The following is a 72,089-nucleotide window of genomic DNA, read 5'->3' on the forward strand; positions in this document are numbered from 1 at the left end:
TCCGGTCTCATTAGCATATTATGCTTTTATTATTATAGATTGCTTCTTTACAAGTTTTTGCCACTCTCTCCACTAAAATATAAGTTCCGTGAGAGCAGAGATTTTGTCTTTCTATTTCTCTGATTTTTCCTAGTGCATAGAATAACGTTTGTGGTAGACCCTTAATACTTGTCAAATAAATGAGTGGACCTGACATAGAAAAGAATAGAAGATACTGCAGCTAGTGAGATGTAGGAACAATGAAGTTCTGTGATGGGCCAGAGTCCTGTCTCTCACCTGGGATGCATGCTTTTTCCCTCATCACTTTTTTTGGGCAGTTTTATAACTTTATTTGACAATCAGCAGTAGTTTTCATCCACATTAACTGTTTTCAGAATTTTGAAAGTGGTCACAGGTACATAGGTGACCAACATATAGAGCTTGTTTGGTGAATTTTCATACTCATGTTTTCTAGACAACTGTATCTGGGTACAATATGGGACATTACTTATTCCTTTGGCCCAGACAGCCTGAGGTCAATACATACATTTGGAATTCCCATTTCCTTTGTGGCAAATTTCTGGATCTCTTTGAGTGCCCAAGGGGCATGCTTCTTGAAACCCACTCCATGAATGTACTGTGAATGTTGATGCTGTATCTCTGGTTACCACCTTGTTGATGGCAGACGGCCCTTCTTCTCACCACCCTTCTTTGCAGGAGCCATTATGCTGGGCCCAAGTAAGTGGTTGGGAGTCAGCATCACTTCTATTTCCCTTGAATGCCTTGTGGCTTCTAAGAAGCAGTGGTCTTAATCCTGCCATCCAAATGTTTCTTTTCACCCAACTTGTTTGCTCTTGGTCAACATTTACCCCTCCCATGCCCACAATAGACATTGCAAATCAGTCATGGCATTTTTTTTCTTGTAGCCTTAGAATCCTTGTCAATATCACTCTCTAGACAGACACTGCTAATCAATAGGAAGTGACATTAGAGAAGACATTACCTTTCATCTGACCATGAACAAAACTAAACAGATGTGAGAAGAGAGTAATATAGTAGATGTAAGGAGGAAGGGACCAATTTGTATTCCAAAGAAATATTACAACCTTCAGGTCTTTAGACTTCCCCAGCGATGACAAATGAAATAGCTTGGAGATTATGGAGCACAGTGATTATGAGCATGAACATTGATTTCAAGCTGTCTGGAATGCAATCCTCATTTTACAGCTTTCTGACTGTGTAGTTATGGGCAAGCTACTTAACCTCTCTGAGCTTCAGTGTCCTCATCTGTAAAATAGAAACAATAATCATATCTAAATCATCAGAATTGTATAGAGGGAACAATAAAATCACCCACATAAAGCACTTAGCCCACTGCCTAGGACACAGTAAATAATCAGTAAATACTAATTACTGATTTTTTTTTCAAAATTGTATGATTTACAGGTATAAAATTAACCAGAGGCTGGATCTGGAACTCCAAAAATATTTGAGCTAAAATTGGTCCACTCCCTCTCAGGAATATATAAGACAAAATCATTCTCCACTCAGCTTCATCAAGTTTTCTATTTCCTTTATCCAATTTTTATTCATATTTCAACCACTATTAAAAACATTAAATAAAATGTTTTAAACAATAAGCACTTACCCATAATCATAGCCCTTTTACACAACTCATTTCATTTTTCACATTCCTTCCCAGTCCTTTCCCAAATGTATGTAATTTTTCAAACAGTAACCACTTCAGCAAAGGGAAGAACACAAGGTTCAGAAGGAACATGTATCTCTTCTCCTCACTTCTGCTCACATTACACAGAGGGAAGCCAGTCATGTGGTCACACCTAATTTTAAAGGAAGTAGGGAAATGTAATTCTACATGTGGCTGGGAAGAGACCCAGTGATGTTTGATGGACAGCAGTAATAACCATCATTACTCCTTAGATATTCTTTTATCTCTGTTCTTCCCAAGGTAAGTTGGGAAACAAGGGGACATAAGCAAAGGGAGGGGGGAGGTCCTTAGTCCCTCCATTTCTTATTTGCAGTACTCAGGCTTCCTAGCTTCTATTTCCTTCTAGATCATTTACTAGCCTCTAAATTCCCCATTATTTTATCATGAAGAATAATTCCACTGTGGCATATAGGTTATTGCTCCCAAATTTTCATACAAATCCATCACTGGCCTCAGCTAATAAATGGACCTTCTATTAGCATATCTTACCTTCCCCAGAAGGCTGTGTGTGTGTGTGTGTGTGTGTGTGTGTGTGTGTTGGAGGCCATAAAAGCCCCCCCTCCACAACCTCCAACTTTTTTTCAAATACATAGATATTTATTGACAGAGTAGGTATTTCTTTGAATTGTAAAGTTCTTAAGGGATGCAAGTAGTTCATGTTGGAAGTCAAGAGCATGGGCTCTAGGGCCAGGTAGTCATGGATTCAAATTTGGCTCCTTCCCTTATTAATTCTGTGAATTTAATGGAACTTTTTAACTTCTGTAAGCCTCAGTTTGCTAACCTATAGTATGAGGAATTATGTTAATTCCTATAGAGTTGTAATGAGGATTTAATAAGTACAGTCCCTGAAACAAAGTAACTATTCAATAACTTCTGGCCCCTACTAGAATGCTCTTCTCTTCCATCTAGGAATCCCTTTCTTCACCTTTGTGACCTGCACAGAAAATGATAGAGCCATCATTTCCTTGAATGTTATTTCTTTACTTATATTAAACTAGAGGCCTGGTGCACAAATTCGTGCATGGTTGGGGTCCCTGGGCCTGGCCGGTGATGGGGCCTGATGGGGGCCATCTCCAATGGGCCCACCGGCTGGGGGGGAGGCGTGGGGGAGGGACCGTGGGAGGTTGGCCAGCCGCTGGAGGTTGGCTGTAGGAGTGCACTGATCACCAGGGGGCAGCTCCTGAATTGAGCGTCTGCCTTCTGGTGGTCAGTGTGTGTCATAGCAACCGGTCATTCAGTTGACCTGTCATAACTGTTGCTTAGGCTTTTATATATAGAGATAAAAAATATTAATTAGGGATTCTCTGGTTAAAAGTGCCAGAAAACCAAACTCAAAATACCTTAAGCAAAAAGAAAAAAAAATTATCTGTCTTGTACACATGAAAGATCAGGGATAGGTAGGCTTCAGGCACAGTTGGATCCAGCTGCTCAAATAATGTCATCAGAGCTCACTACTGTTTTTATTTTCTTCTATTTGGTTTCATTATCAGGCTGAACTGCCCTTGATGGTATTAAAAAGACTGCCAGCCAACTTCAATATTATATCTTATTCTCTCAATAACCATGCTGAGCCCAGACCATTTTTAATAAAAATATGAGCATTACCTTCCATTGGAACTAGATAAAGCTGATGGTTGTAAAATATTGCAAGTGTATTAAATACCACTGAAATGTAGGCTTTACAATGGTTAATTTTATATTATGTGAATTTCATCTCTATAAAAAATAAAGTTAAAAAATATCTGCCAGTTGCCATAGTGCCTGCAGTGCTATGGTTCGGAGTAAAACTGACCATCCTCTCCCATCACCCCCTTCCAGCCCCTGCTCTTGTCTGGACCCCTTAAACAGGACCTTCTGCGTTGTCTGAAACAATGAGAAGTTTCCTTCCAGGCCTCCTTTTCTCTCTTATTTTCTCTTCCCTGTGAGAAGAGGCAAGTCCTCCAAGATGGTGAGGTTGAGGAAAGGAAGTGAATCCTCTCATGCCTTTGTGTTAAGGACATCCACAGACCTAGATAGCAGCTCTGAGTTTATATTGTTACCAGTTAATATACAAAGGGACCTGAGGCCTTTCCAGTGCTGCCCAGAGCCGCCACCTTCCTCACCAGCTGCTCCCTGAGTCTCTTCCCGCCACCAGGTCAGAGTGGAGCTCCCTATCTGTGTCCATGTTCTTGCTGGCAGGAACGCATTGGCCTTGTGTCTGGGGGAGGGGCTTTGCTTTAGGGAACATCCTACCCACTTCCTCATCCACCTTGACATTCTTAGTGTTTTAATGACCATCACCAAAAAAAAATGACATGAAGCTATTTTTTATAGAAAAATATGTATTGATTTACTTTACATCAGCTTGCACTTTAAATTCAAGGCAAAGGCCTTTCTCACCGTCAATCACCAGCTGCTTTGGCCCTATTTGTCCTTCTAGGTAGATGAACATGTGACCATTTAAAAGGACAAGTAAGCTCATTCTTTAGAAATCTATCATGTTTGGAAATCTGGAACTTCAAAGGAAAACAAAAGGACCTTTTCATCCCCTTCCTTAGTCTAAGCTGTTTCTTCTTTGGAAGCTAATTTCTAACTGTAATCACAGGAGAAAGGAGGTTTGGGAAATTATGCTGTGAATCTGATCTGCAGAGGCGGCCCACTGGGATGCTGTTTTCCTCAGGAGCTACAGTTTTGGCCAAAATCATCTGGGAAACTTTTCTCTCCTTCTCATTTATTCTGCCTATGGAGACCTTGTTAATCATGCCAAAAATGCTTCACATTTGTATAGCCATTTTAGCTTTTTCCAAAGTCTTGTCACATTCATCATCTCATTTGATCATTACAAGTCTCAAGAGAGGTGGGTAGAGAAGGGACTAGGATTCACATATTACAGAGGAGGGAAGTGAATCCCAGAGAGGGTAAGCAATGTGCCCAAGGTCACACAGCTTTTCAATCGAGAGAACTAAGCCTAGAGACTGTTCATGCAAACCTCCAGCTTTGGTCATAGCTGAATCACAAACATGGATGGCTGCCCTCCGATCTCCATCAGAAACCCACTGTAAAAGATCCAAGGAGTGAACTTCTCCCCCAGATATATTTGGTTTGCTCTCCTCGTTAATATTTGACTCGGAACTGCAGTTGCTCCTTTGGAGTTACGTTTATCAGGCTGGTGACTTGTTCTTTTTGCCATCAGCCTGATGCTTGCAGAAACCAGAGGATGGCAGAGTGACTTGGGTGCACCTTCCTTTGATCTGTTTTAAATTACATCCTATTTACAAGATACACTTCCCTTCTTTTGATGTGCAGCTCACTAATTAGCTCACATCTGAGTGCAGGTTCCCTGGGAGAGAAAAAAAATTAATTAGCTCATTCCACCTTGAAAAGACACAATTCTTGAACTAATTATGGTATTTGAATGATTAATTTCCTTTAAATACACATGTATACAGGAATTTTACAGTTAGGAAGAATATATAATGAGAAAGAAGATAGAAAGCTAAGGGGAAAGGAACATGATAGCAATTCCAGGCAATAATCATGTTCTTGGGGTCCAAGGAGAAAGTTTGGGGATTGTTTATTATCCAGGTAAAACGTCATTAATCTGCAGAGTTTGTTCTTAACCCTCCTTAGGTCTCTAATGTTTTCTTCTTTGCCAACCCCTGGTGACTAATGTCTTTAAGGCCAAACTACATATGTGAGTTTGCTGTCAGGAAGAGAGAGAGAGAGAGAGAGAGAGAGAGAGAGGTATTTAATTTATACTAAATTGCTAATGACCGATATAACTTTCCATCTAGCTTTCCTCTTTCCACAATTATTTATATTTTAATGTGAAGCTGAAAGTGTATCCTGATAAATGCTTCTCTATATGTAGACGCCACAGCTTGTGTATAATATGTTTATGAAAAATGATGCTGTGGTACATTGTAATGTCTGCCATGGGCACAGAAATTGGGAGTGGCCATATCTAAATCACATACTTACTATCCTGATTGTAGCCTACTTGTAGGAGAGCAATATTTGTGGTAGCAGGGAGAGCTTTTCAGGATTCAAGAAATCACACTGTGCAGGGTATCACCTATTCCACTCAAAAGCTGGCTGCCACTACTGATCATATTTCCAGTGGGTGAATGTTTTTATCCATGTCAACATTTATATTATAAATCCCTTGAGAATAGAAACTTTTTCTTTTTGTATCTCAAGGGGTATGGATTTTAGTTGGTCCTGAACAAATATTTGTTGGAAAAGCACAAAAGAGGTAACATACGTAAGTGGGTAAATAAATGGCTTACTAAATAAAAGTTTAAAGCTACATGAGACTGAAGGAAGGATATAGTGTCACAGAACTGTATTAGCCATGTTATTTAGAGAAATAAAACCAGTAGGAGATGGATATATGGATGGGTGAATGGATGGATGGATAGATAGAGAGTGATAGATATAGTTTCTATTTATCTATTGACTTATGATGAGGAGCTGACTCATGCAATTTATGGAGGCTGAGACGTCCCAAGATCTGCTGTCTATAAGCTGGAGACCCAGCAAAGCAAGTGGTGTAGTTCAGTCCAAGACCAAAGGCCTGAGAACAGGGGAAGTGGAAGGTTTAAGTTTCAATCCAAGGACACCAGACCGATGTGCCAGCAGAGAATAAGCAAATTCTCCCTTCCTCCACCTTTTTGTTCTATTCAGGCCCTCAACAGATTGGATGATGTTCACCCACATCGGGGAAGTCCATCTGCTTTTCTGAGTCCACAGATTTGAATGCTAATTTCATCTGAAAATGTCCTCACAGATACACCCAGAAATGATGTTTAGCTAAATACCTAGGCACACAGTGATCCAGTCAATGTGACACAAAATTAACTATCAGAAGACCCCTTGGATAAGCTGGTAGAAGTCCTGGGAGAAATGTACCATGTGGCTTATCTTCATTGAGTAGTATAATGGCCAATATCTTTGAAAAGTATTATGTAAGTGATCCAGTGATATCTTTTAAATGAAGTTTCTTGTATCAACTCTCTAAGATATAGTAGAGAAAGCATTCGATTGTGCCCACTGAGGGTATTTCTGAAATCATGTGAAACAAAGGAGTATGATATAGGAGGATTGCCATAGGATTTCCCATCTCCCTCCCAGCCCCAAGGTGGGCTCCAGCCTTCTCTGTCAGCCTTTTCCTTGAGCCTTGCTCTCTGCTCAGGGCCCTCCTATGCCCTGGAATGGAGCTGAGTCTCTCATTGTGAGGTGGAGGCTGAACCTCAGCTCCATCAGGTAAACTGAGGCACACTACAGTCAAGAGTAAGGAGCAGAGACAGGTGCAACCCTGCCTCTGTCTCACATGTTCAGGTGCCCTTGAGTAAGTCATTTTTTCTCTCTGGGCTGTGCTTCCTCCCTTGGAAATATAGAGTTGGGTTATCAGGGGTCTGCAAACTGTTTCTATGAAGGGCCAGATAATAACTATTTTAGGGTATGCAGTCCCTATGGTCTCTTTCGTAACAACTCAAAGCCGACATTACAGTGCGTACATACCCAGAGACAATATGCAAAGAAATGGTGTAACTGTGTGCCCCTGTGACTTCATTAAAAAAACATTATAAACTTATGAACAATAATAGATACAGAGGCAGAGCTGCCTCAAACTGATTGTCAAACTGCAGCGGGAAGGCCAGGGAGGGTTGGGGGGCAGGAGGGAGGAGGGTAAGAGATCAACCGAAGGACTTGTATGCATGCATATAAGCATAACCAATGGACATAAGACACTGGGGGGTAGGGGAGGTCAGGGGACTGTCAAGGGTGGGGGGAAAAAAAGGACACATATATAATACCCTTTGTAATTAAAAAAAAATCAAAAAGCTTATTTTAAAAATAAAAATTAAAAAAAGAAAAAAAACAGACAGTAAACTGGATTTGGCCCACATGCCACTGTTTGCAGCCATTAAATTAGATGATCTAAAGACAGAGCTATGCTATAGAAATAGAATGTAAGCCAGCCCGGCTGACATGGCTGAACATCAACCTATGAACCAGGAGGTCACGGTTTGATTCCTGGTCGGGTATATGCCCCGGTTGCGGGCTCGATCTCCAGTGTGGGGTGTGTAGGAGGCAGCTGATGGATGATTTTCTCTTATCATAGATGTTTCTGTCTCTCTCCCTCTTCCTTCCTCCCTGAAATCAATAAATTTATATATTTTTAAAAAAAGAATGAAAGACAGAAATACGAGCCATGGACACGATTCTAACTTTTCTGATAACCACAGTTTTTAAGTTCCTCTATAAAAGTAAAATCAATGTTAATAATATATTTTATTGGCCCCAGCCGCTTTGGCTCAGTAGACAGAGCGTGGGCCTGCGGACTGAAGGGTCCCAGGTTCGATTCCAGCCAAGGGCACATGCCCAGGTTTCAGGCTCAATCCCCAGTGTGGGGTGTGCAGGAGGCAGCTGATCTATGTTTCTCTCTCATCATCGGTGTTTCTGTCTCTCTCTCTTTCCCTCTCTCTTCCTCTCTGAAATCAATAAAAATATACATTAAAAATAATAATAATAATAGTAATAATAATATATTTTATTGAACTAAGTATATCCAAAACATTATCATTTCACCATTTAATCAGTATGGAAACTTACCCATGCCATAGTTTTCCCTCTTTTTTAACAGCAGGTCTTTGAGACCCAGGCTGTATTTTACACGTCAGCACGTCTCAGTTGAATGAGTCACATTTCAAGGGCTCAGTAGCCACATGTAGCTAGAGGCTACCACACTGGACAACGTAGTTCTAAGAGGTTCTGATCTACATCTCTGTCCCACATTCTACCAAAAACACAAAGCAAGGCAGGCAGTTTTATTCCGTTTTCTCATCCTTGATAATTTAATATACAAGTCTGCAAAAAATGTGATGAGTGTTAGTAGGTCAGTGTAGCTTCTGGGTGACTTGTAGATTACCTCTGCTGCAATTAGTAAATAGCTGAGCTTTAGGCAATGCCTCCTCCCACCTATCACCAGGTTAGAGGGCTAAGTTTGCCCATGCACTCCTCCCAAGCACTCTCCTAAGGGGAGAGAAGTGTGAACACTTACTTATCCTGGTGGTGGTGAAGAGTGGGGGTGGGTGAAAGGCTCTGCTAGAAAAAGCCATCACAAATACAATATTTCACTGGAGTTTCATGTTATACTTTAAACTATATTCAATTTTGTTTTCTTTACTACAATGTATTCTTTTTTTCATTTTTAATTTGTATTTCTTACCAGGTAATAGATTTAGCCACTCTGCTTTCATACGGCCTCCCTCCCCCACCCCCAGAAGAATGTACGACCTTCACCACAGTATCCTTGGGCATAGGTTTATGCAACGTGTTAAACTACAAGTTTTAACTGAGGCCTCAAGACACAATAATTATCAAATGCTAAAGTCAACTGTGGCTGACCACAATGCAAAAATTTCCTTTGAGAATCAGTTAGGTGACTCTTACACTGGTTACCCAGGGTGAGGGTATAAAAGCGTTGAGGACTTGTGGTATTTCTTTGGAGGGAGCTGTGCTGTCTCACCCTCCTCTTTACTCCACTCCCCTCTAACCTGGTGACAGGAGCTTTAAAGGTAACCAGGAGGCTTGAGGGCACACAGGGACTGAAATCTGAAGGGCAGAGAAGGACAGATTATAGCCATGGGCAAGCTGAGGATAGGTGGCTGTGCTGGGATTGCCTTAACTCCCAGATTTCCTATAGTCTGGGTACCCTCTGGATCAAACATGGTCCGTGAGTGAGGAGGAACAGATGGGCATTGGGGAAAGAGATGGAAAGAAAGACATTGGTCCCCTTCCCGCACACCCTATCTGGTTGAGGGTAGGTGATGAATATGAGTGAACGAGGAGCTTTGACCTTTCACCTTAGGACCCAGTGATAGGGCACTTCAGGAGTTATAGTGATGAGAACACTTTGTGTTGTCTAAGAGTGACCAGAAAAGCACTCCTCCCCCACAAAAAGAAAGAGAAAAGAGAACAAAATATGACTGTGCAATATACTGCTTTAGGATTCTTGACCTCAGGAGGTTACATATTCTTGGATAATATATCTATATTAAATGCTGTACAGCTTCCTTCCTATTGGATTAACTTCAAAGATGGGAATCTCAGGCCACATTCGCTAGGCAGCTCAGGGGGACATTTGATGGGAGTTGGTGGACTTTCTGTCTCTTCAAATTATACCAGGTTACCACCTATACCAGCAATGGTGTCTATGATGTGTAGATAGCCCACAATCTTAGAAAAACAGGAAGATCCAGGCTAAAGAAAGGGAGAATAGTAACAATAACATCATTATTCACTGAGAGATCACTGTGTGCTGTGCACTGCACTTTCTTACAACAAAGCATTATTATATCATTTTAAAGAAGAGGAAAGTGAGGCTCAGAGAGGTTAAGGAACTTCATCCACATCCCACAGGCAGTAAGTGGCGAGGATGAGATTTGGATTTGATTTTACTCATCTTAACCACTACTCCTTGCTGATCCTCTTTTCCAGCCCATACGTGGCCTTGGGCCTTCTACTGTACTTTTCTGCTGCTGTTCTCTTCTTTCTTTATCCTCCTCCTCTCTGCCAGGGATTCCATTCTTAGTTGAACACAAGCCCCTCTCCTTTCCCCTCACCTGGGGTACATAAAATGAACAGAGGCTCAACAATTTTGAGCCAGTGAAACTCTCTGGCTTCAGAGAGCACAGCAAGAATCTTAGCCAAATCCTGCAGAATGCTGGCCAAGCAAGAAAACAAAGATGGAGAGAAGCAAGTTCTTACTACTTGGTGTAATCAGGTCAGAATTCTTTTAACCTGGGATTGAGGATGAAAAGGGATCTCCAAGAAAATACCATGATTAGGACTTGTAGGATAAAAGCAAAATGCCACTATGTCTTTCATTTGTCCACCCTTGCTGGCTGTCCTGAGAAAGCATCTGTTTTGTATCTACCACTGTAAAGCACTTTGCCATTGGGAAATGGGTCAGCAATTTGGCCCCGGTTTCTTGCTTCCTTCTTTCAGGGCAGTGCTAGAGCACAGTAGTTCAAAGCTACAGGAGCAACCCAGCCACAATTGCTAGACACCCTCAGAAAAGCTGCACCCCATTAACATTGTCTGAGAGGACATTATCTCTTGCTTGTTCTTCCCTGAATCTATAGAGTTATTTTCTTAGGCTTCCATGATAGAACTGTAAAAACTAGTGTTCCGGCAGCTGATAGCATCAGCAATTCGGCTGGCCTATTGCTAAAGCAGCATTAGATTCAAATGACATTTTTTGTCAAGTAGCATCAGATTTCAGATTTACATGGGACTCTTCCCAGAACGAACTTCTTGACCTGGAAGGAGGCCAGAGGAGCATTTTTTGCCTGGGTCTTCATGTGAACTCTGCCCTTGGATGTACATTTGAAAGGAGACGATAGAAATTCCTCTCTGTAAGGAGTTGTCTGATCCCTGATTAAAATATGTTCAACTCTGGAATTAGTAGAAATGAGTGAAAAGAAATGAGTGATGGTTTGATTCTGAATGTTGGAGCTTCCTGTCCAGGAAGGGGCAAGACCCAGAGTTGGGAGAACTAACAATAAATCATTGCTGAAGTAAGGCCAGACAAGGAGGACTCAGAGATCCATCTACAAAGTCTTTTATTGATTCATTGATTAAAAAAATATATAGCACCTAGTGGGTGCTAAAATACCAAGATGGATGATAATAACAACAGGAAACATTTTCTGGGCGTGAATATTTTAATCCGTTTACGCTGCTATAGTAAAATAACATGGACTGGGTGGCTTAAACAACATTTGTTTCACACGGTTCTGAAGGCTGGCAGTCTGAGATCAGGGTACCAGTGTGGTTAGGTTCTTGGTGAGGTCTGTCGTCCTGATTATATCCTCACATGGCCTTTCATTGGTGGGTGTACATAGAGCAATTATGTATCTCTTCCCTTTTTTAGAGAGACCCCTTTTCATATTAAAACATTCAGCATATGAGAGATAGAAGGGAATTTCCATAACCAAATAAAGGGTATCTATCAAAACCTCTATTGCAACCTTATTCTTAGTGGTGATATAGTAGCAACATTCTCCTGAAAACGAGGACCCAGCTAAAGAAGCTGCCACATGTAGGCTGTGTTCCATAGGAAGCTGACCTTGAGATAGAGGTCAGCACATAAGATGCTAATGATGGGGTGTTCCTGGAATCAACCTATGCAGAAAGGAGAAGAATGAAGCTGATGTGGGCAGGAGAATTTGGGCTTGGAGACAGTTCTGATAAAGACCTCGGCCAACTCACAGCGTTCTGGAGGCTGGATGGCCCTTTAGAATGACACTAAATTAGGTGACTGAAGGCACAGGGTCTAATCTGGTACTGACCACAGTCACCATGAAGGGATAATTGCCTACAATCAGAGCAAATGCAGAATTAATAGATTAATAGATGGAGAGGGACAACTCCCTGATGATGGAAACTGAAGGAAAATCCTTCTGTGTTGGATGGGAAGAGGCACTGTGGTGTGGTGAAGTTAGAGAGACATGACTCTGGTTTTCCCTTACTACAAGCTCACTTTAGGATCCTACAAAAATTAACACCCTTGCCGAAACCGGTTTGGCTCAGTGGATAGAGCGTCGGCCTGCGGACTGAGGGGTCCCGGGTTCGATTCCGGTCAAGGGCATGTACCTGGGTTGCGGGCACATCCCCAGTGGGGGATGTGCAGGAGGCAGCTGATCGATGTTTCTCTCTCATCGATGTTTCTAGCTCTCTATCTCTCTCCCTTCCTCTCTGTAAAAAATCAATAAAATATATTAAAAATTAACACCCTAATTTTTTCACCTGTAAAAAGATCAATAAGAGTAAATATCTGATAGTTTGTCAAGATTAAGTGTGACAACAGTGCTTGACACACAGCTCAATAATATGATCTACTACTATTCCTTCTATGAGCATTCTCAACTACCTCCTTTTTTACCCTCTGCTACCCTGCCACTTGCCCCCCTTTTCTTTCTCTGTATAAAATTATTCATCCCATATCTATTGGCAAAGAGGGAAAGTGAGAGATTGAGATTATTGATCGAGTCTCCAGGACAAATAAAAGCAATTTAAGCCTGAAACAAGACAAGAAAAAGTAGTTTCTTGCCAAGGAAGTTGCTAGCAATGACTGTGTAACAGATGCCAGCCCTGAGGGCTTTCTTTGACACTGTCAGCCAAGCTTCACTTCAGCCTAATCTGACTGTTCCGACCCTAGAGAACTTGTCTGGAAGTTGGGGAGGGTTAACAACTCTTGTAGTTGCGTGGACACCTAACATTCGTTGCATCAGTTGTGTCCAGATACGCATCAGGATGCTTAAATCCTAGTATGTCATGAGAAATCTAGAGCTTTGAGATAGCAGGGTCACAGAGATGCCCCTATTTTCCAAAAAGGGTAAGGTTTCTAGAATAAAAAAACAACAACACAGAATTCTTGAATGAAGAGGTCCAGGGAATTTTCTTTTTATAAATTGGCACCCAAATTAGGAAACTTGCCCTGTACCTTATCTAGTTTAAATTATAAACTTTTTCTTAGTACTTTTCTCTGATGGAATCAGGAAATTTGAGCCCAGAATGGCAAGTAGATTTCAGCTAACATGCCAACTTCAATCCGTTGTTGGCCTTTGGAGCAGCACTGTATTGAGAAATATTCTCAGTCTGGCTTTAGAAGAAAATAGTGTTGTAATCAATTAGCAATGTCAGACATGGACAACAGTCAGGAGTGAGAGATCTGTCTGCTACAGATTTGCTGACCTTGAATTCTGGGATAACAAGGTAGGTGGAGCAGGGATGGTAGTGGGGTGGTCTGAAGTTAGGTTGCCTATTGTACTCTCTGTCCTCCTTCCTATACTGGCCCTGTATTTTTATTTATCTCATTGCGTATTCTATTTTGCACGGGGATGGAATGGCTGTGAATCATCACTCCAGATTCCCCATCCTACCTGAGTTAGGAAGATAAATTGGAACATCAGGTCCTGGGCCAGCCAGATAACAGCTTTTTGCTTGTTCCTCCTCTCACAGAGGGGTGATCTCTTGGTCAAACAGATACTGCCCCCTGCAGAAGTCTATTGTTGCCTCCTCTTTTGTTTCTTTGAGGCAGAGATAGCAGATTCTGGAACGCAGGAGGGGCTTCTGGGATCATGTGGCGAGATCTAATTTTACAGATAAGAAAACTGAGTCCCAGAGGAGGGAAATGGCTTGTCTGAAGCGACAGAGGGAAATGCAGGCTGCCCGTCTTCCCACAACAGCCCATTCATTTGCTTTACTCCTTCTCCAACTTTGTCTCCCCAGTGAAAGTAATCAAACTTCCCATGTGGGGATATGTCCACAAATAACAAATAAATTAATAGCCATGTGGCAAGCTGCAACCGTAGCAGAAAGGAGGCCACGTAAATACAAAGTGACAATGACTAGCTTGTGTCTCAGAGGCACATAATAGAAAGTGACAGAAGACTTGAGGTGTTGGTGATGGTATTACTCTACGAAGGAGGCTTTGCATTTCCTAAGGCACATCAGAAGTCAGATGAGAAATCTTTTCTCAAGGCCCAGAATGAAACATATTCCTTCATTTATAATATCTGCTAAGATAATATATGAATAGTTAGTTTTACATTTTGAGAATTTGCAAAGTTTTGGTAGTTTTGCATTTGAACAAAAATGTATTGAACCCTTTGTTGATGGATTTAGTAAGACAGAAATGATAGAGCACCAGCCAAGCTTTGCAAAGCTCACAGTCTGGTTGGGAACACAAATGGACACACACGCAAAAAGTATGGTGCAACATAAATGAAATTATAAATGTGTATGTAAGACTCAATAATAGTTCAGAGGAGGGAGTGATTAACTTTGGAAGGCAGTGGGAAATTTTTTACAGACACAACCCCGAGTTAGGCTTTGAATGGTAAAAAGGAGTTCTTCAGCAGCCCTTGTGCCCTGATCCATTTGATAAACTTAATAGCACACCCAACACATGCCTATCTCTATGTTAAGCACTGGGGGTTGAAATAAATACATAAGACAGAGTCTGTGACCTCTCAGATCTCATAGACTAGCCAAGAGGTAAACAAAGAATTATATTACAGTGTATTAAGAGCAGTAGTCATTTGGTGAACACAAAACAGTCATAAGAAATGCCATATTAAGGCGTGGACTTGGCATTTTTCCTCTGTGTTTGTAATGCTCCTTTCAGCAAGTACTTATGAGTCATCCTGATAGCATTAGAATACCAAAAAGAAAATGACTACAAAATAATTGATAAGAAGGAAACTATATTAAAAAAAACTGGTAGAAACCTAGCTATCAGCATCTATTTAATAAAAATTACTGAATACCTACCAGACACTAGGCACCATATTGATACGTGGACATACAAGAGAGAGAAATACCAAGTGGCCATAAAATCAAGGGGGTAATGGCACGGGTGATGGAGTCAGCCTGACTGGGTTCAAATCCCAGTTTCCCAATTGACTAGCTATCAGATCTCAGACTGGTTGATCAACCTCTCCGTGTTTTCACATTTGCAAAAAGTAAATGACAGATAACTCTGGTTGTTGTGATATTTAAACCAATAAAACAGGTATAAGGTTTAACCTAGTTCCTGGCACATGGTAAGTGCTCAATAAAAGTATTATCAATGAAAAAAGAGATGATGATGATGAACAGATGCTGAACTTGAAGAAACTTGGAATGAGTTTGGACTTTTTACCCTCTGGGTAATAGTATGCTAAAAGTTTTTTGTTGTTGTTGTTTTTAAATTTTTTAAATTACAGTTTACATTCAATATTATTTTGCATTCGTTTCAGTTGTACAGCATAGCAGTTAGACAATCATATTCTTTACTAGTGTTCCCCCTGCTATTTCCAGTACCCAACAGGCACCATGCATAGTAATTGCTATATTAATTACTATATTCCCCTCATGCTGTCCTTTACATCCCCATAACTATTTTGTAACTTCCAATCTGCACTTCTCAGTCCCTCCACCTTTTCACCCAGTCCCCCAACCTCCCTTCCTTCTGGCAACCATCAGTCTATTGTCTATATGAGTCTGTTTCTGTTTATATTGTTTTTTAGATTCCACATATAAGTGAAATCATGTGATATCTGTCTTTCTCAGACTTATTTCACTTAGCATAATAACCTCTAGGTCCAGTCATGCTGTTGAGAATGGTAGATTTCATTCTTTTTAGTGGTTGAGTAATATTCCATTGTATACAGCTGAAAGGTTTTTATCAAAGCAGTGACATAATCAGATTCAGTTTTTAAAATATTTTTATTTAAAAGCTTCAAATATACACAAAACAAAGAACATAACATACTCTCTTACAGATAACACTCAGAGTCTACACTTACCTAGATTTTGCCCCTTTTGCTTCATCTATTAATTTTTTCTTTGCTTTCTTTACAATAACATATCCCTAATTCAACTTGTCTATTTTCTGCAATTTTTAAAGGATCACTGCTTCCTTTTAGTGGGAAGGTATTTAGAGGCCACAGTCTGGGTCCTAGGCTTACTCTGGGTTGCTATTGTTTCTAGGCCTTTTTAGTGAACAGTCAGGAAATAAGTATTTTTGAAAAATAATCATGAGTTCATACTGATATTTGCAATTCAATCGAGGTCATATGCTAAGTGAGATAAGTCAGACAGAGAAAGACAAATACTGTATGATATCACTTATCTGTGGAACCCAAAAAGCTGAACTTGTAAAAACAGAGTAGAATGGTGGTTACCAGGTGGGAAAATTGGGGAGATGTTGTTTAAGGGTACAAACTTGCAACAATAAATAAGTTGAGATCACCACATAGTGATTAAAGTCAAAAATACTGTATTACAAACTTCAAAGTTGCTAAGAGACTATATTTTTATTGTTTTCCATTCAAGAAATGATAATTATGTGCCATGATAAAGGTGCTAGCTAATACTATTGTAGTAATCATATTATTACATTATATAAATGTATCAAACAGCACATTGTCCACCTCAAACTTACACAATATTAGATGTCAGTTGTATCTCAATTTTTTTAAAAAATCAAGCTTTTTATTAACTTCTAATATAATAGTTGTATTATTTTATTTTGCTGAAAATCTCTATTCTAACATTAATATGATTACTTATTTGCTTTATCCTACAATATACACTATTTCCAAAACAAAACCAGTACTGCTATAATTATACTATATTTATAATATATTTATGTGAATGATATTATACTTATGTTATATATAAACATGGTATTTTTATATAAAAATATTACTATATTTATATTATAACATATTATATTTACAGCATAAAAATTATTATTTTATAGGTCAAAAATGGTCAAATATAGGCAACTTCATATGGTTCAACTTAATATAACAATTAGATTCTGAATGACATCTAATATTTACTTGCAACTATTTTTTGGTTCTTAAAATATATTTCACAAGAATGTAAAGTCAAAATACTTTTTATGAAAGTTACTAAAATAATTATTTCTTGGTGTAGTTAATGTTACCAATTTGAGGAACAGTTTTTTAAATTAAATTTATTGGAGTAACATTGGTTAATAACATTATATAAGTTTCAGGTGTACAATTCTATAAAAACATCTGAAACACTTCATGAATTTGAGTGTCCTTCTTGTACAGGGCCCATGCTTACCTCTTCTCGGTATCACTCCAGTTTTAGTACTAGTATATGCCATAGTGAACACCAGTTGTACTTTTTTACATTTCAACTTGGTTTCAATTTTTAGAACTCTCTTATTTTATTTTACTTTTACACAATGTTATTATTTTATTCCAAAGTCAAGATTTATAAGAGGACATATTCAGAGAAGTTTTGCCACAACCCATGTTCTCCACTGTGTACTTCCTCCCCTTATTTCTTTTATTAGTTTTTGGTTTATCTTCCCAGAGTTTTCCTCTGCAAATATAAGCAAATAGTCTGTACATATGTGGGTGTGTGTATGTATGTGGTTTCCCCTTTCTTACATAAAAGTTATATATACTGTTCTGCATCTCGCTTTTTTCTCATGAGAGTTTCATATCAGCATTTTTAAAAGACTGGAAATAGACATTCCTGCTGGAAGCAGGGAGGCCACTTCAGTTGTCTAAACAAGGGTGCTGGGGTGGCTAGGACAAGGGTAGTGGTAGTGGCATTGGAGAGAAGTGGACAGGTTTGAGATAAATTTTGGAGTTTAAAGGGTCAGGACTTGGAAATTGTTTTCTAAGAGGTACCCACAGCTTTGTGCAAAAAATCCAGGCCATCCCCCTGGTCACATTTATATTTCCAGTAGGATGATTCCTTTGGAATAGAAGACTGGACCATATCCACACTATTTTATTTTTTTAATTTATTATAGGAAATTTCAAACATACATTAGACTGGAAGACTATAATGAACTCCCAACACACTCAGTACAGAAGTGCATCAATTATCAATCTATGGCCTACCTGATGTTATCTCTACTCCCAACTACTCGCATCTATCAGCCATTCCCCACCCCATCCCCAAGATTATTGGGAAACAAATCCTAGGTATCCTGTCATTTTGTCTGTCTGTTTAGTATTTTCCAGCACCTTGGAAAGACATTGTTATCCAAATCCCACTGTCCCTTTTCCCAATGCCTGCCACTCTGCTAACTGACTCATTGACGTTCACTCCTTTAGTGTAAGGCTTTGATCCCTTTAAAAATTCAACAGGGCTTGTGTTTCACAGAGATACCTAATGTACTGTTTGACTTAAAAATAGAATCATTCACTTTGCCGGAAGGTAGTGATGGAGGAAAAGGTCAGGTGTAATGGGGACTGATTCATCCTCAAACACTCCTTGGAGCCCGACTTTCCCATGAAAACACTGCATTGTGGCTGGCACTAGAAAGCCCTAGCTGAGTGCCCCGTGCCTACAGGGCAGAGAAGCAGGTATACCTCATTCACCTGATACCAACCAGGCAGCTTCTTCTCCTTGACTTCTAGAGTTGTGACTCAGAGATAACTTTCTACTCACATCCCCAAACACTTGGGCTGCGTGGTGTCACAGACCATATACTTGCTTAAGTGGAAGGCTCTTTGCCCCACTTGGAGCCTTCATTGTGATTACTTGCAACTGGAAGCTATTCTGACTCCACATCCTCCGCATCAATACCTGCTTTATTACACAAGCTGTGCCTGCAGGAGTGACCAGGCAATGCTCACTTACTGGCAATTTTCTTAACTTCCCTTAGGATTCCATTTTCCCAACTCTAAAATAGAGTCCATTTTACTACCGACTATTCAAGTAAACACAGTACTTTAAGACACCTAGCACCATGCCTCAGACATGCTATTGTTACTGCATTTAATATATGTATCTTGCGGGGACCAGTTCAGTCTTCCACACTTACCCCATATTCTGAGTGAACCTTCTTTGCTTTCCATTGGGTTATTATTATTATTATTGGCAGTAGAATTGTCTGACCAAGGAAAGATTCCTAATCATTATGAGCTCAATATCTTCATATGTAAAATAAAACGTTAACATTTTCTATAAAATGATGTTTGGGTTAAACCCCAAAATGGGGGCAAAAGTGGCCAACACTGACCCAGGCACATACTGGTAGTAAGTGCTCAACAAAGACTCAGGTGACTGTAAGAGCCTAGGCTGGGTCCCTGATTGGGGTTGAGGGACACCCCTTAGGGACTCTGACAAGGTCCATCTCCTCAAGATGAAGTAATTTAGGTGTCATCCCTCAGATGGACAGAGAGAAACAAGAGAAGTTGTCCCTGTCAATCTAACAAGTTTGATGTCACAGGGCTGTGAACAGTAGGTGTCTTTCCTTGGGAACTATTTGAGCCCATAAGCGGGTTCACCTCCAAACAAAAAGTTACTTGAACAAACCTGAATAGTTTAATAAATTTACAGAGTTCTAAGGCATCTTAAAATGAGCTTGTTCCATTATTTATCAATTCCTTCCATGTTATTCACCATAGTTAATTAATCCTTTATCTTGTCCTAGAGCTAGGAAATCAATCCGTTTTAGGGAGGCTATGAGTACAGTTCTAGGACTCAGTAGCCTTTGTGCTACTAAACTGAGTTGAATAGGCCCCCAGGGATAAGGGGGTGGGAGAGACAGCACCATAGTGGAAAAAGTGGTTTTAATTTTAACTTTTATTTTGTATTAACCATTTTCCCACACTGCTTTGTAAATCACAGTGAGGAAAGAGAACAAAGCAATAAAAGCAAAATATATTCAAATGAAGCCCCAGAGTGTAACATAGTGGTAGGTGGTGGTGCCGTCGGAGGTTTATTTCTTTTAATGCCTAATTTGCTTATGAACTTGAAATTTCAGCAGGCAGAAGAAAACCTGTTTGACTTGTTTAAAAAGTAGTTTTGAATTTTTTTTAATCAGTACAAAAAAAGGCACCCCCAAAGCTCTGCTCTTTCTCTAGGATACCATCCTTGATGGCCTTATGCATTTCATAAGTAACGAGCAAGGATATTCTAAGGTTTGTTTAGGGCTACTGTATTCATCCATCTCTGTGCACAGTGGAGTTGCATCATGTGCACATTGAACTCTATGAATTCAACTGCCTGTATTTGGCAAAAGAGGAGGGAGGTAGAGAGGATTCAGAAGGTGTGGGCCAGTCCACCCACCATTCCACTGACCCTGAGCCATTGTTAATTGGTTCCAGGGGCTACTCTAACTGCAAAAGTGTTTCTTCAGCCAAGTGTAAGTTTTAATGCTGAAAATTAGAATTTTTTAATAGTATGATCTTGAGCATCTTTCTTTAGTGATCAAAAAGAAGAAACACCTAGAGAGAAGTGTAATGCACTTTCCAAGGATAGTGTAAGCTATGTGCATCAACATCAAACCAACCCCCACAAAAGATGCGACTCTACTGCATACCAGATGTGGGAGACACAATCAGGGCAGCTGCCCATATCACAGCAGTTTCCTCTGTGGTGTCTTCCGTCCTATCTCCTATGGCTGAATGATCCTGGGCAGAGACACCAGGCCCAAATCACAATGATCAGGTTCTCCCTTCCAGGAACCTGGGACCTGAGCAGAGAGGTACAGACAGAGACGTCTGTGCAGCAGAGTTATTTGAGTGGCAGCTCCAGGGACTCCCAGGGCTGAGATCCCCAAAACTTCCCTCTTTAAATCCTAATTGTTTGGCAACTCTTATGATTCTGTGTTTTCCTAATATCTTTAAGGAAGTTCGCCAGAGTTGCTTTTTGTGTTTGCAATGAAGGAACCTTAATTAATAAACAAAATTATCATCCCATTAAGTTAAAAGCTTCTTGGAATTAGAACTGAGTTACTAGTAAGAGCTAAAGGGCCCAAAGGGTACCTGCTGCACAGACAGCTCTGGACAGTACAAAAGGAAAATGCCAAAAAGCAGAACCTGGTAGTTCAATGCCCAAGACTGATGTTTCCCAAAGTGGATTCCGTGCAACCCAATCCAGCAAGATTGTTCCTAATGAAAAGTTTCCATGGTCAAATAAGTTAAAGGAATGCATTATACTCTATTCTTCACCCTAGACAGTCATCAAGCCCTTTAGACTTACTTAAAGACACTGCAAAAAAGACGTAATTTGCTAAACCAGAATTTTTTAAAACATATCAAATAACAAGTAATCTTCACCATCTCCATCCATCTAACCCAGTGATGGCGAACCTTTTGAGCTCAACGTGTCAGCATTTTGAAAAACCCTAACTTAACTCTGGTGCCGTGTCACATATAGAAATTTTTTGATATTTACAACCATAGTAAAACAAAGATTTGTATTTTTGATATTTATTTTATATATTTAAATGCCATTTAACAAAGAAAAATCAACCAAAAAAATGAGTTCACGTGTCACCTCTGACACGCGTGTCATAGGTTCGCCATCACTGATCTAATCCCTTCCCCCCCAACTCCTGTTAACACACATTTTGGGAAGCATTAACAGAAGCTATGGGAGCTTTGACTTTACCCTTACACCTCTGGTCAAAAGATTTGATCCCTCTGTCATTCCTCAGGTGTTTACCAGGACTATAATGTGCCCAGCCCTGTGCTGGTTGTTCTAGGGCAGCGGTTCTCAACCTGTCGGTCGCGACCCCTTTGGCAGTCGAACGACCCTTTCACAGGGGTCGCCTAAGACCATCCTGCATATCAGATATTTACATTACGATTCATAATAGTAGCAACATTACAGTTATGAAGTAGCAACGAAAAAAATTTTATGGTTGGGTCACAACATGAGGAACAGTATTTAAAGGGCCAGAAGGTTGAGAACCACTGTTCTAGGGTCATCCATAGCATGATGGGAGGAGTCCTGCAGGAGGAGCAAGAAGACCTAGTTAGAGTCCCAGCTCTGATCCCTAACCGAGAACTGGCTTTGTTCCATATCCTTATCTCTCAAATGGAGCTAGTAATACTGACCTCACCTCACCACTGAATTGTTAAAAATACCTAATAGGATAATGGATGTGAGAGCACTGTGTAAGCTGCAAGGCATTAAATGAATATAAGCTATTGGAAGGAATAGATAACTTGAGAATGATGTTAGATATGAGAGAGAGAGAGAGAGAGAGATAGGGAGAAAGAGGATCACAGGCTTAAAGCTGTGATTTTTGGTTGTAATGAATGTTTTAATATCACATTAAAACATTAGGTGTATCAAGATAATTTGCTAATATACTAAAATATGAATTTTCATTTGTATGTGTATCAGTTATTTTGCATAACAAACCAACCCCAAACTCAGTAATATACAATAATCAATATTTATTTCTCATTCATGTGTCTGAAGATCAGCTGATCTGGCCTAGATCTGGCTAGGTTTGGCTCTATACTGTGAGTTGGTCCAGATCTGCCTGCCCTTTATGTCTCTTCTCCTCCTTGGACACTTGGCAATGATGATGAAGGAGCACAAGAGGGCACACCCAACTACACAAGCACATTTCAAGCCCTAGCTTGATCAGATCCATTAACACCCAGTTGGACAAAGCAAGTCACATGACCAGTTCACACCCATAAGGAATTACTTCCGAAAGGATTATTTTGTAGGTGAGTGGTAGGTGAGAAATAGAAATACCTGAAGACAGAAACTCTTCCTGTTTTTCATAAATAAAAGCCTAAAAATTACTGAGGCCCACCAGAAGTAAGAGAATGCCTTCAACGTTAACTAGTGAAGAAAGGAAGAGAGTTCACAATTTTTTTTTTTTAAAGTCAGTGTTAGGATGGAGAAATTATCAGTCAAATACTACCCTTTTTAAATTGTTTGGCAACTCTAAGTAGCTCCTAAGTGCAAAGCTACTTTGACTTAAAAAAAATTCCCCTAGCCCCACAGGAAGCTCAAAATAGAGCCCCTCTTCCTAAAGTGACCACTGAGCCCCTAGCCCGGAGGGCGTCACTGGCCACCATGACAGCTTGGAGTTTGGAGCCCGACCCCTACTCTTTGGATACCATCTGAAGTCCTAGATTGAGATGGGACCCTGGGTGGGCTCCGGGTCTCTTAATGACTGAGGCTGCATTTGCTGCTGGCGTAGGCACTCAGAGGCAGAACCTGTTGCTCTCTAAAAAATGAGAACAGCTGCAAGATTCATATTTACAGCCTGATATTCATACCTGTTACATGCGCTATTTCATTTTATTTTTGTTATTCATAGCTGCTGTTGGAGCCTTTTTGGGTGATTTAAAGTCTGTTGCTAAATTAAGCAAATAAAATCACAGGACACGCAACTATATTTGTATTTCAGATAAACAACAAATAAAATTTTTAGTATAAGTTTATCCTATGTGCTATTGGAGACATACTAATACTTTAAAAAGCTTTCTGTTTTAATATTTGAAGTATGCATATAATTGAGTGTCCTGTATTTTATCTGACACCCTATGTAGAGTTCTACATACTCAAAGCATTTTTGGATCAGTAAATAACTTTTGGATGGCCTGGCCATTTCTGGCCTGTTCAATAGCTTTTCAACATACTTTTGAGGACTGGGCTTACTCCGAAGTCATTAAGGAAGAAGTAGAAGGTAGACTTCCCACTGGGACACACGAGGGGTGCTGAGCTCCTCTGTCCCTGGTGACTCCACTGCTTTGCCAACAACTTGTCTCTCCATTCAGAAGACATGACAGGCAAGAGCAGCGGGAATTCTCACATCCAGCTCCCTTCTTCCCTGACCTTACTAATTTAGGATGGTTTCCACAATGTTGTGGACATAACTGGGTAATCTAATAAAGGTAGATTAAATTACAGCTGAGTATTTTCAGATCTGAACATGGGAAAAATGTATCCTGTTTCAAAAAATCTGTAAACTGCCCCACACTCGTTTTGTTTTTCTTTTATCTGGGAACAGGGCAAACAGGAACTATCTAGGGTTATTATATGTGAAAGTTCTTACAGCTGTGTTGGTTTTTGTAAAAAAAAAAAAAAAAAAAAAAAAAAAAAAAAAAAGCAAAGCAAAAAAACACCCCCGCAAATCCACAAAATTGTATTTTACCAAATAACAAAGATAAATATTTCATGTAAAAAAATAAAATAAAAGCTCTAATCTTGACCATCACCACACAACACACACACACACACACACACACACACACACACACACACACACATATCTGAAGGTTCTTCAAGTGAGAAATGCTGGCTACCGAACCACTTAGGTAATTCTGTGAGCAGAAAAAAAGAACGTGGATTTGAACCAAGTGAAATATTGGTCCTGTTCAGGTTCAGCTGGCAGCATATTTGGATACAGAGGTTCTGATCTGGTTCAACAGGTTTGGAATATGAGTGTGGTGAACTCTAGTTTTTGGTTCACAGTGGAGGTTGAGTCCCAAGAGAGAGAAAATGATGTTCTCTCCCACTTTGCATCTTGAAACAAGCCTTGTGTTCCCTTTCTGGACTTTCGACTTTTTGTTTGGCAATGTTAGCTTTGCCCAGTGATTGAAGGTATAATAATCGCATCTCCAGTGAAGTAGTTTATTTGCTTTAAACTTGTGGGTGTTTCTTGGCCATTTTCTCATGAGCAGAGTGTGATGGGCAGGACCCCTGTCAGGTCGAAAAGGCCTGGGGTTGGCCAGAAGACCATTGGAAATGCAGTCTAATTCTCTTTTGGATACCCTCCAAGAATTTTTTTTTTCTTTTTGCCTCAGCAAATGGATTTGGAGCTTCCCAGAATTCAGAAGATTCAAGATGGGATGCTTAGAGCTCCAGAAAGCATAAGAAGCTGTCCTTAATTCAGACAGTACAAATCTTAATCTATTGGCTGAGACTGACCTTTCTATGTTTTAAGAATAAAGTGTCTGAAAGCAAAATGAGAATATATGCAAAGGGAAAAAAGCCTTTGAAGAGTATTATTGAAGTGTCCAAGAGAACTAATTGTTTTAAGCAGTGTAGAACTCTTTAGAAATACCTTTGTAGCTCTGGCCGATGCACCTAATGGTTAGAGTGTTGGCCAACGCACTGAAGGGTCATAGGTTCAATTCCCAGTCAAGGGCACATATCTGGGTAGCAGGTTCAATCCCTGGCCTCAGTCCAGGTGTGTACCGGAGGTAACCAAGTGTTGTGTCTCTTTCACATTGATATTTCTCTCTCTCTCTCTCTCTTTCTCTCTCCCTCCCTCCCTTCCACTCTCTCTAAAAAATTCAATGGAAAAAATATCCTCAGGTTAGGATTAACACAACACACACACACACACACACACACACACACACACACACACACGAAATGAAGAAATACCTGTATAGTCAGTGTACAAACTACAAATAATTCTTAGTTGTTTATTTTTAATGTTTTCCAAAGATCTTTAAGAAGTGGGTAAATCTCCTCCTACCACCATCACTCCACAAAGATACCTCTCACATCCAAAGTATGTATAAAAGGCATGAGGGTGTCTATCCTAGTTTGATTACATACACAGCCCAATAGCCTAAAATTGCTATAAGTACAGACTTTTAAATTCAGCCACATAGAAATTTTAAGCTATACAGAGCCACAATCCCTTGATCTTGCAGATGATTAAACTGAGGTTCAGAGAGGTGAAATGACTTACCTAAGGTCACATGATCCATGCTTTCTGGAGTCAGGACCCAAACTTGAATCCCCTGTTCTTGGGTCAGAGCTTATCATCATGTTCCCAAAGCCTCAATGACAACCCACATCATCCCATAATGACTGTCCTGGGATGACAGACCTTTAGCCATTCTCCAGTCCTTACTAGGCAAGAAAAGAGAACTTAGATGTTCTGGAAATACGTTGCACAAACCCAGGATTGGATCAAAAGGATTTTCTGCCAGACCTTTTATTACTCATAAAAGTTCTCAACAGTCCAATTCCCATATGCATTTGTAGCTGTTTTGCATTGTTTGGGGGCAGGAGGGCTTAACATCCTATATATCCCCTTTTCTCTATCCCCAAAAAATCTGCTATCTTAGGCATAAGCCACAGGATTTTCTAAGCTGTCTTTAGAGAGTCCTGCACGCCTGTAACTTGCTTTTCCTTAGGGTGCTGGGCCTTGACCCTTAGGACCTTGCTATTTGCTAAGCACTGTGAAATGGTTAATCAATATCTTGCCATCACTCTTTCCACTCCATGAGGAGGACAGGGTGGCTCAGCTTCCATTCCATTCCACTCCTTTATGGCAACAGCTGCAAACCCCGACTCTCAGTTGACAGAGAAGAAAAAATTTGTAAACATCCTGGGATTAATTACTACTGGGATCTCTCTGCCCATTCATGCTAATCAAGTATGAGACTTCCTTATATTTCTCATCTTTATTTCCTCAGAGACACCAGAGAACAGCCCTCCCTAACACTAGAATGAATCTTATTAAGGCAGGAGCCCAGCAGCCTGAAACCTTCATCACACCATCAGAAATTAAAAAATAAAAGTATGTGTTTGGTGGGGAGTTGGGGCAGGGACAGTGGCATTCAATAGAGAGTGCCTATGTGACCTTTTGTCTCGTGGAGTCCACTGTCACCAGCTAGATTAGCATCCAAGGCAGGGCATGGAAGGGCCTGACATTCAGCCCTGTGTTTTTGCTGAAACTAATTTCCTTTCCAACACTCGAGGCCTCGGCCACTGGGCCTTTCTGGCAGGTCTGGCTCTTTTACCGAGGAACAAATGTCAGGGCCTGTCTTATCTCTGAAAGGAATGTGTTGTCTACTGGCCCCAAATGCCAGGTCGAAGCCCCAGTTGTGCTGGCCGGTGACAATTAAAATTGTCCAGAAGCAGTGCAAGGCATGGTACCCCTTAGGCAGGTTTTCCCCATCCTTTTGAAAGAAAGGGGATAGCAGAGTTAGGGAAATAGTTTCATGGAACAGAAGGAGAAAGGTAGGAGACAACACAAAGAAGTCATAAAATCTGGAAACTGTTAGAGCCCTTAGGACTCTAACATGGCCTTCAAGGACCTGCATGGTTGATCTTTAATTTTTCAGCTTCCTCTCCCTTGACACCCCCTTGTGTACTAGACACATTGACCTTATTTCAGGGCTAAGTTTTCTTTCTCCCCAGAACCTTTGCACAGGCTGTTCTTACTCCTGGAACATCCCCCATTGCATCACTGATGCCTCCCCTCACCCCTTTATCTAGCTAACATCCCTCAACACTCAGCTCTCAGTTCAAAGTCACTGGCTCAGGTGGACTCTTGGGCTGGGCCAGGCCCACCTGTGTAAAGGCTCTGCACACCTGCTTCAGTTATAATTTTACATGTATTGGTGGGATCGTTTGAACAATATCTTTGTTTCCCTTGATAGTAATCTTCATGAAACCAGTTCCTGCATCTTGTTTCCCTGGTATCTGCGGTCTCCAGCACATGTCATGACACGAAGGTGACATTTGTGGAATAGGTACATTCTGGTTAGACACAGGTACCATGAGGGCAATATTTACCAATAGTAAACTAAGCCCCAGAGAGGGTAAGCACCTCCCCCAAGGTCACAAGCTAGTTAATGGCAGAGCAAAGTAAGTAGTTCAGAGAACCTGGGTTTTAGTCTTGACCCCACCACTTCCCTCCATATAACCTTGACCAAGTTCTTTAATTTCTCTAAATCTCATTTTCCTCATTTGCAAAATGAGGTTAATAATGTACCCAGCCCTAGCCAGTTTTCTCAGTGGTTAGAGCATCTGGCCCACAGACTGAAGAGTCTCAGGTTCAATTTCCAATCAAGGGCATGTATCTCGGTTTGGAGGTTGGGAGACAACCAATCGATGTGTCTCATGTAAATGTTCTCTCTCTCTCTCTCTCTCTCTCTCTCTCTCTCTCTCTCTCTCTTCCTTCCTCCTCCTCTTCCTCCTCCTCCTCCTCTTCCTCCTCCCCTCCCTTCTACTCTGAAAAACAAAGGGAAAATCATCCTCAGGTGAGGATTAAAAATTAAGTAAATAAATAAAATAATATGCCCATAAATTTATATAATTTATGGACTAAATATCAACTGTTATTCTAGGAATGCCTCAGAAATCCAGACTTTATTAAATAATAATTTGTGATAATTCAGGCAAGAATTTGGCTGGTGTTGACTTTTTCAAAATCTGTGAATGAACTCCAATCTCTGAAGAGCTGTTTAGAAGTTATTTGAGGGGAAGAGGGAAAGAAGAGACCCAAGATTTAGAACACAAGTGGAAGGTCTTAACAACACTTGCAAGACAGTGTGCTTAAACTGCTTAAGAGAACAAACTGTTTTTTAAATGTCAAATTAGGCATTTTTAGGAGTGTTTATTTACAGATCATTTTTTTATTATAAGTATTTCTCTGTTCGTCAAAGTTAGGTTCCCTAAGGGTTGCTACAGTAAAGTTACTTATTAGCCTACTGGTGCTGGTGCTTACAAGTGACAAAACTGCAGGTCTCTTAAAACATTTTGTAATTGGTCTTCTCCCTGGTTCCAGCAAGCCCAAGTCTCCCAGCTCCAATGCTGCCTTTCCATCGGTATCTGGCACAGAGCAAGCCCCCCCTTCCTCCAAACCTTTGCACATGCTGTTCCCTTTGTCAGGCCACCCTTCCCCAGATCTTCACAGAGAAGATTCCATTCCAACCCTCAGGAGCCAGGGCATGGTCACTTCTCAGTGAGCACTGCCCTAAGCACCCCCTCGTCCTCACTCTCTCTGCCTTACTCAGGGTGCCCTAGATGACTTCATTCCCAGCCCCCACTGCAAATTACCTCAGATCTGTGTGGCCTTATCTAATACCTGTCTCCTCCTTCTAGGATGGGTGCTACACAAGAGGAGAAGCCTCTCTTGTTTTGTCCCAGCACCTGGAACAGTGCCTGGTGCATAGTAGGTGCTAGGGAATTATTCATGGAATGAATGAAATGTGCAGTTTCTAGACCATTTCGGAGACTGGGTTCACAAAAGTTGATCACAGAGCTGAACCTGATAGACCTGAACAAATAAACAGAACATCCTTAACACCTCTTTAGCATGAGAGCTCTTTGTTTTAGAAATAGCATATAGTTTCAGCATTTTTACAGCAAATCAGCTGCAATATTGGCCAACATCTGGTCGTCAGGGAAGTGAGAACTGTTTAAAGGGTGATTAAGATTGACTGAAGGTTTAATGAAATAATCAACAATAAACCTCACCTTTCTCTCTCTCTTTTTACTCCACCAACACAACTCTGCCGCCCTTTATGCAAGCTTTAACCTAGAAGTGCTCGTGAACCAAATGCCTTGCTTTGTGAAATTAATTCAAGCTGGAAGAAGGTAGTAATGGTGTCATTTATACTGTAGTGCAAATTCTAGGCTTAATAAATATTAAATTAATCATCCAGGAAATCCAATCTAAATAGTGTATTGTCATTGATTAATTTATTTAAGAATCTCCATCTAATTTACTCTCAGAGGAGCCTCATGGAAAGTTCATTATTTGATGATGAACATGTTGTGCAACCTTATACTAATGAGGAAAGTTACTGACCCACAAAGATGACACACCTTGTTTAAGGAAATTAGGAAGCCAGTGGGGACAGATAGGAAAAAAAAAGAATTCTGACTCCTCCTTCTCTCTCTCCACCTATCTAACCTCCATTTCCCTGGCCCTGGATTTTTTCCCCCCACTTTCAAACTCTTTCTCCCTTTTCATCCCTACTCCCCTCTCCACGCTTCTCTATTCTTCATTTAAAAACCAGTTCTAAGATATTGCCTTTACACACAGATCTGTATTTAGGGGGTAGCTAGATAAAGAAGAAGGTGGCTTCACCAACTGGTGCTAAAAACTGATACATACAAACTCAGGCTGCCTAAATCAGATACCTAAAGAAACTAGGCAGACCATTTAAGTAAGTGAACCAGGCTGAGAGCTTGTGGGGTGAAAGGAGACAGACAGTGGAGTGAGAGAGTTCAGCTTGGCCACAGCCCCTGGCACTTGCCAAGATACAGCTTAGAAAAATTTGGAGAATAAATGCCAAGTCAGGAAGGCAGGGGCTCCCAGCAATCCCCATGCTTTTCTTGCACTTTCCTCCCAGCTTCTCCCTCATGGCCTCTAGTCCCATGACAACAGTGTCTGAAGGTTCCAGAGGTCTTTCCACATAATCCGAGGACAAGTAAACAATAGAAGGAAAAGAATCTCCAGTGCCTTCCAAAGCAAAATTCTGGGCTCAAGCTGTGAAGCCAGAGTGATCACCAGCCTGCAATTTGTCTTGGTGGGAGATGGCCAACCAGGTCAGGGCCCAAGATGGCAGCCATGGGAAGGAGTTGACATCAGCCCAGCTCTGGCCCCACATCCCAAGGTACCACCTAATAGCCCATCCTCCAAGAACAGAAAAACAGGACAAGCAGAAGTCACAGTTCCTTTGGAAAGGCTCTCGAATGCTTTACACATATTATCCTATTCTAACAACAGCTCTCTGTGGTAGGTACTATTAGCTCCATTTATAAATAGGGAAACCAAGGCATAGAAAGATAAAATAATTTACTCGAGGTCACAAATAAACCATTTTCAAGATTACTGTGAAAACTAAATGGGATTCTGAATGTACTATATTAATAAGATTCGAAGTACCACAGAAGTGTTCATTTTAATTTTAAATTAATTTGCACAAAGCCATTACCGGCAGATAATATGTTAATATATTACCCCTCCCAGGAGACTCATTCATTCAATAAATATTGATTGCACATCCATTATCACACCCCATATGTGGGGATGCATATAGAAGGTTCTAGAATCTACATGACTTAGTCCAAAGTGGGGCCATGAGAGATAAATGAAGAGGGTCCTCTCCTTTTACCACATGGCCCTAGACTAGGTGTACTAATTGACCTTGTTCTTAAGCCGGGTTGTTATTTCCAGACTGTGCCCAGTTCAGTTGGGAAAGCCTGCCCTGAGGGCCCCCCTGCTTTGCACAATGGCTGAGGGCCTCTGCTGAATGTGTAGTCCGCCTGGTGAGCGGATGATAAACCCTCAAACCCTGCTCCACTCAACGCCACCTTTGCTACCTTTGCCTGCTCTGCATCAAGGCCCCTTCCCAGTCTTCCCTTCCTCACGAGTTCCAGAGCCAAGTCCATGATAGGTCCTTGACATGATTATAAGTGGCAAGTTCCAGGAGAGGCCCTGAATGAATCTGCTTTCCTTCCCTTCTCTCTCACTTTGGGGCATTTAAAGAACATCCAGAAAGACCAGTGATGTGGTGGCATATGGGAAGATACTGGGGTTCAGGCCAGCTGGGGCTTGTCACCTTGGAAAGTGTCTTCCCATTTTCCCCATCAGTAAACTGGGAAGGCTGGTCAGGATGTTCTCTGGGTTTCCTTACTTTTCTCACTGTCATAGTCAAAGGATCTTCTTAGACATGCAGACAGATCAAAGGGTTTATAGGGTCGCTCCAGGCAAAGCCAAGCTTTCTCATAAGCAGGGTGAGATTCACCTGCACAATTCAGAAGTGGAAAGCCCTCCCACCTTCCCCCACTCCCTTCTCTGATGCCGGGAACTTCCATATTATCCTTATTTTGGGAAACTGAATCTTTGTTAAAATGCAATATAAACCCAGCCGGCATGGCTCAGTGGTTGAGCATCAACCTATGAATCAGGAGGACACGGTTCGATTCCCAGTCAGGGCACATGCCCAGGTTTTGGGCTTGATCCCCAGTGTGGGGCATGCAGGAAGCAGCCAGTCAGTGTTTCCCTCTCATCACTGATGTTTCTATCTCTCTTTCTCTCCTTCTCCCTTCCACTCTGAAATCAGTTAAAAAAAATATTTTTAATGCCATATGATAAGAGAATCTTAGCTTTAAGTATCTTTAGCTCAGGAGAAAAATGCATATTGGGACTAAGTAAGAAAACGTTCACTATGACATGAAGTTGGCAGTTTCCTGGGGAAATAAATAAGGTAGGACTTTTGGGAGCTAACAGGAAGGAAACATTAGATGAAGTCTCCTGGGAGAAGAAACATTTGTCTTTTCACTGCTATATCCCTGGTGTGTCCACAGTCCTCATCTATCTTCAAGTCCACATCTATCTGACATACAAATGAATGAACCTCAGCTTTGGATGAAAGGAGGTGGATAGAAGTCCTGGGAAGAACCTTTTACTTTCTAGCAAATCAACTAGAAATCAACCCAACATGAGCTGAGAAAGCATAGACAATCCAAAGTTGCTAGAGATAGAAGTCCCATCTTCATGCCTGGAGAAGGGAACCTGGAAGAGGCTGGGAGGTCAGGGCCTTGTTCACAGTGCTGGGGCTCCTGCTAAGGAGCCCATCTACTTAATGGCTATAAGGACAGGGCTTTGGAATCAGAGAGACTTGACCTGTCACTTACCAGCCGTGTGACACCAAAATGTTACTTCATTTCTTTGTGCCTCAGTTCCCAGTATGTTAAAGCTGGGATGCTATAGTAACTAGCCCATAGGGGTATAATAAAAGTTAAAGATGAGACTGCACACCACCTGGCCCAGAACTGGCACCAAGCAATGCTCAGTAAATAACAGTGATGATGGTGATAGGGGAAGATGATAAAGAACAGTTAATCCTAGGAACTGGGTTTATGAATGTCAGATGTGTGAGGGAATGAATCACACCATGTGATTTGATACCAAAGGCTCAGCATTCTGGGGAAGTCACTGACCCCCTCTGTGCCTCAGTTTCAAATTCTGAAAAGTGATTATCATGAGTACATATACCTCATGAGATTTTTGTGGGGAGGATTCATTAATTCAGCAAATATTAATTAAGCAACCACTATGTGCCAGGAGCTGTCCTGTGCACTTTGGATACATCTGTGAACAACATAAAAATGTCTGCCCTAGGAGCCACATGGAGACCTTTCACAGAAGTTCCTGGCACTTAGTAAGTCTCCAGGGAAAGAAAATTAGAAGGATTTCAGAGATGGTAGATCAGCTACAGCCTGATACAGCTTCATAGACCAAAACCCAGCTTTACCATTTTCCCAACTTTGTGACATTGGACAAGTTCTTAACCTCTCTGGGTCTCAGTCTTTCCTGTCCATACAAAGGGTGTAATAACTCCCTTCTTGATGATTATGTGTTAGCAGGAGTAAAGTGCCTGGTACACATTAGGCCATCTATGCATGTTGGTTCCTGTATCCGTTTCCTAGGGCTGCCATGACAAATGTGGTAGCTTACAACAGCAGTAAGGTATTCTCTCATGGTTGGAAGTCCAAAATCAAGGTGCTGGCAGAACTGGTTCCTCTGGAGGCTCCGAGGAAGAATCTGCCCCATGCCTCTGGTTCTAGCTTCTGAACCCGAGCTAGTTTCAGACTCACACTGTTTTATCCTGTATGTCCCCTCTTCTTTTTCTGAGGACACCTGTTATTGGATATAAAACCCACTCTAATTCAGAATTACCTCATCTTCATTACATCGGCTAAGACCCTGTTTCCAAATAAGGTCACATTCTAAGGTTCCAGGTGGACATGAATTTGGGGGGGGGCGGGGGGAGGCACTATTCAACTCACTATAGATTCTTTCTAATCCCTCTCTCCCAATGCAGGGTTTCTGAGCAAGGAGAGTGAGATGCAGCAGGTGTATGGTCAGAACCTGGGGAGTGTTGTGTTCCCAAGCCCCATTCCATCCGTATCACCTCCAGAACCAGAAAGGTCATGCTGACCTTCTGTAATTATAATAGCGAATGGGTTGAGGCCTATAGATACTTGGGAATCATTTAGCTGGGGAAAGGGGCAGGTTTGGAAGTTCCTCTTGTTTTTCCATCACCAAGAAATGAGGCCTCATTCACCTTGGAAAATGATTCCCTTCTTTCCAGACAGGTTAGTGATTTGACTCCAATGGTTGAATAACTCATAACCTGAGGTATTAATGAGTCAATTCATTACCCTTCCTGGCTATTATATTTACATTTTAGCAGAGACCTTCTGGGGACAGTTTTAAATCAAGGGAGTGACTCTAATGGTGGGAATTTTGGGTAATTTGGTGGGCTGTAGGAGGAAGGTACTTGGAGAGAGGTAAAGCTTGGCCTTCCGTTTCACTCTGCTAACATTTCTTGCACAGCTCCCACACACAGGGCCCTGATCCAAACACCTGTGTGGAACCTGTGTAAGAGCCAAACCCAGTTCCTGCCTGTCGAGGATTCATGATAGAGTAACTGCACACAAACAGCAGAAAGCAAGGTGGGCTGGGAGATGCATTATGAAAGAAAGATGAAGGACATACGTGGGAGAGGCAGAGATGAATTTCGATGGTAATGAAGTGGGAGGTTATATTGAAAAACCTTGAGAAAGAGGCAGATTTTAAAGTGTGAATCAATAATGGAGGTTGGTGAGGGATGGCATTCCAGGTAGAGGGCTCAGTATAAGCCAAAGCACAGGGAAAGGCAGAAAACCCCGAACGACTGGTCCCATGCTCAGATTGCGTAGTGAGGGGTTGAGATGAGAGAACTGAGCCACGTCTTGGGCCTGGAGGGCCTGGACTGCCAGGCTGAGGCATGGGACTTAATCTTGACCATGGTTGATGCCTTAAAGGTGCTAAGGAACACCTGTCTGGCTGGTGACATGCTGCTGCCCCAGCTTGGGGTGTCACTTATGTTACTTAACTTCTTGGAGCCAGTCTCCCAGCCTCTAAAATATAGATGGAACCAGCTCTGTTTCACAGCTTCTCGTGAAGACTCAGTAAAGCAATGCATGTAATTACTCAGGACAGTGCTCGGGGGCATACAAAGCAGTTAATAAATACTTGTTATTCACTATGAAGATTTTGGCACGGAAATGATAAGACTAAGGGTTTGCTTGTTTGTTTGATCAGGATGCCAGCTCCCGGCTAACCAGACAAGCTGTCTGGCTGAATGAAGGAAACTGAGTGGAGTGTGGGAGAGCTATATTTTGGCCTGAGGAGGGGCTGGTCTAGAATTAGGAGTGGGCAGAGGGAAAGGATGGAGACAAGTCTGCCCCCAGGTATGGGCAGTCCTGGAACCTGGTAGCCTGAGGGAAGTTGAAGTCCTCAGCAGCCAAGGGAATAGTTTGCTTTGGTTGTCCCAGGAAAAGCAGCTTTTCTTCTCAAGAGAGGGTAGAAAGAAGCTCAGAGTGCAGAGCTTTGAGAAGGCAAGGGTAAAGGGAACAGCATGGACAAAGGTCGGAGATGGAACAGAATGCATGGAATAGCCAAGTGGGTGCTGGGCAGGTGCACTTACCTTGCAATGAACTGGTACTGGCCCTCATGGTGCCCGGAAGGTGAGCTTGGCACCCGATGTCTGTGTCTGTCTCATTTATTCCAGAGCCTGCATGCCCTCCCTCTCCCCTGCTTGTGTATGTTCTCTTATCCTTCATGGCCCTGTGTAAGGCTCAGCCCTCCTCGGGACACTTTCCAACAACTCCAGCCTATGCATATCACTCCCTTTGCTGAACCTAGTTGTGCTGGACAGACTCACACTGTTTAGCACTGAGTTGTTCTTTAATCTGTCAGACAAGAAGAATAACCACTCAGGTTTCTCCTGTATAGTAAATGAAACAACCCTTATAATGCCTGGTGCCTAATTAGTGTGCAGTAAACATTGAAAGTTCTCCTGCTGCTGGTTTTCCTCCTGCATGTGAATATTATGATCCTTGCTTGGGGACATACAGTGAATGGCATCCTTGGGAACAGCACACTGGTCTATGGGCGCTAACTGTTATGCCAACCCTTTCTGTCCCACTCAAAAACATTTTGGAGAACTGAGTGAATGAATATGATGGTATTATTTCAATAACCTTGGATCCACTCTAACTCAAGTTTACTTTTGAAATCATCTGCCAACCTTGGTACTTTAGCTTCATGAGTCAAAAATTCTTGTGGCATGCTTTATAATATAGGGTGACTCACCCATGCACTGTGGTCCTGAAGGTGAGAGCTTTGGCTCTGAGTTTTACCTTGTATTAGGTCTGCCTTCCTTGCTAGACTGTAAACTGCGTGAGGACAGGGGCCCTGGCTGGCTTCTTCCTTCTCCACCATGGAAGTGGTTGGCATTAGCAGTTGTTATCTAGTTGTGTGCTGATGAGCTGATATCGGGCTTAACACTTTAGGCTTATATTCCTTATATTGCTTATAGAAAGACTAGAGGCCCAATGCACGAAATTCGTGCAAGGGGCTCAGCCCCCATAGCCTCAGCGGCTTGCCTCGGCCCCAGCTTCATCCAGAAGGTCGTCCAGTCTAATTAGCATATTATGTCTGGTCTAATTAGCATATTATGCTTTTATTATTATAGATATGGGTTGCTCAAATGCTGAAACTTTCAGAGGCACATCTCTAGTTCTGCCCAATTCCTATGAGAAACTCTATGAAATAAGAAAACTTGTATTTGGTCGGTGTGGCTCAGTGGTTGAGCCTCAACCTATGAATCAGGAGGTCCTAGTTCGATTCCCAGTCAGGGCACATGCAGTCAGGGTACTAGGTTACAGGCTCAATTCCCAGTGGGGGACATGCAGAAGGTGGCCGATCAATGATTCTCCCTCACCATTAATGTTTCTATCTCTCTCTCCCTATCCTTTACTCTTTGTAATCAATAAAAACGTTATTTTTTAAAAAAGAAAGAAAACCTGTATGTTCAGCAGGACTTTTGGGGATGTAAGAGGGTTAAAACGTAATTCAGACTTCCTTAAGCAAAAATTGGTTCATATAATTGAAAAGGCCAAAGGTGTAGTTAGGTTCAGGTAAGGCTATATCCAGAGGCTCAGTTTTTATTAGTAGGTATGTGTCTCTTTCAGTCCCTCATTTCTGTTTTTTCTCTTAATTGTCTCTATTTTTAAGTATGTTCTATACAGCTGGTGGCAAAAACAGCTTCAGGCTTCTATTCCATCAGCTTGACAACAACAGGCACTTTCCTAATCATTTTAGCAGAATCTGGACCTGACAGTCATGGACTCAGAATGGGTCACATAGTCTATAATAAAACCAGTTCCTTGTTGGACCAACTATTGATCACATGCTGAGCTTGGACAGATACTATCCCAAACAACAGGTCTGGTTGTACTGAAAGGATGATTTCCCCAAAGATAATCTTGAGCCATTCCTAGAGATAGAAGAAATAGATGCTGAGCCGGCAAACATTTTTGACATTTGGCAAGCCCGGGTGAGGAACAATAATTATGTGTGGAAGTAACAGCTGTTTCCATGTCAACTGCTGTCACCATGGTGAAAAAGACACAAATCCATTGCATCATCTGTGCACAGAGGAGGGCCGTTTGCAGCAAACTCTGGACCTGATGCCAGCAATTCAGAGCTGCGGTTTCGAGGCCCTCATAGACAGAGCCTGTCCCCATTAGCCTGACAAGCTGTTGGTGGCATTAGCGGAGCTACATGGAGAGGGGCTTTACATGTAAGTGAGAACAACTTGCATAACCAGCATGCAGGGCATTTGGAAACAGCTGCTGCTCAGTTAGCAAGAAGGTGAATGCCCTTTGCACTGCTCTGATTGCTCTGTCTCAGGAATTGCCTTCTCTTAAGGGCCCAGAGAAGATGATAAGCTACTATTCCATCCCCAAGCTTAATTTCTTGTCCACTGTTTTCTGTTCCCCACAAACAAGAGTTGACCCTGCCAAGAATGCCATCCTCTATGGAGAAATATACCAGTTTGGTAAGAAGCATCTTCATCAAGATGAAGTTCTTGGCCAGTATGCTCTTGAAGAGAAAGAAAATACAATGAAAGATACATCTTACTTGCTGCGATAAATACCATTCCTCTTGTTGAGTTTTCCTGCTAGAGAACCAAACTGAGTGGTCTTAATTGACATTGTGGCTTTTTTACAAGAATCTAATCTAATAAAAGAGAAACATGCAAATTGACTGCACCTCCACTATGCCCCAAGCCACGCCCACCAGCCAATCAGAGTGACTATATGCAAATTAACCCAACCAAGATGGCGGCTGGCACCGGGCCTCTAGTCTGTAATAAAAGCATAATATGCTAATTAGACCAGACATCCTTCTGGATGACCTTCCAGCTGAAGCCAGGGCTGCAAGGGAAGTCCGGGTCCCGGGTGCCTGCCAGTGGCCGGAGGGAAGCCCAGGTCCCAGTTGCCGGAGGGAAGCCTGAGTTCCGGGTGCCAGAGGGAAGCCCGTGCCAGCACCCAGGGGAAAGAAGACCTATTCTTGCATGAATTTTGTGCATCGGGCCTCTAGTAATAAAACAAGATGCAACCTTCATAGTCATTCCCACACTGTAAGTTTTGTGAGTTCCTCAGCTGAATCTGTCTTAGTCACTGCTACCTTCTCAGTGCCTAGCACTCTGGGTGTGTCACCATTCCTTATTACTGTGATGACAGACATCACTAATCAATTTCCTTACTCTTCCCCTTGGATCAATAGTATGGCCTCAGAATCATTCTCAACATAGAATCTTAAGAAGCTGATTTGCCTTTTCTGACTAACGGCTTGTCAAAAGTTTTGCAGAATCTTAAGAAAAGATTTCTTTTAATCGTGTAGTTTTCATCTGTGTGAAAGCAGAGACTTAAGCAGTTACCTATCAATTAGAATACTGGTTTGTTCAGGCTTTGAAGTTGCTTCAGAACTCCTCCAGTCTATATCCTTTGCATCATTCTTCAGAAGAAATTTAAAAATCAGATATTACACACCACAGATTAACTTCTGGTGACTACTCTTACCTGTTTTAACTCTGCAAGCTAATAATTACATGTCAAAGCCAGTCTATGTCAGTGAAAGATGAGAAGTTTAGGTGCTCAAAGAAGATCCCCAGGAGTTCTTTTCCTTCCTTTGGTGCTGGCCATTTAGCATTTCAAGTGGTGGAGAAATGGCACTTGGAATGAACAACTCACTCAGGCAGCACACTTCTTTCCTTTCAGATTTTAGCCTAAGTGGCATTCAGAAGTAGTCAATTATGGACAATTTGGGCTCCTGCAAATAACTGTAGAAGTTAAATTGACTTTGTATGTAAGAGGAACATGCCCCTGCAAGACATCAATTCAAATGAACCCACTCTGCAGGGCCATGGATGCAGCCAGAAAAGATCTTTAACAGGCTGGTCAAATTTCTGTGGTAATAAGAATAAGAAAGAGTCTGGACAACTTGGATAATTGGAGCTGCAGATGATTAAAAAAAAAACTTTTTTATTGAATTATAGGCTCCCAGATTGGCATCACTCCCAGTGAACAAGTTAACCCATGTTTATTCACAATAAGATCATGCATTTTTGTTGTTGTTAATCCTCACCTGAAGAGTTTTAGAGAGAGTGGAAGGGAGAGAGGAAGGGAGGGGAAAAGAGAGGGAGAGAGAGAAAGAGAAAGAAACATCGATGTGTGAGAGAGAAACACATCAATCTGTTGAACCTGCAACCCAGGTACATGCCCTTGACTAGGAATCGAACCTGTGACCCTTTGGTGCATGGGTCAATGCTCTAACCATCAAGCAATACCAGCCAGGGCAAGATCATGCTTTTAATACCTGATAGTTAAATTCAAGAAAGGAATAAGGAAATAGTCATTTCAATACAGGTTGACTTGAGGGCAAATCCAAGGAACACACGAATAGAGTCTGCTAGTCCAGAGCCTCCCTAAGTACTATTGGGCTCTAAGGGGCAATCAGCTATCCCCTGCTATCTTCTGGGAAGAGGCAAAAGCACCTAAAGTCAGTCTTTGTTCTGGGAAATTATCAGAATGACCTAGTAATTGAACATCAGTCAACAGCAGGGCTCAGTAGCAAGTTTCTGACTCATATTAGCAGATGGGTATTGGGAGAACTCTTACCATCAGACAGAACTCACCTTTATGTCTTCAGCAGCAACTGACATGACTGTTTTCATGTTAGAAAGGAGCAGTTTGAGAAGTAGATCCCTTCAGAGAAAGGGAATTAAGCTCTGAACTCAGCCTCTTGAGCACAAGTGTTCCTCCCCTGCTTCTGGGGATGAGGGATGGGTATGTAAGAATTGTGAAAGAGTGGTTAATAACTTAGCTTTGATATTAGACCTGGGAGCATATTCTAGTTATGCTGCTTAATATCTGTCTGACATTGAATAGTTGTTTAAATTGATTGACCTTCAGTGTTTTCTTTTTAAAATGGGGATATAGTGCACTTATTTCTACACAAGAGGCCTGTGGCACAAAGATTCATGCAATAGGCCTTCCCTTCTCTTGGCTGCTGGCACGGGTTTTCCTCCGGCACCCAGGACCCAGGCCTTCGCTCTGGCCGGAGTCGCCTTCAAGCCTTCGCTGCTCCAGCCAGAGCCACCTTCAGTCTTAGCTCCGCCACTTTGTGCCTACGTATGCAAATTAACCGCCATATTTGTTGGCTGTTAATTTGCATATCTTGCTGATTAGCCAATGGGAGGTGTAGTGAAGGTATGGTCAATTACCATGTTTGTCTATTATTAGATAGGATCATCAAAACAGGGACAATAGTAAGCATTGTTGTGAAGATCAAATATAGAACAAAGCTATTTAAAGTGCTTAACACTATTTGCAACATTTATCAAGGTAGACCATGTTCTGAGACATAAAACAAGTCTTAGTACATTTAAAAGGATTCAAGTCATACAAAATATATTTTCTGACCAAAATAGAATTAGAGATCAATCACAGAAAGAAAACTATAAATTCCCAAATATTTGAAAACTATTTAAAACCCTTCTTAATAACCCTTGGGTTAAAAAAAAAAAGGAGAAGGGAAATAAGAAACTATTTTTAACTTAATAAAAACACAGCAAATCAGAATTGATGGGATGCTGCTAAAGTAGAGCTTAAGGGGGAAATTTAGAGCACTAAAATGCCTATGCTAAAAGAAAAGAAATGTTTTAGATCAATGACCTTAGCTCTCACCTTAAAAAGTTTTTTTTAAAAAGGAGAGTAAGTTGAAACCAAAGTATGCATAAGAAAGAAAATAATAAATAAAAATCAACAAATGTCAATGAAATACACAATAAAAAAACAATGGAGAAAATTCATTAAAATCAAAAGCTGGTTCTTTGAGATCAATAAATTTCATAAACCTCTAACCAAATTGAGTAGAAAAAAAGAAGACGTAAATTACCAAATATCCATAATGAGAAAAGTAACAACACTACACATCTTATAGATATTAAAATAATAATAAGAGGATGTTATGAACAACTCTATTCCTATAAAATAAATAATAAATGCCAACAACTTAAATAAAATAGACAAGCTCCTTGATTTTAGCCCAGTGAGACCTGTGTTGGACTTCAAACCTACAGAACTGAAGATAATAAAGTTGCATTGTTTTCATCCATTAGCAAACTAATCCAAGCAGGAAAAAAATGTTGTGATTAATTAATAATGTCTACTGTGGTCACCATAAGGGAAAGAAGCTTGTGTGCTACATGTCTACTATCTTGGCTCTCATTTTCAAGGTGTGCTGGCATGGGAGTTGGGGATGCACCTTCATTTATGGTGTCTACTGTGTGCCAAGCTCTGTGCTAGACTCTTTACATATGTTCCCTCAGTCATCTTCATGTCAAGTCCTGTTAGTTGGCTCTCTGTATCCACACGTTCAACCAACCATGGATGTAAAATAATAGAACAACAACAAAAAATCCCAGAAAGTTCCCAAAAGCAAAACTTCAATTTGTCATTCATCCAGGACTAGGCAGAATCCATAAGAATGAAATGACATGTACTCATACATTGCTGTATATAGGCTGTATGCAAATAGGTTATATGAAAATACTATGCCATTGTATATAAGGGGCTTGAGCATCCAAGTATTTTGGTATCTGTAGGGATCCTAGAACCAATCCTGTATGGATACCAAGGGCTGACTGTATTACTTCCCCTTTTAATGGATGGGGACCAGAGAAATTAATACCTTTGTCCAAGATCTTTACTCCAAATGACGTGGTGTGTTGTTTTTTCTTTTTACATTCCTCCCAGCTTCCAAACAAAACATGGAGTCACAGGACAACCTAGGTGAATTAGGTTTCAAGTGTTGATGGAAAACAAGAACAAACATAGATGAAGAGTCTTTGTCTTGGAACAATACGTGTGGCCCTGAAAGTAGTGCTCCTGACATTATTAGCATCGCAGAGCTCCTGCAAGTGTCTGGGGAGTGAATAAGGAACAATACACTTCAAATATTTGGTAACTATCATGACAACTATTTGCTTCTTTTTACACTTAAACTTAGCACAGAGGAATGCCACTTATTTTCTCACTCAGGACAATGTGTGTGACACATCCAGCCAGCTGCCTCCCTAAGCTCCTGACTCTCTCTGGGAGTGGGGACTTGTTCATGTCTCCATTGAAGGGGCCACACAGCCATGCATCCTCCTGTCCTTACTCACTCTTCCAAGGACGCTTCAGGCATCTATCCTGAGCCTTGCTGGGTTCTCTCTCTTGTAGTGAAATTGCAACAACATGTGTTGGGGAAAGGCAGGGAGCAAGACCCCAAATATCCTTCAAAACAGAACTGTGGAACCAAGTCAGGTCATTGTCATTTACAGTTTCACTATTTTTCTTTTGGAGGAAGTTAATGAGTTAGGAAGACAGAACGGAAATGTAAAGAGCCTAGCTTAAATACTGATTTATTCCATAACTTAGCCTCTCTCAGCTTTATTTTTTCCCCATCCATAATAATGGGAGTAGTAACAGCCACCTCACAGAGATGTAGCAATGGTTACAACTGATTGAGCATGTACTATGAGTTAGGCACTGTGTTAAGGGCCTGTCATGTAAACCTCACTTACTCCAACAGCCTAATGAGAGATGCATCATTATCCCATTCTACAGATGAGGATACAGAGGCTCAAATAAATTTAATTACTTGCCCCAAATCACACAATTAGTAAATGAAACTAGTCAAATCATTTGACTCTAGGCTTAGAACATGTAACCACTATAATGAAGTACTTAGCATGGTACCTTGCATAGGGAACATGGCCAGTAGATGTGAGCCAGAATTATGTTGGCTTTAGTGCTGGTATTCAGTATGAGCTAGGACCTGAAGTCCCCATGAGCCCTCTCATCTTTTATTGCCTATTTATGGTAAAAATCAAACACAGATATAGGAAACCACACAAATACCAGAAGCCCACCCATGGACCCCATCCAATCAATCCACCCACCAAAAATAAAAATGATCTTTACTTTTGTAAGAATAACTGTCTTCATCAGTTCACGCTGCTATACCAAAGTGTTATAGACTAGATCAGCCGTGGGCAAACTACGGCCTGCGGGCCAGATCCGGCCCGTTTGAAATGAATAAAACTAAAAAAAAAAAAGGACCGTACCCTTTTATGTAATGATGTTTACTTTGAATTTATATTAGTTCACACAAACACTCCATCCATGCTTTTGTTCCCGCCCTCCGGTCCAGTTTAAGAACCCATTGTGGCCCTCGAGTCAAAAAGTTTGCCCACCCCTGGACTAGATGCTTATAAACAACATTTATTTCTCACAGTTCTGGAAGGTGGAAGTCTGGAATCATGGTACCAGCATGACTGGGCTCTGGAAAGGGCACTCTTCCACATTGCAGACTGCCAACTTCTCCTTGTATCCTCACCTGATGGGAAGAGGGCAGAGAGCTCTCTGGGGTCCCTTTCATAAGGGCACAATTTCCAATCATGAGAGTTCCACCCTCATGACCTAACCACCTCTGAAAGGACCCACCTCCAAATACATCACATTAGGGGTTAGGATTTCAACATATGAATTGGGTGGGTAATATAAACATTAGTCCATTGTAGTAAATTTGTTAAATTTCCTTTTAGCTTTCTCACCCAACATACATTCCTAAACACTATAATGAGCCTTGCCCATTCTTTACCATATGCTTCATGTCTTGTTTAATCTACAGACTTCATCTCCACCTCACCTCCACTCCTAGGTCTGTCTGTCTGTCTTTTTTTTTTTTTTTGGTTAATCCTCACCTGAGGATATTTGTCCATTGATTTTCAGAGAGAGTGGAAAGGAGGGGGAAGAGAGTGAGAGAGAATCATTGATGTGAGAGAGACACATGGATTGGCTGCCTCCTGCACATGGCCCTTGGGGCCAGGGATCGAGCCTGCAATCGAGGTACGTGCCCTTGACCAGAATCAAGCTTGTTACCCTTCAGTCTGTGGGCCAGCACTCTAACCACTGAGCAAAACTGGCTAGGGCCCAGTTCTTCTTTTTCTTACACTTTTTATGGATTGCTTTCTGAGGTTTCCTGACTCTTCCCTCACTCCCCATCCCCCCAACTTTTACCTTGACTTTTTTCTTCATCTCTATTGTCCATATTCTGCCCGATTTTTATTCTGCTCCAGCAGTTTCTCCCCATTATAGCACAGGAAGCCCAAATAGTCAGTTTCAGAAGTCCATAGGGGCTAGACTGTTCCAGCCCTTCCACCCTCTCACCAGACCCATTATGCTCCCCTATGACTGGCTTGAGCAAAACACTTACCTGTCCAGCTGCCACTCTCGGTTTAGGTCATGTGTTTTCCAGTAAGTACCTGCTGCCCACATTGGGTTCTCATGTTCTCTGGTCTATCAGGTACCTCATTGCTTCCTTTCTTCCTCACACACAGGCATTGATACCATGGTAGTCTTGGGGCAGTTGCTGCAGTGTCCCCATAACTTATATTTTGAGACCAATGGGAATACCATCCAATTCTGTTTTTTTTTATTTTGTTCTGTACTTATTTGCTTTTTTATGTAGAGATTGGAGTAAATTCAGAAATGATTCTATCACCACTCACATATTCCAAAATCCCCTAGAACTCTTGAGCCCTCCTCTGATCACAGGACCCTGACCAGGCCTGGCTTCTCCCTCTTGCATAGAAGATTGCCAAGTGTACCCATAGAGGCCTGTCTCATGGTCCAACCAACTCCACTTGCTATCTCTGGTGGTGGTAGTAACAGTTGATATGTCTGGCAAGATAGGTTCCTATTCCCTCACAACAGAGTTTACCTCAACATAAGAGATCATTTCAAACACTTAGCAATAAAGGGACCTGAGAAGAGATCAGAGACTCCTATAGTGGGAGGAAGTTGGACTGCACACTTAAAATCCTTTCCACCTCTAGTGTCTTGAGATCCAACAGTTCAGGAAGAACTCCCCACACACTCCTAGCTTCCTTCAATTAACCTTATCTTTAGATAGCAAAGCGTCCCTGGGAGTTAGACCTCCATGTCTCTGAATTTGATGTTTTCAGAGGTTACCAGAATAAGATTGGAATCCTCTACTTGCATTTTCATCATTGTAGTCATGCAAATGCTTTTTATAAAAAATGTTCCATTTTTGCTTAACTGCATTAGTCATTGTCCAAAGTGGCAAGCATTTCTCCCGCTTTCCATGAACTCGTGGTCTGAGTCAAAAATATGGATTGCCATGATTTTACATTTATTTTATCTCTTATTCTTAAGAAACCCACGGACTAGGAGAAAATTCCTCATTTTGGGGCCATCCGAATTAATGGACTCTTGTGTATTGTTTTTTTCTTTTAAATAGCTTGTACAAGAAAGAGGGTCTTTTGAGTGTTTTTTTTGTTGTTGTTGTGGGTTTTTTGGGGGGGTTTTTTTGCTAACTTTTTTTTGTAATATGTATCTTTATTGATTTTAGAGAGGAAAGGATAGGGAAAGAGAGATAGAAACATCAATGATGAGAGAGAATCATTGATTGCCTCCTACATGTCCCCTACTGGACATCAAGCCCACAACCCAGGTATGTGCCCTTGACCAGAATCGAACCTGGGACCCTTCAGTCCGTAGGCTGATGCTCTATCCCACTGAGCTAAACCAGCTAGGTTAGGGCAAGAAAGAGGTTTTGTTACTGTTCTTACGAACACCTCTTCAAGCTATATTTTTGCAAAAATAAAGTCAAACCTTTTTAGGACACTGTAGTTACTGGTATTGGGGGAGGAGGGAAGAAGAAGGTCTTAGCCTTTCTTTCCCTCCACACCCCTTGTCCACCTTTCTCCAGGAGAGAAGAGATATTTGATGGATCCCATTTGAGGATGCTAATTGGATCCCAATAACAGTGGACAAGGTCATGGTGTGTGTATCAGGAAAGCTCTGGTCTTCAGCCTAAGCTCGATGTTCTAGCTCTTTTTATCAAAGAGTGAGCACAGGGCTGTCAGGCATAAGACCAGCTAATAATCAAATGGTACTGAATTTCCCATTTAATGTAGACCCCATTATAGGAGGGGTGGCATTTATGAGCCCCTAGTCTGATGCTAACAGCACATCTAACCACACAGTTACTTCCAACCACTCACTTTCCTCTCTGAGTTTTCTAATGGTTTGTTTCATGTCATTATTGTGGCAATAGATAAGTGTTATACTTTCTAATTAGGAGAGCAAATTCTTGTCATATCTTATCCATCATAATTCTGAAACTCTCCAGTTTTCCTAGCCCTCTTAAGAGAAGCAAGAAAAATGGAATTCTAAGATTTTTTTATTTATCTTATTTATTTTCACTTTTTAAATTACCTTTATTGAAGTCAAATTCAAAATCAATAACATAAATCTATTTTAAGTGTACAGTGTGATCTTTTTAAATCTTTATTGTTGAAAGTATTACATATGTCCCCATTTTTCTCCCACTGACTGACCCCTTATGCCTGCCCCACCCCTCCTCCCAACCCCCACCTCTACTCCAGATCTCCACAACCCTATTGTCTGTGCCCATGAGTTATGCATATGTGCATACAAGTTCTTTGGTTGATCTCTTCCCACCCACCCCCGCCTTCCCTCTGCAATTCCACAGTTTGTTCTATCCTTCTATGTCTCTAGATCTATTGGGTTCAGTAGTTTTTGTTCATTAGATTCCACATATGAATGAGATCATGTAATACTTGTCTTTCTCTGACTGGCTTATTTTGCTTAGCATAATACTCTCCAGGTTGCTCCATACTGCCTCAAAGGGTAAGAGTCCTTTTTTACTGCTGCATAGTATGGAATTCTAAGATTTTTTTAAAGCCTCCTTACGTTCAGGTGTTCTGTAAGGCAATTTTCATTAAGTACTTATTTAATCTCCAAAATATCCTTGTGAGGTAAAACATTTTCTCATTTTACAGATAAAGAAACGGAGGATCAGAGAAGTGAAGTGCATTACCAAAGATCACACAGGAAGAGTGACAGAGATGGATCTCCCCCTCACCTCCCAGGTGAGTTTGTTTCCTATGATCAGTCTCAATTTCCACTGCATTTGGTTGCCTTATGCCCATTGCTCTGAATGTCAGATCCACCCTAGTTGGCCTTTCCCCAGATGCCATCTTGTTCTCCAGTGGTGCTGTATTTCTTTATCTTGAATCATAGATCTGTCTTTCTCAGATTTTTTTTCTCCTCTCATCACACTGGAAGATGATCTACTTATTAGCGTACTGGTTTGACGCCTTAAAAATCACAAATTGTCAATTTCCTCATGTTTGTTTCTAAGAAATGTTATTCATTGTAAATAAATAGTGGGTAGAGGAGATGTTTTCCAAAAATCTAGCATTTCGTAGCCCAAATTTATCCCTCACTCTGGATTTCTGCCCCCAATATTTGAGTTATTCTCCTCTCCATACCCAAAAGAGGTTATTTTTAAATTGCAGTTTTATCCAAAAAGCATTTTTCACAAAATGCCTTGGAAGGTCCTGCACTTTCTCTGTCAGCTCAAGAACTGTCCCTCAGCCACACCGCCTCAGTCTGGGAATTTATTTTAGTCTCTGCAAAAGTCACATGTTTTCTTTTGATGAAGTCATCAGAATATTATGCTTCCAAGCCCCTGATCCTATTTTCTTGAGGAAGTTTTGTTCTTGCTGTGATCTTCCAGAGGCAGAAATGTGGGTGCTGGTTGGAAGGTCAGAAGTGGAATAGTTGCCCTAGATGGTTTGGCTCAGTGGATAGTGTGTCAACTGAAGGGCCCTGGATTCAGTTCTGGTCAAGGGAATATACCTGGATTGCAGGCTTAATTTCCAGCCCTGGACTGGGCGAGAGCAGGAAGCAACCAATCAATACATCTCTCACACATAGATGTTTCTCTCTGTGTGTCTTTCCCCCTCCCTTCCTCTCTTTCTAAAAATCAATGGAAAAATATCCTTGTCATGAGGATTAACAACAACAAAAATAAGTATATAAATAAATAGTAAATGCTCTTTAAAATAAAAAAGAAGTGGATTAGTCACAGACTCAGGCCATGCCTATATGCACCCCAAACCATACCCATGGCTTTTCCTGGGAACCCCCAATCCAAATTTTTCTCTTTCTTCCAACCCATTTTCCTCTCCTGCATGAAGAGTTCCTTGACTCAGGTTTCATAATACTATTACTCTTTTCTGAAAGATTAGAGTCTGAAACACTTGATTATGAAATGTTTAGCACACATTTACATGTGCTAGGCTCTAACCACAGACAGCTTACAGTCTACTGAAGACAGTGAAGCTACAAACAAATAAGTAAGATATAGCCAGGTAGTAATAATAATTATTTTTAAAATAGAATAATGGGATAGAATGAATAGGAGGATGGGGAGGGTTACTTCAAATAGGGCGATGCCCAAAAGATCTCTAAGAAGGTGATATTTGCACTAAAAGGATCCAACCCTCTCCTCTGAGGGAAGAGCGGCTTGGGTGAAGGATATCCTAAGTGCAAAGGCCCTTGCCAGAAACTAGCCTTGTGAGCAGTGTGGCTAGACAGAGGAGATGCCATAGTAAGGAATTTGGATTTTGCTCTAAATGCAATAGAAGTATTGGAGGGTTTTAAACTAAGAAGTGATACCCGATTAATGTTTATTAAATATCCCTTTGAGATTAGATTAATTGAAGAGATGGGAGAGAGTGATGGATACTAGAAATAACAGGGATTTGAACATAGATAGGAGAGAAAGATTGTCATGATTCTTTCCTCTGTATATTCAGTCTATGTCTGTCTAAACGTAGACTGGATTTTGTGTTTTGTTCTATTATTTACAAACCCAAATCAGAATAGAACTTGTGGTAGGTACTTAGATATTTGACCAATTAACTCTTCTTGGTTTTAATGCTAGGTATTTAAATTGGGCATCTGGCCAACTCCTTAAGCTATAAATTAAATTTGGAATGTACCTGTGAAATCCTTGGGCTTAAAATTTTAGTCTGCCACCTAAACTCTCCAGGCCAACCTTCTCCTAGACTGATGCACATCGAAAATTCCCATGACAATAATACCATTGCTAAACCATGGCCTGTCTACTTCCAAAAGTATGGCTACCTGGGAAAATAAACCTCCGTATTAGGTAATCCATTGTGGTCTTGTTTCTGTACCTTGTAGCTACTCACAATCCTAACTGATATATTTGGTCACTTGAACATTGTTCAGACATGCCTCTACCTGCTTCCACTTTGTAGAACAGTCAGTGACATATGGTAGATAGTTTCTGGGGCTCTGCCAGACACCATTTCATGGCTTTCACACATTTACAAGGCAGCAGGTGACACCTCAGAAGACTCCAAGCATTTCCAATGCCTCCTCTTCAACTATTTCATCACTTGCTGTCAGATTTCACACCTCACCAGCAGAGCTTATTATTGAAGGTGGCTAAACTCCTTCAGGTGAAGTGAGAACATCTTGACCTTTATCTGTGAAGCAGCACCCTTTCTGTAAACTTCAAACAGTGTTGCTAATGGAGGATGAGATGATCTACAAGCACTTTGGCTCCTATAGATTTCTTAGGTTTATTTGAACAACTCTCCTTTCTGTCTTTCGTAGTTGGCTGGACCAAGGAGATATAAACCAAATGAAACCAGATTTGAACTTGTAATTTTGTCTTAATCCAGAAGGTTCTTTTGGGGTAAGAGACTGGTTGATTATTTAGCATAAGGCTTTTAGAAACAGAGGATTTTAGAGCCAGGAAGGGTCCAACAGGTCATCTGGTAATTTGGAAGAAGAAAAAAAGTTTGATTTAATTCCCCGTGATCATGAGGCTATGTAATTTTAGCACCAAGGCAAGGCAATCTCATATATATAAAGTATCTGTTATGTACTAGGCACTATAATAGGTTTTATACGCATAATCTCATTTCATACTCCCAACAATCTTAGGAAATAAGGCTAGTATCACTATATTACACATGGGGAAACTGAAGTTCAGAATACTGAAGTAACTTGCCCAGAGCTATAAAATCTTTAGATGATGTGTTAGAGTATTTATTGTTTCCAAATAGTTGCTTCCATCTCCCCATATTGGAGTATGTTTTCCTGCCCCATGGATGTTGGACTTGGCCATTTGATTTGCTTTAGCCAATTAAACATGAATGAACATGGCATAAATCATTCAAGAATAAATTTTAATGTGATTGCTTGGTTCAGTTTCATTTCTTGCTCCTGTGCCCTTTGCCACGAGAAGTCATGCCCCAATTGCTAATGTTCTCCTAACCTGAACCCTGAAATAAGAAATGGATTCGAACCTTACCATTGCTTGGAGAAGAGCTGTAACAACTGACCTGCAGCCACTACCATGTAACATGAGAAAGCAAGAAATGTTTTCAGTAAGCCATTTAGACTTGGGGCTATATGTTATGCAGCAAGACCTGGTAAAAGCTACTAAATACAAACTGATAGAGCCAGAACCTGTATCCAGGTTTATCTACCTCCAAACAAGGTGCCCTTTTTTTCCCACCACACATGTCTGTCTATCCATTCCAGTCTGCTTTGGCCTCAGCCAGTAGATATTGATTTTTAAACCCATCTCTTTCTAGCCCTCAAGACCTTTTCTTTTACCATTTTTTTGTATATTCAAAATACTGCTCTCACAGATCCCCTCCTACCAGCTCTCATCAACTAAGGAACCTTCCTAGATCATAAAGAAAAAGACAGTCTGTCATGAATGAACTCCTTCAACTTCTCTCCTACATTTTCAGATTTACTTATACCATGGCCCCTCCTTCCTCTTAGCTTCTCAGCTCCATGGTAAAGCTGTCCCATCTCCTGTCCAAAGAAGATCTCTCAACTGTTCTCTTAATCCTTCTTCAATTATCTCCTCTTTTTATTTCTTTCATTCATTTCCTTCTCAATATTTACCCCCCTGCTGGCCTACAAACATAAACGTCTCCCTCTTTTTCTAAAGCAAAATAAAACAAACAAATCTTTCCTGGTTTTCTCTTTTTCTCAGGCCACTTTTCTGTTTCTCACATTCTTTTGACACCAAAATCCTTTGACAAAGAATTGACTCCCTCACTAATCTTGCTTCCTCCCCACCCTCACTTTTTCACCATCTTTTTTCCCCCTGTCACCAGCTCACTCATCTGCCCACCAATTTCCAGATTCTGCCTACACTGCTGTGGTGAAACTGCCCATGCGTAGTACATCAATGGCTTCCTGATTGTCCAAGCCAGTGATTTCCAGTCAGTCTTTGATCAACTTGTAAGGTTGGCAAATAAAATACAAAATTCCCAGTTATATGCAATATTCGAGAAATATATATCTGCATTTATATATCTCAAATATGTGTTAACTTTATATGTTTATATGTATATATACTAAAAAATTATTTATTTGAAATGAACATTTAACTTGGTGCCCTGTATTTTTACTTTCTATATCTGACAACTCTAGCAATTTGCTCCTCTTCTAATTTGATCTCAATGGCAGTTTCTTCTTTGAAATCCTCAGCACACAATTATATTTCTCTGTATATTTTAAACCATTGTTACTACTCTTTTTCTATCTCACTGAGGGTTCTTCTATTTTAATTTGGGCCACAAATGTTGGTGTTTCCAGGGCTATGTTTTCAGTATCTTCTTCTCGTTCTGTGTGAACTTACCTAACCTTGTGGTTTTATCTCATTTGTTCTCACTCCCAATTATCTACTGCCAACTCCATCTTACCTTTTAAGCACTAAATTGTCACATCTAACAGTTAACTAGACATCACTACTTGGGTGTCCCCCAAAATCTTAACCTCAACATGCCTTAAACCACACTAGCTCCTTCTAGAAAACACAGTCCTCCTGTTGTGTCTCTATCTCAATTAAAAGCATCATCAAGCCCAGAAATCTCAAAAACTTCATTGATTCCAACCTTGTCCTTTAGGCATCTCATGAACTTGATATTTGTTTTTATTCTGCTCCCTTCTACCTACACAGTGGTCACTGTCTTAGTTCATATTCTCATCAGTGCTTATCTGGACATGTGTAGTGGCTTCTCCCTGCCCATCACCCTGCCTTCTGGTCTGGCCATATTCTGGCCATTTTCTGCACTGCAGCCAAGGCAGTCTACTTGTTTGTAATTTATCTTCTCTCCTATTTAATAATATGATTGGCCCCTATTGTTCATGGGATAAATCCAAATTCTTTTTTTTCTCTCATTGATTTCAGAGAGGAAGGGAGAGAGATAGAGAGATAAAAACTTCAATGATGAGAGAGACTCATTGATTGGCTGCCTCCTGCACACCCCCTACTGACGGGGGGGTGGGGGGGATTGAGCCCACAACCCAGACATGTGCCCTTGGCTAGAATCGAACCTGGGACCCTTTAGTCCACAGACTGACGTCTGCCCACTGAGCCAAACCAGCTAGGGCAATCCAAATTCTTTACTATGATATTTAAGATTCTTCAAAATATTATCTCACTCTGTTCTTTCAACTTGACCTCCTAACACATCTGTTCATGAATCCTACATTATAGCCACAATGGATGAATCATTATGTCTTCATCACAAACTGGGCATACTTTATTTGTGGTACTCATGTATTTCCTTTAAAAAAACTGCAAAATAATGTTGCCATCTCCTCTACCCCAACAACTTTACCCTTTGTCCCCTACATACAGACTTTATTTCCTTGGAAAACTTTTATATGCCCTGCAAAGACCAGTGGAACATCATTTCTTCTACAAAATCTCCTCTGATTTCTTCCCAAAGGAATTTCCCTGGATAATGTAGTACATGGTAGTTTCTATGTCAGATTTTTCAGTGACTGAGTGAGTTTTCTAAGACAAGCTCACATGAATGAATGTATCTTATCTGATTCATAAACATCGAAGAGAATTTGATCCTACTATAGACTTGACCTTAGTACTCAGGATTAGGTGGTAATAAAGAATATGTAGCTTAATGTCAGCTAGGATGGTAGTTTGGCTCTGTCTTCTGTCACCCCAAGTTGCTGAGTTGAATTGACTGCTCTGGCTAACTGAACAAATGTCCTTTTTATACCATCTAACTCCAGATGTGCCCCCCCCTAAAACTCTCAACTTGGTCAAAGGATAACCACCCAATGCATAAAATAGGACTTGCAGGATGACAAATGGGCTCCATTCTTGGACCAACACCTTAATCAATTAATAATGTCCTGCTAAAGTGCTATAGTAAGACACATTCTAAGGCCACATCAAGATTTATAGAAAAGAGTGGCATGATTAATTAATATTGGCTTTCATGGACCTGGAAAAATGTTTTTATGCCATAATTTTGCCATCTAATGAAGGATGTTTGAATAGCTACACTCCTGTTCTATAGTCAGCAAAAAAAGCTTCCATGGTTATGTTTTTAAAGTGAAATCATTTGTTTGTCTAAAGTCCTAGTGATATTTACATTTTATTTAAATGGCATTTTTATTTATTAGAATTTACTGCTCTTAGGAATATTTAATTTGAATATTTAATTTAAAGAAAACTAGCAAATACTTTTTGAGCATACAGTGTTAGGCAAAGAAGCATGAAATATAGTCTCTGCCTTCAAGACATCACTATCTGGATAAGAGAAATAAGCCATAAACTCATTAAAAGTTTTTCTTTATTTATGAGAGTTAAAATAATAATACAAATAAAAACTGTATCACACTCACTGCATGGTTAATTGCCAAATGAGTGCTTTGAATAAGTGACATAGAGGGCATGAATATATTTGTGACAGACTTGATCACTCCTATCATTTGAAGAAAATGATTGGTGAGATTGGGTTCTCACTAGACAATACACAACACATTTCTGTGAGATGTAACCACAGTGTCTCTGAGGAACAGTAAGATAATAAAGAGATGTTAGTTTGAACAGATTACTGTTTGCTGGTAGTAGTAACTGATTTATTTATTTTTTTTTTCCTCTAACGAGTTCCTCACTGGTTAGTCTTCCCGGTAGATATTGAAGTATTCTGACCACCCAACATCACTATACTTCCCTTACTCTTCATATAGGGATACACATGGGGCTTCCCACTTCTTATCCCAGGGATAAAACTACTGTCCTAACACCGGTGTAAGCCAGCTCCATATCTTGGCCACATTGATTGAGTTTAGGATAGACATGTGACCCACACCAAACCAATCCAATCAATCGAAGTTAACTGAAGGACTTCACTTGCAAGGCTAAGAAGAAAGAGGCACTCCCACTTTCCTGCCAGGCTTGAACTTGAGAAGCTGTACTTGCCATCACGAAAAGCCTAAGAATGAGGACACCACACAGAGGAGAGGATTGCTGATTCAAGACAGGGTCCTCATAGTATCTTTGCCCTAATCCAGTTGTGCCTTAAGCAAGATTTAACCTTGAACTCTTCAATTACATAAACCAATAAAGTCCCTTTTCTTGCTTACTCCATTGCAAGTTAAATTTAAGAGTCCTTAGTGTTGAAGACTTTAGCCTCACTTTAATATAATATCGTGAATATAACATCTAACACCCTTCACATAGAACATCTCACACTACCCCCTTTTACTTGTCCTTCCAAAGGTGGCCTGGTCACTAACTTACTCAATTCCCACCACAATTTTCTGAAGTAGATTTGGCCCCGCATTATTAATCCTGGTTAATAGAAGCATTGACTGTAACCCAAAGAGGCTGAGTTACTGACACTCCCACCAGGAGTCCCCAAATTAAAATAAAAGTCCCTGGACTAGAGCCCAGGTCTTCTGATTCTTAGCCCAGATTCTTTTACTAAAACTTTCCCCCTCCCTAGTTTGCCCCCACATTTCATTTCTGTACCTGCCAGTTATCAGACTTGTGATCCTAGTTTGAGTCTGGTAGATTAGGAACATCTTTCTTGCTGAAAATTTATAGAGGTTGCTGCAGGACCAAAGAAATTTTGTTGTTAGGGCTTCTCCACCTGGAAAATTGTCCCTGTTAAAGGATAATTACAAACTTATCTGATGGGCTTAATCTGTAATGGTAATGATGATGGTGGTGGTGATAATGATAATGATGGTGGGAGTGGTGGTAATGATGATGATACAGTATCAGAATGAGGAGCAACTCCAAATGGTAGCAGGCTCTAAGAAACCAAGATCTAGAGAGAGATTGACCACATTTGCAACCAGCAGTGACCACCACTGACAACTCTTTGTCTTAGTAGCTTTCACCTTGACAGTCACACTTTGTGCTAAATTAACACGTTCTCAGGCTGGGCGATGGAGTGTAGCATTGCTAGAAATGAGACCCCCAGGTGAGGGGAGCCAATGGAGCTTGGCACATAGGCTGAGCCACTTGGCAGTACAATGTCCCCCACAGGGAGCAAACTGGAAGTGAAATAAATGAATTTGACAGTGTGTGCTGTTGCCAAGCATAAAACTGTTTCCCGTAAGCAGTCACTTGCAAGACAATAAGAGAAGTCTGTCCTCTAGAGAAGGGGTCCCCAGTGAGAAGGATAAAACCTCCTGGTAGATCTCAGGGTCTTCCCAAGTAGATGCCAGAGTGTAGCATCCTTCACCTTCACCTTGCTAATATTAAGAGCTGACTCTAAGCCATAATGACCACCACCCACCCCATACTTGTCCTTCCTCTAAGCTTTGATGGATCTCCCACAGGGAGATTAATTCAACTCTCCCTCCTGGGCCTCTTAGGAATCTTAATTCAGGACCTCTCCATTTGAATCAAGTTCTCAGAAGTACCCTCCATACCTCTACCCCTCTCAGAACTTCATGGAATAGTATTTACTATTCCAAAAAGACTGATATCCTACCATTTATATAGATGGCTTCTTTATGTTTAAGTCAATTTGCTACAATCAACTTCAAATTGATAATAAATGCTCATTCATTCATTCTTTTATCACAAATTTATTCATCATCTACTGTGTGCAAAGCACCAACATATCAGAAACTGAAAGTTCAGACTATGTCAGGTTCACCATCAGAGGACAGTATCTAATCCTTGACTTGACACAAAACAGCATTCAATAAACATTTGCTGAATAAATTAATTAGAGAGTTAAAGAAATGTAACATAAAGACCTGTACCTCAAGGAGCATGCAGAAAGTGCAAAACTGAAGAAAAGGATCACTAAGATCCCTCCCCACTCTAAAATTCCATGGCTCTTGGTCTCGGTTGGAAGATATGTGAATCAGAAGGCTAAATGATAGAGCAGGAGATGCCACAAAACATTCAATAATGAGGCCATATAAGAGATAAGAATTGACAGTGCTAGCACTGATCAGAGGAAGGAGAGACCCCTGTGGGGAAGGAAGTAAGGGAAGGATTTGAGAAGATGGGATTGCATGAGACCTTGAGGAAAAGATGTGTTTGGTGTGGGCACGGAGTTGGCAAATCTGGGATTTATTCTAATAGAACAGAACTTAGTGTCTGTGGGCCCAACTAGGACAGAGCTTTATGATCAGGAAGAAAAAGCAGCTAATTCAACTCTTCTCCATATGTGAAGCACTGTTCTACTTACCCGATCAATTATCTTTGCAAACATTCAACATTATTTATTAAACATGTCTCCTTACATGCTAGGGACCCTGCAGTGAACAAAATGGATAAACGCCATGCCCTTATGGATCCCATTCTAGTGGGAAGAGCAGATGATGCGCGAAATAAATATTTAGTGGACTGGATGGCCCTAGATGCTATGGAGTAAAATGAAGCAGGAAGCAGGGATGGGTATTTGAAATAGAATGAAGGTGATGATCTTAAATAAAATGTTTCGAAAAGCCTCACAGATGTTTGAGTAAGGCTCTGAAGGAAGTGAGGGAGTGAGGCTTGAAGTGAGGGAGTGAGGGAGTGAAGAGCATTATCAGCAGAAAGAACAGCAAGTGCAAAGACCCTGAGGTAGAATGTGCCTAGTGTGTATGAGAAATAGCATAGAGGCCAGTTGGCTGGAGCTAAGGGAGGGAGGCACAGACTAATTAGAGAGAAGATCCAAGAGGCCAGATTAAGAGAGACTCTGAGGCTATTGTGGTAACCTCAGGTTGACTCATGAGCCACATGTCATTTATTCTCCTTTAAAGAGGAGAGCATTGAAGCCAGAGAGGTGATGTGACTTGCCCAGAATTTGACAGAGAACAAGTAGCAGAGTCAGGATTCAAACCCAGGCCTATCTGGCCCCTCTACTTCACTTGACCACAACCTCCCCTCTCTTAGCAGAATCTATTCATTCACATGCATGTGTGTGCTCGCACACACACATTGACACACCACTTTCAGTTCTCCAACATACCAAGCTCTTTCCAGCTCAGTGACCACACATGCTGTTCCCTCTGATTAGAATGCTTTCCTCCCTACTCTCTAGCTGACTGATGTATCTTTTGAGCCTTGGTTTAAATATAACAACTTTAGAGAATCCTTTTCTGACTCTCCAATAAAAACTGGCTTTTCTCCTCCCCCAGTACCTTCTCCCTCAAAGCCCCCAGTCCTACCTTTGTAATTGCACATTTATTTGTGTCTGGTTTTTTTCCTCCTCCCAGACTGTGTCTCTGGCACATAAAAGGCACTCAACAAACATCTATTAAATGAATGAGAAGACCTAAAGAGTAAAGAAGATGAGGTAAAAAGAAACCAGAGAGATGTCCAGGCATTTCTGGGTGAGGGAAACCAATGGCTGCAGTGAGAAAGGTTTGGGGCTGTCTGTGGCCCTGGCTGCTTCCTCCTCGATTTTGGAACAAAACAGAGCAGCTCCACAATCTTGATACATTCATCACGTGACTCACCCCCTTCTCCCAGCCTCTGGAATGAATGTTATTTGGAGTAATTGGCCAAGCACTTAGAAAATGCTAAGGTTTATTTTTAAATGTGATTAGGACCTGTCTCTTGCTTTCCCAAAAATCATGTGCAGTTCTCAGAGATATAAAATGCTCATGATCGTTAAGCACTCTTAAAACCAATTTTTTAATCTTGTCTTTACAATGAATTTGCTAAGCTGGTTTAGGGCAAAGCATAACCATCCCCATGTGGCTGATAGAAAAACAGATTCAGGGGCAATTAGATGCACCCTCTGAGGCCAAATTGCTGGTTGGTGGCAGAGTCAGGGACTGGTCTCTTTAAACCAGACAGCAGTTGTGTCCACCCTACCACTCTGCCTCCCACTATAAATTACAAATCCCTCCCCCAGGCAAATAATGCAGGTGGTCCCCCAAACAGAGGAATAATCTAGAAAAAGGAAGCCACTGCCTTCTTGATTCAGGGTTTTCTGTGGCGGCAGGGCAACCAGTCGTTCTAACTAGGCCACAGGAAGCCTGTTTCTCCTTAAGAACCCATTAGCGAGCTGGCAAAATCTCATCCCATTACCATGTAAATAAGTAAGGATAAATTTCCCACCTCAGCCTCCCAGGGCTGAACCAACGCTCTCCCCCTCTGCACATTTTTGATTACCTGCTCATTCTGGAATACCTTGCAATTAAAGATAGCGTGCGCTGGAAGTCAATAATTCATCTTGGAAGGGGAAAAAGAATGAGATAATTAACATTTTTCTGGCTGGCTTTGGCTGGGAAATAGCTTAGTAAGCACAAGGACATTTTTTGGACTATTTCCATCAAGAGGGTAGAATAAATAAAATGGATCCTTTCCCTCTCAACCTGAAAGACCCCTGTCAGGCTGGTGGCCCCAGGTCTCAGCTGAGCTGCGTTAGACTCCCCACCTGTGGTGAAAGAAGCTGACCAGCAAGGGCAGCCCTGTGGCCGGGGTGGGCGAGTGAATGGGTAGTTTATGAGGATAGGGGAAAGGGTATTTCCAAACTGCTCCTTCTTAACCTTCTAGCCTACACCCCAAGCTTCAGTTTTTCAATGACCTCCAAATTTTTTCTTCTCTGATCTCCTTTATCAAGTCACACAACCTCACTGAGCCTGCCATAGTTTGCCCTTCTGTAAAATGGGAAAGATTGTGCATTGCAGGCATGGTCACTGAATATTGAAACTTTATCTTTGTCATCATCAGTACCACCGCCACTAGCCTCTATGAATCATTTACCGTGTGTCAGGATTTATGATGTGCTGAATGCACTTCATTTGCACTATTGCATTTGGTGCCCACTGGGATAAATGGCCACTCTTTGAACCTCAAACAAAGCAAACTAGAAATAGAGTTTTTAAAATTCTGTGTCACACAGTGGGAAATAAACTAATGAAACACATAACCCCAAGGGGGATGGTGCAGCCAGTTGGAGAGCATTTGGGTATATTTATGCATGACAGAGCCATAAATGGGTGCTGGGATATACCTAACCTTTATGGTTGACGTCAAGGGGGAAATGGTTTTTCTGTCTCTTAAGCAGGATCAAGAGTGGGTACAGCATGACTGTGCCCTCTGGGTGCTCATCCCCTGGGACCTCTGTTGGCAGCAGAGTATCAGCCTGTGTGGATCATGGGTCTGTCCCAGTATGGCAATTCCTATATTTTATGGTGTTATGATTCTTAAGATGAAAATTTTTTTCAGTTATGACTCTGGTTTTTTTGCTGGTCCCCTGACAACTAGCCCAGCCTCTTTGTTCCCTCTAAATTCTTTCTTAATCTAAGTATATAGAAATTTTGGTGGCGATTTACTATAGCGAGTTAAGTAAAGAATTGTCCTAAAATGTCCACATGGAAAATTGTCCCCACACTCAACCCTACTTCCACACCTGGCTTTCCCTTCTTCCCTTCATGCTTGATGGGAGGCTCATCCTCCTCCAATGTAAGACTAATCATCACTGGCACTTTGGATCCCACCCCCAATACATACCTCCTCTAAGACCTGAACTAATCCCTAAACTATGTCTCCCTATCCATCATCTTCATCCTTCATCCCCCAAACCACTAGCTGGCTCCTTTCCAGATGCAACTAAACATATTCATATCTCTCTCTCTTTCTCTCTTATCTAAAAAAAAAAAAAAAAAAAAAAAAATCCTCCCTTGATCCTCCATCCTTTTCCAGCTACTGTTTTATCTCTTTTCCTGTCAAAGCCGATAACCTAAGAAAGTCATCTCCCACTGTGTCTCCAATTCCTCACCCCAAACTTGTTTTTCCCTATAGTCATGCTGGTTGGACTCCTGCTCAGCAAGACTATACTCTTAATGATTGAACCCAGCAGGCGCTTTGAGTCACCTCATAGGATCACTCTGTAATGGTTGACAGGGATGGTTCTTCTTGAAACTCTACCTTTGGATTTCCTAATGCTAGATTTCCTCGTATTTCTCCGAAGTCCTTCTCATTTTCCTTTAAATATTTCCCCTGAATTGAGCCCTTTCCAAGCTGTCCTCTCCTCTCACCCTATACTGTCTTCCTGCGTGCTCTAGTGCCAATGACTCTCCATCTCAACCATACCTGCACCCTGGATATGTTCTCCTCGGCTCCGGTACATCCCCACTTAAATAGCCCAAAGCCTTTTGCATTAGTTTCCTATTGCTGCTGTAACAGATTTCCATAAACATAACAACTTAAAATAACATGAGTTTATTCTCTTCTTGTTCTGGAGGTCAGAAGCTTGAATCAGTCTCATTGGGCCCAAATCAAGGTGTCAGCAGGTTGTGTTTCTTCTAGACTCTAGAACAGCAGTTCTCAACCTGTGAGTCTCGACCCCTTTGGCGGTCGAACAACCCTTTCACAGGGGTTGCCTAAGACCATCCTCCATATCAGATATTTACATTATGATTCATAACAGTAGCAACATTACAGTTATGAAGTAGCAACGAAAATAATTTTATGGTTGGGTCACAATATGAGGAACTGTATTTAAAGGGCCAGAAGGTTGAGACCCACTGATTTAGAATCTAGAGGCTTCAGGGAAGAATCCATAGTATTGCCTTTTTTTAGCTTCTAGAACTGCCTGCTTTCCTTGGCTCATGTGTCACTTCTGCTTCTGTGTTCACATCTGCTCTGACCCTGACCCTCTTGTCACCCTCTTATAAGGACCCTTGTGATTACATTGGGTCCATCCAGACAATCCAGGATAATTTCCCTGTATCAAAATCCTTAATGTACTCACATTTGCAAAGTCTCATTTGCCATGTAAAGCAACATGTCACGGATCCTCGGAATTAGGATGTGAACATCTTTGGGCAGCCACATCCCTCATATTCAGTGTGTCCAAACCTCTTTCACATCAAGATGCCTCTGTCTTGGTGATGAACCACCCTCTATCCCACTGGGCCAGCCAAAAATGTGGCATTATCTTTCTCCCTTTTTCTCATCCCTACATCCAATTAATGAGCCAGTTTTACTGATTCTTACTATCTCTCAGCTAAATTCACTTCTCTCCACCCGTACTGGTGGTGGACTGTCGATGACAGCCAAGACATCCAATCTGAATTATTCTTGCCTCCAATTGCTATCCACAGAGTGTTCTTTCGAAAACACAAATATTAATCTTCTTAAAACTCATAAAGTTCCCCCACTGCCACAACCAGCATTCTCATGGTAAGATCCAAGCTCATTAATGTAACTGCAAAGCCCGTCAGGACCTGGCTCTCTGCTAACCTCTTTAGCCTCATCTCTTGCTACCCGCATCTTCCCCTCTTAGTTTTTAACTGCACAGAACCACTAGAAATTTCCAGAAAAGGATTTAGGATGCTGGTACATCTAACACACATTCCCTTTTCCACAACCTGTCACCCTTTTATTTGACAATTCTTCCTTAAAATCTAGCTCAGTTTTCACCTCCAAAAAGTCTTCCCTGATGTGATATGTGGCAAAACTGGCCTGAATTCTTTACCCCTCTCCATTTGCAAGGTAGCTTAACAGCTCATCCAGTTAAGAGGTAGAATGTATTTCCCCACATCTTATTCTGAGGTTGACCATGTGGCTTGATTTGGCCAATGGGTTTTAACAGTTGTGACACAAAGAGAAACTTAAAAAAGCAATTGTACCTCTTTTTCTTTTCCTCCTCTGCCTTCCCTCTAAGAACCTACCTAGACTAACCTACAGCAGGTGAGGTATGTGGAACTCAGAAAAAGTTAGAGCAAAGCAGATCCCAGCCAAGGTCAACACTGACCAACCAACAACCAGCCCATGCCCAAATATGGGAGAGAGCCCAGCCAAACTCAGCAGGTGTCCCTCTACAGTGCAGGTATCTGGTTGCTGTCCTTCCTACTAGCACACATAGTCCATGAGATCCGGGTCTGTATCCAATTCATCCTCAACCTTGTACCTCAGTGCCTAGCATAGTAACTGGCATGTAGAAGACCCTCAATAAATATCTGATAAATGAATGAATTCTAGCAAAGCAACTCTGACTATTTTTTTTTTCATCCCACTGCAGTTGGGTTGGCAGTTGTAATTTACAAATGCTTTTGTCTGTCATTCAAAATAAATAAACCCTCTTTTGACCCCCTCAACCCTAAAGAGCAAGAGAACAGGTGCTCAGTCTAGATGCAAGAAACAGTTTGCACAACAACAGACAATGGAATGCATAAAGTTCCCCCACTGCCACCACCAGCATTATCATCTTAGGTTCCACGCTCACTAATGTAACTGCAAACCCCTCAGGACCTGGCTCTCTGCTAACCTCTTCAGCAATGAATTGGGAACGAGTCTGCCAAATAAATGTGTTTAAACTGGAGTAGAGTTTCATGAGAATCAACTGGGATAACTGGGATTTGCTCCCAGCTGAGCTGCTTATTAGTGGTTTACCCAGGAAGAATTAAACCACCTTCCCAAGCCTCAGTTTTCTTATCTTTGAAATGGGGACAGCAGTGCCAACCTCATGGGGCTGTTGTGCAGATGTACCTCCAGATGCTTCTAGCCCGGCAGGGAAACAGAGAGACGGGGGAAGAGAGGATGTCAGCAGCCATTACAACAATCACCTACCACAGGAGCTTCCCTGATTCTGACTACCCAAGACAGGAGAGGACCCCAGTAATGCCTGAGATGGAGTGTTCTGTAGCCCTGGGGGTTTAGAAGTAGATTGATTTATAGAAAGCCAAGGCAGTGTTATTTCTTGCATTCTTACCTCCATGTGGTCCCAGCCCCGAGTTCTAGTTATCTTTCAACATAAACTTATGAGGTATCCTTGGGAAGCCCCACCTATAGCCTCAGTTTCCGTATTGGTGAAATGAAGGGTGCTTAGCAAGATGAGCCCTATGAACTCTTCTAGTGAAATAATTGGGAATTGGTGCTGTGGACTAGCCCTCTTGGTGTCTCTTTAACCCCACTCTAGTGTGCAGAAGCTGGAAAGCTAAAACCAGTGTTTCCCTAATTCCCTTCCGGCCAGGGTTCAGATGGGATTTCAGTTCTGCCAGTTAGATGTATGTGCACAAGACTTTGATTTGGAATTGGATCCAGGAGAGAGGGCAGAGTGAGGGACATGGCATTTTGCCAGTGGATAGAGGCAGGGGTAGTATGGTTCTAGAGTCAGTGCCACGGTGGTAGCAGTTTCCTCATTTGCTGTCTGGAGGCCCGTTCTGTGCTATCCTTTGCAGATGCCTTCCTGGAAGCTTGCCTGAAGGTCTATCTGTTCAGGCAACCCAACAATTGTATGAAGTCTTTAGTAATAATCTTCCAACAGCAGCAAAGATAATAGTAAACACGGTTGATCTATTTATTAATAAGCTCCTTTCTAATTAAACAAACTAGAATAGATTCTGTTGTCTGCAACTAGAACCTCTGATGGGTGTAGAGGAGGAGGAAGGGAAGAAGCAGAGAGAAACAGGGCAGAAGAAAATAAGCAAGCAAGGAACAGCAATCAAGAAATCTTTAGAGATTTCTTAGAAATATGGAAAACCCATGGGAAAATGACCATGGCATACAACATTGTTAAAAATGTGTATAATATCCATTTTTTTGCAAAGAAAAATACAAAAATATACCTGCATATATGTGAATAGTAAACATTTTAAAAAAACATAAACCAAACATTAGTAGCTATTCCTTCAAGATAATAGAATCACAGAGGTGTTTTTAATTACTTTTAATTGTTCCACAATGAGCATAGATGATAATAATATGTCTCATTTCCTCTGGACCCCACTCTTATTCTCTAATCGTGGTCAGTAACAAGTTTATCAGACACATTAGTCCTTGTAAGTGGATGTTAGGCTAAGTAAACACATTATCTCGGAAAAGTGTCACTATTTTCACAAAGAAGAAGACAGGCGGGGAGAGATGCCTAGCTGATCCAACTTAGCTCCTTTTCATGTGTTACCTCTCCCAGGTACCAAATGCCAGTATAGTGACTAATCGGAGTCAGAGTCTGGTTTCCAATCCTGTTTGGTCATTTAACAGTTGTGCAGCCACAGGGGTTTCTTAACTTCTATAAGCCTCTGTTGCTTTCATCTGAAAACTGGGTGTAATAATAGTACCTACCTCCCGGCTGTTGCGAGGATCCAATCAGATCCTGCATGTGAAAAACTTACAACACTGCTTGGCAAATCATGCTCAATAAATATTAGCTAATACTATTATGATCTTACTGTAATAGGATTCCATTATGCATAGTTCTTTAATTTGGAGAGAAATACGGGCAAGAGCTTTTCTCCTGGGACACTTTAAACCACGCTGAGTCTGAGATCTGCAACAGTGGAGATGCTGCCCTAATCATCTTTGTATTCTTAGCATCCAGCTTAGTCTATGCTAATTTGAATGAATGAGTAGGTAGATGGGCAGGTGGGTAGAAGGATGGGTGGAGACAGGTAGGTGGGAGGTAAATAAATGAGTGCATTACTGATGGGTGGATGTGGGGAGGAGGACCTTAAGTGACCTAGTGTATCAAATGCCTGGATGAGAAGACAGGTGTTTGAGTGAAGGAGCAGAAGGGTGGATGAAGGATGGAATGGATAGGTGGGTGTTTGGGTGGGTGGCTTGCTGGCTGGCTGGATGTGTGAATAAATGGGAAGAAGAGTCTTCAGTGACTTAGCGCATGGGGAACATCTAGACAGATGGGAAGGCTGGCGGCTGGGCCAGTGACTGAAAGGATGGATGGGCAGCCGCACAGAAGGCTGCTTCGCGGGTTTCCTCTCCTTCGTGGGTTTCCTCTCCTCCCTCACCACAGCACACCCTTCCTCAGTTCTAAGGCCTCAAATCACCCAGGCAGACCCTGCCAGGGACCCCTGAGGGGTGGGAATCCTTGGCTAGCTCCCTGGGGACCCAGCAGTTCGAAGGACCCAGGTGGGCAGGCGGTGCACTGTGCGATGGGATGGACAGTGGTTGGGGTCGGCTCCCTCGCCTGCAGACCGCCCAGCCTGCGCCCTGCTGGTCTGCGCTGATGTTGGCTCTCTGAAGCCATGGTGAGTTGTGATGCACACGGAGCTCACAGCTAAAAAAAGGCTGGAGACTCGCCACAGGCCCGGCGAGAACGCTTCCACAAGCACAGGGCAGCTCAGGGACCCAGGCAGCGGCAGCGGCAGCAGGCAGCGCTGGCTAGGCGCCCGGGTGCAGGGCAGCAGCAGCCAGGTATCTTGAAAGCAAAACAGCAAGGACCCTGGCCCTTATTCGGAAGACCCCCAACCCCCAGAGCCCCCACACCTGGGTTCCAGCGCTCAGAGCTCAGGCTCGCCGTTGTCTGCATGAAGCCCTCTGTGTGGCGGGTGGCAGGGCAGCAGGTGGCTCGCACTGGTGCTCTCCTATGCATCCTAAAGGCTGTCTGGCGCTTCATTTACTTAACCCTCAAAAGAGCACATAGTGGCAGGGGGAGAGGGGGTCTACAGGACCATTCCCCTTTTGCAGCTCCGGTTACTAAGGCCATAGAGGAAGAGGGACTTGCCAGAGGTACAATCCAGTCTCTCAATAGATTTAAAAAACCTGAAACTTGCAGACACTGTGGAACCCCTGCTGCATGCCTTGGCCTGTGCTGGCGACACAGAGATGGCTGAGAGTGGTCCCCGCTGACACGGAGCTCAGTGCCCATCTCCAGAAGTGCTTACCCGGGGGAGCTGAGTTCTGTCCTTTCCACTCCACAAACATTCCTGAGCCTTACTCTGCACAGAGCACAGTGGCCGAGGAGTCAGAGGAGAGTTACAATGGTGACTGCCGCAGCCCCATTCATTTGTTCATTCCCCAAGTAATTGTTAAGCACCTATATGCGCCAAGTGAGCAAGGAGACCCTGACTGGCCCCCGCCCTCCTGGAACACACTCTGCAGGGCAGATGTGAGAAGTGCTGTGTTAGGCTCCTAGAGAGACACCACACAGAGGGGGAGCACCTAACTACCCCAGGTAATCGAGGAAAGTATCTGGATGGAAGCAGTCTAGATGCCAAGGTCTGGAGGATAATTAGAAATTAGGCCCATGGAGAGGAGGTGGGCAGAGAGTTTCAGCCAGAGAACAGCATGTGCCTGAGTCCAAAGTGTGAGAGATCACGGTGGGTGAAGAACTAAAAACATTCCAGGTACCTGCGATTATGAGGGCAAAGGAGGAAGTGTGGTGAGAAACAGGATGTAGGAGCCAGGTTGGAAGGGAAACTTGCTAAGGACCTGGGACTTAGCCAGAGACCAGACAAGCTAACAGCTCAGCACACAGCCAGCTGCATTTACAAGGAGCAGAGTGACATCAGTTCTATTTGTAGCAGAGAGGGCAGAACCAATGCCAGTGCTGGTAGGAAAGGGACTTCAGGGAAGCCTTCATGGTGGAGGAGGTGTTTAGGCTAGTTGAAAGGGAAATGGAGAGAAAAAGAAGAATGGTCTGGAAGTAGCATGGATGCCACAGAATCTCATTCAGGCTCTTTATAGACCTTCGTGAAAGCCCGGGAAGGTGTTCACATGACCAGGACTAATGCAGCATCATTCTTCTAGGGCCTTGGGTGTGGGTGAAATAGCCACCATGGGAATAGAAGAAGACAGCTCTGGTCCTTAAGAGGCTACCATTCATTGGTGCCAGCAACTGGAAAACAGAATCGCTTTATTCTTAAGCAATATGTGTGGAGCCTTTACTATGTGGCAGCTGCTGTGGTGAGCACGAGTAATCCAGTGGAGAACAAAAACAGACATGGAGCTCACCTTGACGGGGACTGATTCTAAAAGGAAAAATATTAATTTTTTGAAGACACAAATAAATAAATAAGACCCAGGCACGGGCCTGTGGTGCTATAAGAAGGCAGGAGCGGATTGCTCTGTTCTGAAGAGCCAGGGCAAGGATCTTTAATGATGTGACAATTGAGCCTGGATCCAAAGGATGAGAAGTAGGTAACAAGGCAGAGATGAGAGGGAAGAGTGTTCCAGGCAGAGGGACAGTGTGTGCAAACTCCTCTGGGGGAAAGAAGGTCAGGATAACTGGGATGGAGAATAAGAGGAAGCTTGGTACAAAATGAGGCTGGTCAGCAGGGTTTTGTAAACCACCATAACAATTGGAGGCTGTATCCTAGGAACAATGGAAATTGAAATGTGTATAAACTGAGCAAATTATAGGAACACACTCCAAGTGCTTTGGGTGTGCAGAGAACCAGAGAGGAAACAGAAGCTCACCATTTATGGACCTTGCTCTTTATTCATCTTACCTATTTAACTTTGACAGTAATTCTGCAAGGTTCTCATCTCCACTGTGATAAGGAAAGATACTTGCTTGACTGTGTTTTCTTTATTTTCCATAATGAATAAATATTTCTTGTGTAAAAAGAGGAGGTTCAGAGAAGTTAAATGATTTTCTCATGTCCACAGCTTAAGTAGAAGAAACCAAGATCCCAAGGACAGTCTATAATCCCATGATCTTTCTAACATAATTAACTTCTCAGAGGGTAGGGCCAGAAGTTATTGTAGAGTAGGATTTGGATAGCCAGTAAGGAGGGAAGAGGCTTTTCCCACCAGGGCAAGAAGTTATCAGCATATAGAGAGGAGAGTAAGAGTGGCCTAAAAGAGAAGCAATGCAGGAGCTGCTTACATAGATTATGATGCAGAAATGAAAATATACAAAGAGGTTACTCTCAGATGCTTATCTCTGAGGGTTACAGATAATTTCATCTTTTAATTTTTGCTTGACTGTGTTTTCTTAATTTTCCATAATGAATAGATGTTTCTTGTGTAAAAAGGAGAGACAGTAGCAGTTATATTTTAAGGGACTCATGTAAGCTTTTTCAGTTCTTGCAGGCACTATCTATATCTTATTCATTTTTTTCGTCATCCTATAGAGCACAATGCCGGGCACATAGTAGGTGCTCAGTAAAAATAAGTTAAAGGCTAAAGTAGTTGGAAGCAAGGGTTAAGGATGATAGAAGGCTAAATCTGTGTTGTTGGTTTCGTTTTGTTTTTTCTGAAACAGTGTTCAGGTCCACATATCAAAAAACAATTCATCCTGAGGCAAACCCTTGGAACTGTGAGTTCACCTGCAGTTGCCTTCATAGCATGTGGTGACCACAGACAGCCTCACCATATGCCACAGTCAGTCAACAAATTCCTCGCAAGTTTTAACTGAGCTCCTTCAATGTGGCCAGCCCTGCATCGGCTCAATGTGGGGTTAGAGACACGAGCAGTGTAAACCAGGGCCCCTTGCCAGAGCAAATATCTTGGTGCTGAATGATTTGGCTGCATCCAAGCAGAGGAGACGTGAGAACACTCGCCCCAAAAGCTGTCTCTTTCCTACCAGATGACACAGCACACTATGATGTTACAATATCAGGTTCTTAATCATGGAAACACTGGCGTCTGTTTCAGCAGAAGCTCCCTCCCAGATGGTGGGTCCCACTGTTTTTGTCGTCTGGAACGGTGTGAGGTTTCTTAAATGGCTTTAAGCTTCCCAATCATTCTCCACACAATGGCAGCCTGTTAATTAAGTGGTCCCTTTGTGATTGCATTTGATAAATAGGAGATGAGAAGGGTCTATTGAAATGTGAAGACAAAAGCAAGACAAAGCAACAGGGAGGAGCTCTTGGGGGCAGAAAGGCCACTGTGTGGGCTTCACCAAGTGGGCTCCAAGGGAATAGGGACAGCTTTGGATGAGCAGGAAGGAGGAGTCTGGGGTTCACACAGACAAAGCTGCCGCCTCTACCTAGTGGACGCCCAGCCAGATGCAAGTTTTGGGCAGGACACTTTGTGGCCACCATCCCTTTCCACAGGGGCAGGCAGCCTTCCAGTTCTTGCTCAGAGCTGAGTGACTCCAGCCACTCGCTGATGTGCAGTTGTCGGTCACGCTGCCAGGCGCTGTTTTGACGCCAGTCGTCAAGATTCAGAAAGTGCAGCTCCAAAAAAGGTATCTGCTTTGGAAGCAGCGTTCTGTGTTCTTGGAGCTGCAGATGACTGGTGACAACATATAATTAAATATAAACTCTGGGGCCAGAGAACTTGCCTTAGAGGGTTGGTGAAGTTTCAGGTCTGACTCGTTACACTTGGCCTTCTCCAATGAGGAGGCAACTTTCTCCAAAAAACATTGCTCCAGGGAATCAGACCTAAAGATAAGTGGAGGCTTCATATGAACAGAGATCTCTGTCAGCCACCCTCCTGCCTCCAGGCAGAAATATATCAGCCCTGGGCTTGAGAAAAGGACCTGTGATGCCCGGTGACTTCGTCTTTCCTACTGATTTGATCTTAGTTCAACCATTCAGGCAACAAATCTGTACTAGGCATCTGCTAGGAGGGAGGCACATATCTGGGGATGTAGTAGCCAGACTGATGTGCTCATGCCCTTACGAGCTTTCAGTCCAGCAGGCTCATGACTCTCAAATCCTAGCACAGTGCCTGCTGCATAGTAGGTACTCAGTAAATGTTTGCTGAATATGTAAAATGAATACTATTTTGCACCCCTTCCTGTAGTTAATATTGTTCGATATCTTTTTTAACTTCTTCCACCTGCTGTCTATAGAGCTTATTTTTCTGTCTTTGGTGACTGTACAGAACAGCTGTGTCTCAACTTATGTACTCTAACACTTCCTATACTTAAAAATAGTTAATAATTCACCTTTTGGCCTTCCCAACTCCCTCTAGTCTTCCCCTGGTGTGAGCATCTGCTCTTGGTCACCTGGGATAAGAAAATAATTTGTTTTGGCTTCTAATGGTCCTTTACAGCTTGCAATGGTTTTCACTTGTTAAAGTATGATTTCCCTCTAACAAGCCCCAACATTATTCAGGCTACACCCACCCAAACACCACCCCTCACTACAATCTCACAACCTTAAAGTCTAACATCAGCACATTTAAACTTCCATTCTACCAATAAAGTAAGATTTTTTAAAGAGCACCTCCATAAAAACAGGGACACATTGGAATTCACATTTCTTTCACACTATAGTATAAATTATACCAGATCCTGTGCTGATAGCTGGAAACCACAGGAAAATCCAGAAAACTTGCCCTAGGTCAGACCTGCTCAGCCACAAATCTTTGACTGTAGCATAGAGATTTAGCAGTTACTAGCATCTTATTATTATCACTGTGACTGACTATGTCTATGACTACTACTATTACCATTAGTGTGAATCTACTATCTAAACACTAGTCCAACAAATGTCTGCTTCCTGGATGAAATGTAAGCTTGACTGGTGATTATTTTTTCACAGCTATCCACCACCTAGGCTGACCTTTTTGTTTTTATTCATTATAAGTGCCAACAGATGCTGTCTTAAAATATTCACAAGCTGTAACAAAGGGAAGGGTTTCGATGGCTAGTAAATTGAAATAGAACTGGGATAAAGAGGGGAGGATTTCTTTGGGGTAATAAGACGACACACTGTTGTCTTCTAATGAAGGCACTTAATTCCTTGGCTGTCTTATCCAGTTCTTCTTCCTAGAAATGGGAGATGCTCAGTTTCAAAGGCTCATTTGGGGGGATGATTATGAAGACTGGTTACACTCTTTGTCACATGTTCCAGTGATGAGGCAGTAGCATCCTTGACTCTAAGCACTTCCCTCCCACTGCTAGAAAGGTACCTCCCTTGGTCTTCATTATCACAGCCACCACAAGACCTAACGCGCATCTCCTTTCACATGGATTTCCCAGTAAAAAAAAAAGAAAAAATTGATAAGAGACTTTCTTACTGGTCAGATGTGCTCCCTGCCTCCTATCCATTACCCAGTCTGTTCCCCAGGCTTTTGATCTCCTACTTTCCAAATTCCATATATTTCTTAACTCCTCACCTATGGTCTGTGGACTTCTCTTCTCCAGATGCTTCTGAGATACATGCTGCTGCCCTTTTGCCACAAGCCATCATGCTCATGACCCCTGCAGAACAAACACAGAGAATACAAAACCATAACCTCCCCAACATCCCCTTGAGACGGAGTATGGCAATCTGGCTATAAATTGCTAGACAAGAAATGGGTCACAACCTGCCTTTCTCATCCTGATTATTCTCATCCACGACCGAGCACTTCCTCACACAGCTGTTGGCCACAGCTACACTCTGACTCTTCTTTTGTCCTGACTGGCCCTCCTGGTAAGATGCAAGACGTTGAATGGCAAATGGAAAATCCATAGAAGAACTAGAGTGTGCATCATCTCCCCTCAGCCTTATATCACAAAGAGACATAATTTCCTTTGGAAGCATGGAGGAGAATGTTGTTGTTGTTGTTTTAATGGACTTTATTTTTTATAGAGCAGTTTTAGATACACAGAAAAATTGAGCAGAAATTACAGAGAGTTTTCATATAACTGCTGCCCCTACATGTGCTCAGCCTCCCCCACGATCAATATCCCCCACCAGAGTGGTACATTTGGTACAATCCATGAACCCACATGGACACATCATTATCATTCAAGGTCCATAATTTACATTAGAGTTCATTCTTGGTATTGTACATTCTGTGGGTTTGGACAAATGTAAAATGATATCTATCCATCATTATAGTATCCTACAGAATAGTGTCACTGCCCTAAAAATCCTCTGTAGTCCGCTTATTCATTCCTCTCTCCCTCCCTTCTAACCCCTGGAAAACATTTATCCCTTCACTGTCTCTGACAGTTTTTCCTTCATAAAATGTCATGTATTTGGAACCATACAGTATGTAGCCTTTTCAGGTTGTTGTTTTTTTTCCACTTAGTAATATTCATTTAAGGTTCTCTATGGCTTGATATTATTTATATTATACCTCTTATTTATTGCCTGGAGTTTATTGACCCATTCACCTACTGAAGGA

General features: G+C 41.7%; 1 pseudogene across 1 annotated transcript; it reads right to left on the reverse strand.

Moving 5' to 3' along the window:
• Positions 1-338: 338 nt before the first annotated feature.
• LOC308520309 (large ribosomal subunit protein eL31-like) lies at positions 339-703 on the reverse strand (annotated as a pseudogene). Its single transcript has one exon. The product of its transcript is annotated as a large ribosomal subunit protein eL31-like (transcript).
• Between the last annotated feature and the right edge of the window lie 71,386 nt (positions 704-72,089).

The sequence above is a fragment of the Myotis nattereri genome (genome assembly GCF_964212035.1).
Source record: "Myotis nattereri genome assembly, chromosome: 5".
NCBI classification, from domain to species: domain Eukaryota; kingdom Metazoa; phylum Chordata; class Mammalia; order Chiroptera; family Vespertilionidae; genus Myotis; species Myotis nattereri.